This window comes from Gossypium raimondii, chromosome 7 (assembly GCF_025698545.1).
Source record: "Gossypium raimondii isolate GPD5lz chromosome 7, ASM2569854v1, whole genome shotgun sequence".
Taxonomy (NCBI): domain Eukaryota; kingdom Viridiplantae; phylum Streptophyta; class Magnoliopsida; order Malvales; family Malvaceae; genus Gossypium; species Gossypium raimondii.
The window spans coordinates 31,170,854-31,242,942 of NC_068571.1; the positions used below are offsets into that span (position 1 = coordinate 31,170,854).

At 32.1% G+C, this 72,089-nt stretch overlaps 2 protein-coding genes across 9 annotated transcripts; both read left to right on the plus strand.

Annotated features, from left to right (window-relative positions):
- The first annotated feature begins 24,119 nt into the window (after positions 1 to 24,119).
- LOC105796195 (jasmonoyl--L-amino acid synthetase JAR4) lies at positions 24,120 to 28,641 on the plus strand. Of its 2 annotated transcripts, none has more exons than XM_012625794.2 (5): positions 24,120 to 24,229; positions 25,070 to 25,384; positions 25,470 to 25,571; positions 25,672 to 26,495; positions 28,020 to 28,641. In XM_012625794.2, the coding sequence occupies exons 2-5, from the start codon at positions 25,092 to 25,094 to the stop codon at positions 28,556 to 28,558; spliced, it is 1,758 nt and encodes a 585-aa protein (XP_012481248.1). In that variant the 5' UTR covers positions 24,120 to 24,229; positions 25,070 to 25,091; the 3' UTR covers positions 28,559 to 28,641. The 2 variants fall into 2 exon arrangements, with proteins under 2 accessions (XP_012481248.1, XP_012481241.1); XM_012625787.2 differs by lacking the exon at positions 24,120 to 24,229 and adding an exon at positions 24,244 to 24,402.
- Positions 28,642 to 31,716: 3,075 nt separating this feature from the next.
- LOC105796232 (diphosphomevalonate decarboxylase MVD1, peroxisomal) lies at positions 31,717 to 35,623 on the plus strand. 7 transcript variants are annotated; one of them, XM_052633031.1, is made up of 7 exons: positions 31,717 to 32,218; positions 33,517 to 33,610; positions 34,129 to 34,186; positions 34,421 to 34,484; positions 34,570 to 34,633; positions 34,760 to 34,840; positions 35,049 to 35,623. In XM_052633031.1, exons 4-7 carry the CDS (start codon positions 34,441 to 34,443, stop codon positions 35,187 to 35,189), a joined length of 330 nt encoding a protein of 109 aa, XP_052488991.1. In that variant the 5' UTR covers positions 31,717 to 32,218; positions 33,517 to 33,610; positions 34,129 to 34,186; positions 34,421 to 34,440; the 3' UTR covers positions 35,190 to 35,623. The 7 variants fall into 7 exon arrangements, with proteins under 7 accessions (XP_052488991.1, XP_052488990.1, XP_052488994.1 ...); XM_052633030.1 differs by having other exon boundaries at positions 34,132 to 34,186; XM_052633034.1 differs by having other exon boundaries at positions 31,717 to 32,205.
- The last annotated feature ends 36,466 nt before the right edge of the window (positions 35,624 to 72,089 follow it).

Sequence of the window (72,089 nt, forward strand, 5' to 3'; positions counted from 1 at the left end):
CTAAACGAAAAGTAAACACTAATGTTCGCAACAAATGCTGAACCTCGATTTACTTGGGTAATTTGCCTTCAATTCATCCTTTGCATTTACTGTCAATTTATCATTTGCCACAGAACGATTGTACTCAAATCCTGCGTTCCATTCATTTCGAACATTCAATTCAAATTTCATAATTTTAACAATATTTTACTTTCAACAATAAATATGAGTAAATACATAATACCATTCATCAATTTAATATATAAACATTAAAGTTTAACCATACGAACTTACCTGACTAAATTGCAGAAATGTTAAAATATAGGGGCACTTTGGTAATTTTCTTTTTATTTTTCACTGATCTTAATCTAAATTAATAATTTAATTCAACATATTAATTTAGATAATAAAACAATTCATTTCATGAAATTTGGTCATTTTATATTTTTACCAAATTACCCTAAAGTTTTACTTTTATTCAATTTAGTCACTTGAGTCTAAAACATGCAAATTAACCATTTTTAATACAAACCCAAGCTAGCTGAATGTTCATAGTATTCAAAGCATCCCATTTATATAGCAATTTCACATTAAATTCTTGTACTTTTATTAATTTAACAAATTAGTCCCTAATCAAAAATTCATCAAAATCACTTAACAAAATACTTTTAAATAAGAACTAATATCTCAAATTCATAATTTAACATAAAAAATCATATAGATTCATCAATGGAAACATCCAAAATCTTTAACAGTTTTAAAATCGAAGGTACAAGTTAATTAGACCTAATTATAATGATCTCAAAAACATAAAAATAACAAGAAATAGGATCGATTATACTTACATGTAGAGGAATAAGCCAAAAACAGAAACCCCCCACATGGCTATGGTGTTCGCTGGAATGTTAGAGATGAAATGAAATAAAAATGCTTTACTTTCACCTTAATTTATGTTAATTTCCATTTAATTTTTATATTATTTTATCATTTCCATTCAAGTTGCCGTCCAACTATATTAGTTTAGGCATATTTACCACCTAAGTCCTTATTTTTTTATTAATCATGTCATTTAATCACTCAATTATTATAATTAGCAAGTTTTGCACTATTTTCAATTTAGTTCTTTTAATTAATTAACTATCGAAACATTAAAATTTTTCAAGAAAACTTTAATACCACCTTATTGACACTCGTAAATATTTATAGAAATATTTATGGCTTGGTTTATAGAAACGAGGTCTCGATACCTCATTTTCTAAGACCACTTGACCTTAGATTTTACCCCTTAAACCTAATAAATCATTATAAAACATAAATTACTAATTTCAAAAATATTTTTAAAACCATATCTGACTCGTAAATATTAATTAATAAAATTTACGAGCTTACTCGCCGGATTTGGTGGCCTCGAACCACTATTTCTGACACCATTGAAAAATCGGGCTGTTACAAGCATACTCGAATGAACTATTAATTTCTGCTATATTATACAAATGTCATTATACTGAAAATTGTTATTATGCGTGCTTGGTTTATTATTCTACACTGATTTTCTCGTGATAAAACTCACATTGAGCTTCATAGCTCACTCCCATTTTATTTCTATTTCTACAGATAACCCACCAAGTTAAGACACGGACACGATATATAGAGGGTTTAGAAACGTTTTGTTTATATAGAAGTATTATTAGGCTTATTCTTATAATTCTTGTTATTTTGGATTTGTATTGTTTTTTTTATATTGTAGCATGGGACTTATGTTTAGGGTTTAATTAGCATGCATGGTTTTTAATTTGAATTTAGGATATTGAACATGGAATTAGATTTGGTTATGCATTAAACAATTCGATTTAACTTAAAACTAAATTGAATATTACTTTTCCGCTACCAAATTATAAGTAATATTTGGAAGAATAAATAATTTGAAAATTATCTAAGTTTTCAAAAGTAGTCACCGTTATAAAAAAATGCTAAACTTAACCGGTTTTTATTAATGCATGAGTTTTTTTGAAAATATGCTAAATTTTCTTCTAAGATAAACAAATGTTTTAAAATGACTGTTTTAAAAACTCTGATAGCTTACTGGGTCATTTTGGTGGCCAATGTAATCTTCTAAATTCAAATATAATGTTTAGGCCGGATTGGGGAGGTTACATTGTAAAACACATCACCTTAATTAAAACTATATATATAATAATAACTAAAACCTAAAAGAGAAAATGGTGGTTGTAACGCCTCCCCCTTTTCAAACCTTTTACACAAAAGAGGAGCAACCGAGACCACAACCCCAACAATCACAACATTGCCTGGAAGCTGAACCAAGAAGGAATCCAGCATGTAACTGTCGACCACCCCGATGTGGCACCGATTCTGACCGACATATGCACTGATTAATTTTATATTGTAGCGATGATTTTTTATTATCATTTTACAAAATTAACGTTGTAATTTGTTATGATTCCACAACATGAAAATTTGATATTTGTTATTATTTCACAGAACCACGCGTTTACATATTATAATGGAATTGATATTTGTTTTCTAGTTTGCATAGTCCTTTCGATGTGGACATGACGGCATTGTATGGCCCGGGTTCCTACACTATTTGAGGCATTTTTTCAGAAACGTTTCAAATATCCTGGGATTCCCGGGGTATTTTTCAGAACCCATCTCGTCAAAATTATTTTGTCAATTCTTCGAGTTTCGATATTTAATAAAAAATAATATACGATTGGTGTAAATACGAATATTTTAAATATTGAATTCAATTATTACAATTATTAGGTTAAACTTTTAATCAATTTAAAACCATAAACCCTAATCCCTAAAACTTAAAACCCTAATTACTAAACCCTAAAACCCTAAATTTGATAATTTAGTAAAAATAAGTCTTAATGGAAATAATAAAATATAACAATAATCTTAAGATCTTCGATTTGTGCATCAACTTGAGCTCTTGTGCCAAATTTTTCATGCAATTCATTTATCCGTTTATTTCCCAACACATCAAGCAATAACTGTACTTATATAGAAAATGATTAATCAAGTGCCAAATTAAATAGAATTCATATCCAAAATTAATTAAAATAAATAATAAAGATATGTCGATGAAGCACATTACCAATGTAGTTGTGTATTAGTTTCTTTATGTTTTTAAGCTTGAATTTTAATTACTTTTAGCACAAGAAATGGCAAAATTGTTCCTATTTTGTGTCTCAAATTGAAAGCAAAAACCGAAGAATAAAGGACTCTAGTAATTAAATTATTTATTTTTATTTTTTAATTTTAAAGAGTTTTAATTTTTAATAATTTTAGGATTGCTATGGAAAAATGAAAAAATGCTTTTAAAAATCTTTATAGACTTGTTATGTACTTATAAAGAATAAGGGTCAAATTAACAAAATTAAAAATATTATGGGCTATAAAAGTTATTTTACCTTGTTGTAGAGATCTACATCAACAACTAACAGAAAAATTCGACGAGAATTAGCTCAGGGACAAGGTTTTTTAAAAAAAAAAAAATACATGGACTCAATGTTTTAGAATTAAAAGTTAAAAGAGTATTGGGATCAAAGCTTAATTAAAAAAAATCCATATCACTTGCTTAGCAGTTTTGAGCCTGTCATACAGCCCAACTTTTTAATAGCACGGAACCAGTATCCATAATGTGCAGCTTATTGGGGCCATCAGCCTCAGTTCAGGGGCCACAAATTCCTTGTGGAAAAGAAAACTATTTTTGGAACATGAATCTTCCAGCTTCCTTAGATGAAAACTTTCATGTCGGCTAGCAGGGGCGTACCCAGGGCTGGAAATTTTCATTTAGATACTTTTTTAAATTTTATAAAAATTTAAATTAGTAAAAATAAAATGATTCATTAATATTAAAATGGTAAAATTATATTTTTACTAATTCAATTTTGGCCCCTAAAATACTTTCTGAACTCGTCCTTGTTGATCAGATCAGTTGCATAAATTCAAGAACAGCGCCAAGACCATGATTGATATTGACACCAAAATAGGAGAAGAAATCATTCTGAGTCTTCATTTAACAGCAATCGTGAATGAACGTTTTGTGCTTGGTACAACAGAAGTTTGTATTGATGAGCTGAAACATCGGGTGCTGTCTCAGCTGCAATTTGGAATCCAATTATGTTTGCCCTATCAGGTATACATACATGTACCTTCTCTGTTTCCTTGGAAAAAAGAAACAAAAGAAAGGATTTCTTTGTTGTTGTTTTTTCATGCAAATTTAAGCCAAAACAACGTACACAGTTAAAAGGAAAAACATGATCTGAAATACATTACATCTCATCCAACTTTCCGACAAAACAATCCGCATAATTTGAAATTATCCTTACGGCTGGAGGCTGAAAGCATTTGTAAAGGTGAAAAAAGAGATGAACCAATTCAATTCATGATGTCCAATGGTTTCTATATCCTATCAATCACTTCACTCTTTTTCAATCTCTCTTTACGCTTTTTTGTATTTTTCTCCTTTCCTTGCTGTTTTTAAGGTTTCCTCACTAGGTTCAACATGCGTGGTTTTTTTGTTCCTTTTCATCACAATATGGTGCATCCATCAGTACTAAAAAATATATTCTCACATTTGTTAAATTATGTATAGAATGGGATAATCTTATTATTTAATTTATGAAATATTGTTTTTGCTTGCTTATTTTGAGATTTTAACCAATGCCACCAACATTTTAATTTTTTTTTCTTTACCACTTCAATCAAAGTTTTATTTTTATGAGTATTTTATATTTGAGATTTATTTAATCTCATTATATAATATTTGTAAATACCTTTTATATACCCATATCAAATGTTCTAAAAAAATAGCGATAAATCTAAAAAGGTATACCAAAATAGATCGGTATAAGTACGTACTAGTACCAGTAAAAAATAATATGTCCACCGGTACAATAGTGGCTATCTTAATTAAAAAAAATTTTAAAATGTGGTGAATTAAAGTTATAAAGTTGGGTTGGTGAATGGTGAAGTTAATGCATGAATGAACGTCGTGTTTTCCAATTTGCTTAATCATGAAACTAATGAATCTTAAAGTAAATGATGAAGGATTGATTAGATAGATTAGCCAAATGCCATGCACCTCTACCCTTTCTCAAATACACTGCAGTACAACAGAAATGACTTTAACCAACATTTAAAACATTTAATACGCAACAATTTCTTAATGTATTAAGCAACATAAGTTGCTTAAAATTTTATTGATAACCCATGTAAATAAAATTGTCCTATATTTTTAAATATCTGAAGCACCCAACATTTCACTTTCTGTCTTCCCATAACATCATTATTTAGTAACACATTAAAATGAAAATATTAACAAACACATTAATTTTAACATTATTAACGTGACATCTCACATAGAACTCACTCATTTTTCATATTTATATAGCATATCAACAAATAAATTAAAATTATAAAATATCTAAAATTATATATATTTCATAAAAATTCAACAAATTAGTATGAAGGGACATGTAAGCAGTTATATTTAAAATTTTAATGTTAATTAGTATTTTTTAAAATGATAATGGTTAAATTCGACTTTTTTAACAAGTTGAGGGTCAATTTTTTTAAAAAAATTGTCAATATAAATATATGTATATATAAATATTGCATTTAACAAAAAAAAGTCATTGGTTAGAACAAGAAGCAAAAAAAGGTATTGTTTAAAAGGAAGAAAAGAAAAGAAAATTTGATATTAAAACAGCTTAAAACCATTTTTGTTGCAGTGAATTGAAGAAGACGAAGAAGAAGAAGAAGAAAATGGCATTAATCCAAAAATCTCAAAGTTGGAGTACTCGTGGTTGTTGGAATATGAGAGTGAGTTTATAGAAAGGACTGCCTAAATTCCATTATAGGCGGTGCACATAAAGGAAAACGTAATATTGTTTCAACATTTGCCGACAATTGGATTCCTAAGCTACTCTTGTAGCCTTTATATAACAACAATATTTTAACTAAATAAAACATGACCAATTTTATTTTCAACACCCATATTTTATGTATTTACAATTTCGTATTCTAAATTAATATAAGTAGATTGAAAGCTATTTACAATTCCTTCAATTTTTCTTTTTAAAATTGATGTCCCTCTCAACCGCCCACCACCGTTCATTTAGCCCCCATGTTGCTTTGCTTTCCACGTAAAGCAGAAAGAATTAACAGGCACTATATATTATACTATTTTAAAATTCATTTCTTAAATCATCTTATTTTTATCTTTAATGAAAACTGATCGATGGAGTTGTTGCCAAGAAACTTGGGTTTGTGCCAGATTTTTAGAAGTCCACAGGAATAGCATTAGAGTCGGCACATAGAAAGACAAAACTAGCTGAAACAATTAAAGCAACATGGTGGATTGCTTCAGTTTAATACAAAAGATTTGAGATTACGGCTGAAGTTAGGCAAGGCATTAGGTATACGTTTAGTACGTGAGGGAATTGGTGCTGGTAATTAAGATTTTAAGATCATTCGTTGTTGTTGTTGTTGTGGTGGTCGGGTTTTATGGGGCAATGCGGTAGTCCCCCATTGTTGATTTTCACTTTTGGCTTTAAAAAACTGGATTAGCGTTTAAATGGTAATAATATACCATTTCAGTCGAATGTTTGATTGTCCTGTTTACAATCGATGTTCTTCCTATAAATCTAAATAAGATTTGCATGATTAAAAAAACCAACCAAACTTGTGCCTACCTCAATCTACAAAACAACAAAAAGATCTGATTTCGGCGCATAAATGATGCTCAAACAATATATGCCTAAAAGTGAACTCAGAACTTGAAGTTCTGGAAATGGCATTCATTCGTCCGTTTCTAACATTTCTGATTCAGTCTTGTCAATTACAATTTTGGGTTACTTGAAAAAGTGGATGTGCCATACATACCTAATTTATAACTCTATTTCCCTTTCTTTTATCCCTTTATCATTAAAAGACACTCAAAACTAGAGCTGTTCATGGGCCGGGCGGCCCGGCCCAGTCTGACGGCCCGCCCAAAATATAGGAGGGTTTGGGTAAAAATATAGGTCCGAAATATGGGCTTGGACAAAAAAATAAGGCCCGTTTAGAAAACAGGCCGAGCCTCGGGCACCACTTTTTTGGCCCGAGCCCAGCTCGGCCCGGCCCGAATATAATAAATATATATTTTTATTTTTAAAAATATTTTAAAATACTTTTTTTATTTTTAAAATATTTTTTTAATTTTCTAAAAATTTTTTTGTGTTTATTTAAAAAATGGGCCGGGCCGGGCTCGGGCTTAAGAATTTTCCCCTGGCCGGCCTGGATAAAATTCCAGGCCCATATTTTAGGCCGGGCCGGGCCTAGGCCTAGGACTCGGACTGAAATTTTTTATAGAGCCGGCCCAGCCCGGCCCATGAACACCTCTACTCAAAACCCATATTTTAGCGGCTGTCCCATTTGCCATCACCCACCGTTCTTCCGACATTTATCTACCTAACCCTTTTAATTTCAGTTCAAGTTCTGTTATTATTGTAAGTCTTATACTTTATAAGTTCTCATGGATTTAGTCTTTTTTTTTTTCTTTATTTTCAACATTTTTATGTCTTAAGCTTTTCGAATTCTAAAATTTTAATCATGACTTAAATAATAATTTTTAAATTAATTAATTAAAGCAACATGATTTTTTATACTAATATAACATTGTACATTTGATCATATATTTGTTACATAAAATTTTAAAAATAACATAATTTAATTCAATAAATTTAATAATCATTGTTTAAGTCACTAAAAAAATTAAATGCAACCAACAAAATAATTTTATTTTCCTTTTGATAGCAAAACATAGGGAAGGGGGAGGAACTTTTGCTAAATTGAATTTCTTAAAATTGAGGTGTGGACGGAAAAGACATTAGTGAAAGACAGCCTAAGGTGGTGGCTATGTTAACCTTATTACATGAAACGACAGGTTTTGTAAATATCCTTGAGATTTGCTTTTACCTTTTTACAAGTAAGCTGCTTGTCCGTTATTAAAAAGAGACCATCTTTCTAATTGATAAGCCAACTGCGCGCACCATGACGTTACCTTTTCCCCAAATCTCTGCCTAACTATCACATAAATTATATAAAATAGAAATATTTTTTTATTTTATAATAGATTAATATCACATTAATAATTTCATCAGACCAAAATAGATTTCGACTAAATTGGTACTGTTATTAACAACCTCAATCATGTCTGGAATAATTTGGATATTTTCTTTTTTACTGTGGAAGTAGATTCCGTAAATATAAGTCATAGTTACCAGAAGGTTCATGTCCAACCAATTCCAGATCTGTGAAGGTACATGATTCCACACCGTCAAATCTCAACTCCCTTTTTTTTCTTTCAATTTTTAAAAATTTAAAGTTAAATTTAGATTTCAAAATTAAGTTTTAAATTTTGGATTCTTAATTTCGATGCTCATAGAGTTTAAGTTTTAGGATTTTGTGTTTCTGTTTCAAGTTTTAAATTTTGGGGGTTGAAGGTTCGGATTTTATAGTTCGAGATTTAAAGTTTGAATTTTAAAAATGATAAAATTTTAAAAAAAAAACAATAGGCTAACACTGTTGATCATTTTCCTATTAGCATAGTCTAATGTAGGATAAAAATGATTAAAATTTGTAGGTTGAATCGGCATTAACCTGTAGAGAGAATTTTATTTATCTTTTGTTGGTTTTAGAAACGTTTATTGTTGCTGCCAATAATTAAGAATAAAAAAACTCATTAATGGAGAAAATTGAATAGTATGACAAGAGCAGCCAGAAAATTGATGTTATGAATAATTAAAAAAACAGGAAGAAATTGTAAAAGTCTTCTTACATCACCTTTTCTTGTGAATAAAACAAGATATTCTAGATAAAAAATTTTACAACTAAAACTGTCATCTAAGGCTTTAGATTACTCATTTACTGCTTATTTTCCACATAAATGAATAATCAATGATGCCAATTCCAACATTTTATTTTCTTTTATATATTAATTTAACACATTTCCATCAATCTAATCATCTATTTTCTTTCCGGTAATTCAACTATTTTTATCTCAGATTTAATTTATTAAATCTAACATTACATTTTAAATTAAGATTACATTGTTCGATTCTCAATATTCCAACTATTACGTAATCTTGTATTTCTAAATAATGTCAAGATATCGTAATATATGATGTAATCCCATTATAACTATTTCTTTAGATTCCAAACAGAATTTAAAATTTAAGACAGTTACCTTTGAGCTCATATTATATTGTCGAGGATTTTTTTTTAATTTGTTTGTTGGATGCTCAAGAAAATGGATTTCTTTAAAATTTTTGAATTTTGATATTGGGTTAATCCACGAACTTGAAATTGTTTGATTAATCTTTTTCCTTTATGAATTTATTTGATTAATCTTAGTTACTATCTTCTTTATATAATTTTAAATTTTAAAATAAAATCTTCCACCTTCTTTTATCTTCCATAAAATTTACAAATAAGACTATAAGAGCTTTTTATCCATATTCCCATAAACATTAACAATTTTTTTAAAAGGAATCTGGACTGTTTCAAAAAAATCTTCCATTTATATTTAGCATCGATGACTTTAGAATTGAACTTAATCTAAATGTGTGGGGAAAATTTTCAATTCCACTTTTTCCAACGAGTTGTGATTTGGTTAGTGTTTTTTTTAAATAATATTTGTTATTTGTTAGGTTAAAATATGTAAACAATCCCTCTACCATGACAAAATTTGAGATTTAATGCTTATACTTTGGAAGTTAAAATTTAAGTTATTTTTCTTTTTTCGATTTAAAAGTTTTAGTCAAATCATTAATATCGTTAGTATATTTCAAAATTTGTCAATTTGATATGTGGAGTAGGCTATCCTAACATGATGTAACATGTCATTAACAAAAAAAAGATATTGATAATTTTTGATAGAAAATACTAACGAAATTATATTAGAGAATGATTTTTAAATTAAAAAAGAAAAGAAATAGAAGCATGATTTAAATTAGAAGTTTTAAAATGTAAGGAGTGAATCACAAATTTTGTTAAAGTTAGGAGGAGGGAGAAGAGAGTTTGATCTCATAAATCAAACGTCGGTCGATCCTCTAAGCTTAGGCCTCCCCCACATAGGAGTTCCAAAACCAGGAAAATTGCAAAAATAAAAGGTTGTCAAAACTAGTCGATTTTCAGGACCACTTCTATTGTAAATAATAATTTCAAACTTGTTATCTGTAACAAATCATATGGCTGAGAAGAGAGATATATAAGCTATAAATACCATGTCTCGCAGTGGAGCAATTGGAAGGGAGGAGCACCAATGCACTGAATGTAGATATATCCTGAATTACCACTTTAGTCCCTCTTGGTTGGAAGAAGTCTAATCTGATCATAAACAAGAATGAGAAAGTTTGTCTGAAGTTACAACTCTAATTAATTGTCATTTTCCAAATAATGAAAACATCATACACGCAGAGAGAGTTGATGCGATTACACATATAATGAAGACCCCACCAGCAGGAGTGGGGGTTAGCCGATATACCGCCTCAGCACGATGAAAGTGTAAATTAATGGCGACAATAGTATCCCCTAGCAGGATGACTCAAACCCCATAAAGGAGAAAAGGAATCATCTTTGATTTAGTTGGCATCAGCTGTGATCCCTTCCTTTCTGTCGTTTTCTTATCCAACTCACAAACTTACCCTTTTAGGTCTTTATAATATTAATAAAAACCTACCCTCATAATAAGAAGCTTCGTTTCTTTTCAACTCTCAATAATTATTAGTTACCGCCATGCATCTCCCTTTTATCCCCCCCGAAACAGCAGCCATAGATCAGTGAAGGACATAGCTTCTGTTAAAACATGGGGTCTTAGCCTCCTCATTAGATTATTTCCGGTCAAATATAATTAGCAGTCTTCATCCACACAAATAAAGATATATAACTTTAAAACCAAAAGGATTTAAAAAGTGTGCATCAAAAAATCAATTTGAATGGAGCAATAGTTAAAATCCTTATCAAACACTTATTTTATAGAAATTCAAATTGTGTTAACTCCATTCCTTACTCCTAATAATTTGGGTTACAACAAATCTTTGGGTAATTGTTCAGTTTTTTATGCTAAATTATGGGGCATTCTCGATGGGCTGATCCTTACTCAAGATAAGATTTTTTAGAGTGAAATGATTCAAGCAGATAGTTTAGAGGGGCTCAAGACCATTTAAGACTTCTCCTTGACAGCTTCAACTTTGAGCCTTATTAGAAGAATCCATCAGCTTTTAGCGAAGTTTGGACATTGGGCCATACAACATATTCCTAGGGAGTTGAACAAATTGGAAAATTGTATAGCTAAACTGGCATTTGATACAGGTCAAAACTTGATAGTGTTTGAAGAAATTCCAGGGAAAATGTTAGTAATCTCACCTATTGTCAAAGCAAGTGTTAACCTTGCTCAAAGGTCTTCTATGTAATTAGCTTGTTTTAAGTTTTTCATAAAAAAATATTTTTTAAATTAATTAATTAAGTAATTGAGGGTTTAAGAAAAAAGTTGATTCAATTAAGCTTTTGGTAATAAAAATAATAAATGCTGACGTGACCAACTAAAGTAAAAAAATTTTGATACGTGACATACTATATGAATAAGTATGTTGATATAATATGTCAAATCAACATAAATTTAAAAATTAGAAAATCCTAAAATATTATAAGAAAAATCTAAAACATGTGAATCTGAATAAATAGTTATAAATAATTTAAACATCTATTTGTCAAAATTTATTTTTCAGAATATTATAAAAATATTTAAAAATGATAAATAATTAAAATCTAAATATATAAGTAATTATAAGAATAAAAAATTTATCATCAAATTTTAGCAATTGCGACTAAATTCAGGATTTTAATTATTTCGTTCAAGATCTCATAATATTTCGAAAAAGATTTAAGATTTAATTAACAAAATTTTAATTCACTCATAATTGTTTTGTTAGTATTATATGAATTTGAAAAGTATATTGTTATAAACTTAGGAAGCGTACATTATAAATGCAAAGTATATGATTTATGAATTGGTGAGCCCCATATTTTTATATGATTAGGAAATGATGTTGGACTCGAATCGAGAATTAGTTAGAGTTTTAGTTTGGAGAATGGTATTAAAGTGGTTGGATTGGAAATTTATACGAAACGGTTGAATTAACTATTGAACATGTTTTTTCTTTTTAATGATTTTTAATTAAATTGGTTAAACTAACAAATCAGTTGCTTGATCGATTCAACCATTCTAAAAACATTGGACCTAGGGTTAGTTTCTCATTGCATTTGAAAGTGCCATGAAAAAAATGCTTTTAAAATGTTTGGTTTAATATTTAAGTGTTTAATATTGCTGTCAAAAAGTGATTTTGAGAAATAAAATGTCGATAGACATGATATTGTGAAGTAAAATATGCATTAAACAATATTCAAATTCGTTAATATTATGATATTTTTGTATAAATATAAAAATAATTTATTATAACTCATTATTAATATTTCGATATATGAAATACAATTTTAAATATTTGTAAATAATTAATATTAAATATTTGTAAAATTTAATTTGACTATACAATCTATATTTTAAATATTATTAAAAATATAACAGTTACAAATTTAAATATAGTATTATGTATTTGAAATAATTTTCAATAGGAAAATAGATGTATAGTCAATATAAATATTACATAAAATACATTAGATTATAAATAATAGTTAAAAATGTCATTTAACTCCAAAAGTGTATTTCCCAAAAGCAAAAAACTTTCTTCTTTTTGTTTTTTTTTTTTGCCTTTGGATTCAAAAGCAATATTGACTTCAAAAGTTGTTTATTTACACTACGTTTGGTTGACTATAATAGAATAAAGCTGTAATCAATAATTCAGTTGTTTGGTTGAATGGAATAAATGTTGTAATAGCATAAGGAAAAATGTATCAATGACCAAATTACCCTTAGCATATTTTTTTTAGGTAGATGATTATTATTAAATTTTAATAAGTTATTATAACAAAAAGTCCCCCATAGGGTTATGAAAGTGGTTTTCTTCATATCTTCAGGATGCATCTTAATTTGGTTATATCCCGAGAAACCGTCCATGAAGGAAAACATTGAATGGCCTGCCGTGTTGTCCACTAAGGTATCAATGTGAGGTAAGGGAAAATTATCTTTCGGGCTAGCCTTATTTAAATCTCTGTAATCTACACACATTCGTACCTTTCCATCTTTTTTAGGGACAGGTACAATATTGGTCACCCCTTCTGAATACTTGACCACCTGCAGGAACCCATCATCGAATTATTTTTGAACCTCCTCCTTTATTTTTAGTACCACATCAGGCCTCATCCTCCGAAGTTTTTGCTGAACAGGCTTGCAATCTTCTTTTATAGGAAAACGGTGTACTACAATGTCAGTACTCAGTCCGGACATATCCTGATATGACCATACGAAGACGTCTTTAAACTCTTGAAGTAACTAAACGAGGTCTCGTTTTGCTTCCTCAGCTATGCATGTTTCGATCTTCACCACCTTTCCTTCCTGCAGGGTCACAATCTCCACCGTCTCCTTGTGAGGTAGGATTTGTTTCTCCTCCTGCTCTACCATCCTCAACAAGTTCGAAGATAGGTTACTATCTATGTTATCTTCAAAATCATGAGATCCTTCTAAATACATATCTCGTTCAAAAGGGTTTTCCGAGTCCATAGTAGAGTCACTCACATCATTGATATCTGGGGACCTGTTATAGGTACTAACGAATATGCAAAAAATGTATAGATTTAAGCATACTTTTGGTATGATCATGAATTAATGAAAGAATAATTTGAAAGAATCCAAAATGACTATTCATGCAAAAATAATGAATATTGAAAGAATATCTGCTCCAAAATAATTGCAAAGATATATTTCATTAAAATAACGATGTTCAGACATATGCCCATTTCACAAAAAGTTCCCATTGTCTCTAGGCTAAAATAACAAGCATGTTTTGAATATTACTCTGAGAAAGCTCTAAAAACTTCAGGTATTTCTTCTACAGTCCAATTATTTAGAACACTTCCAGGTTCATAGGGACGTATATCTAACATAATCCCTTCTTCATTCGTCTCCTCATGTATGGCGTTGATGCTCTCTTCCTTCAGCACACTTCTTTCGTGATGAATGATTCCCCCAAACACAAAAGTTTCAGAAGTGTGGGGAATTATCATGGGTTCCCATTTAATCTCCTCTCCACTTAGGCGTGCTCTTCTTCTTTCTTTCTTTTTTCTAACTCTTTCCTTCTCTGCTTTATGTCTGGCTTATATCCTAAACCAAAGCGATCTTATTTTTCCTTCAGCATTGGAGCCTCAATTCTTTCTTGGAGACATCTCCCTAATCCTCTTCCGGGTAAAGCTCCTTTTTCCACCAACAATTGTAACCCCATCTTCGTGGTCTTGGATATTTTCGGTATTGGAATTTTACTCTCATCAGAAATAAATGTTGCGTTTACAAATTCCAAAGATTAAAAGGAGTATTCAACTGCCTCATAATTAATTTCCACGTATGGAGCATCATTAGCTACAGCTGTTATGATGTCCTCTTCGGCGTTTATTGTCACCAGCAGACCTTCTGACACAAACTTCAGCTTCTGATGTAACGACGATGGTACAACCCCCGCCGAATGTATCCATGGTTTTCCTAATAGGCAATTATAGGAGGGCTTGATATTCATTACGAGAAAGTCCACCTCGTAATAGTTGGGCCGATTAATAAGGGTAACTCGATTCTTCCCATGACATTTCTTTCTGTGCCATCGAATGCCCTCACTACATTTTGGCATGTCTTCATATGCGAACTATCCACAGGTAGCCTGTTAAGTGTGGAAAAATGCAATATATTCAGTGTTGACCCGTTATATATCAAAACTCCTGGCAAAGTATACTCCTTGCATCAGGTGGTAATATGCAAAGCTTTAGTGCCCCCTACCTCCTGGTGGTATCTCGTCATCGTTAATGAAAATGAAGTCGGAACTTATGTTTTTGACCAGCCGATCTAATTTATTGACAGAGATGTCATTGGCCACATAAGTTTCATTCAGTACTTTCATCAATGCCCTTCGATGCACCTCTGAACTTAAGAGCAAGGCTAGCACGGATATGCGAGCTGGTTGTTTATGCAGTTGTTCCACAACACTATATTCGTTGTGCTTCAGGAATTTGAGGAATTTCTTGACTTATTCCTCTTTCACTGGTTCGATAATAGGTAACACAGACTCGGCTATTTTTTCCTTCTTTTGCTCCGTCACTATGACCTTTCATTTTACTAGCTCGGCTGGAGGACTTATCAAGTTATAGCGCTTCCCACTATGCGTATAAGAACCCATGTCATGATCCTCTTTTGCAATATTGGCTGAAATTTCCTTTCCTTGAACAGTTGTGTTACACTCATAGTTCCACGGGACTTTCTTGTTATCCTTATAAGAGAAGGTTGTGGGCTTCTGGATTATTATCTTTGGCATTATCGGTATTTTTGCCTCGTTATTCCTTGGTCGCGAGATGATAATCACATGATGGTTTACTTTTGAAACCCTTGCCGTTGGTTCCGACGCGCATATGCTTCATTCTTCTTGGACTTCTTCATAGAACTTCATTTCTTTACCATCCATCATGTCTTGAACCAAGTCTTGAAATTTTGTGCACTCTTGGATTTCGTGCCCTTCTTCATGATGAAACTCACAATAATTTCTCGTCTCCTAATATTTCTTTTCTACATTTGAACTGATTAACCCCCTTTCTATCATTTTCTTCTAGACCCATTTCAAAGGAGTTCTTATTTTTGCAGTATCTGCCTTAATTTTTCTCCCCACATTTCCATTTATTATGTTTACCCCTTTATCAGCATGGCTAGGCAATGGATTTTCCGCACTGGATGAATCATCAATCTTGACAACACCCATACTGATCAGCTTTTCAACTAGCCTTTTGAAGGCTGTGCAATTTTCTATTGAATGCCTCGTAATCCCTGCATGATAGTCGTATTGTGCATTAGCGTCATACCATTTGGGGTACGGAGGTTGTAAGGGCTTTAAGTAAAAAAGGGAGACAATATGTGTATCAAACAGGCTTTTATACAACTTCTTGTATAGTACCGAAATTGGCGTGTACTATCTTGTGACAGATTCCTGTCTTGATGAACTTTGTTGATTAGTAGCCACCTTTTCTGGTTGGTTCATCGTGATCGATTTTGAGTAACCCTTGTTATAGGTGCTCATGTTGTTTACCTTATTTTCCTTTTTCTTCGAAGTCGACCTTCGGTTACTTTCTCCAACCTCGATCTTCTTACTTTTTATGGCGTTTTCAATCATTTCTCCGTTCATAACTATGTTAGAGAAGCTTTTCGTGGTACTTCACAGCATATGAGTGATAAATGGTGCCTTCAGTGTGTTAATGAAGAGTATTGTCATTTCTCTTTCTAGGAGTGGTGGCTGGACCTGAACAGCAATCTCCCTCCATCTTTGTGCGTATTACTTGAAACTTTCGTTAGGCTTTTTCTCCATATTTTGCAGAGTAATCCTATCAGGGACCATATCGACTACATCACTGTATTGTTTCATAAATGCTTGTGCTAAGTCCCTCCATGAACTAATCTTGGTACGACTTAATTGATTGTACCACTCAGATGTTGCCCCTGTGAGGCTATCTTGAAAGCAATGTATAAGTAGTTGGTCATTGTTGACGTATCCAGTCATACGCCTGCAGAACATGGTAATATGAGCTTCCGGGCAACTGGTCCCATTGTATTTCTCAAATTCTGGCATTTTGAACTTGTGGGGAAGTACCAAATCCGGAACCAAACTTAAGTCTTTAGCAGCAATCCTCTAATAATTCTCAATACTTTCCATTGCCTTGAATTTTTCTTCGAGCCATTTACATCTTTCCTCCAGCTATTTTGGCAATTCTTTTTTTATTTTTTCTTTCTCATCCACTTCGTCGAAATTGGGGACAATGGGATTGGTAGGGTTCTCTCTAGGGTTAGAACCTAATCCGATTTGAAAGTTCATTGGCATTAAGGTACTAGCCTGAAACTGCTGAGGCCTAATTGTAACAGAATACCTGCGTAGGTGTATATTAGCTTGGGGCTGTACATGTGGAGGAGTAAAGTCAGGAGGGTAGAGGGGTCCATCATTATCTCCTTCTTCAACAATAACTATGGGGTCATTTCCTTTGTCATTTCCCCAGCTAATAGTTGTGTTAGCTGAGTCATCATGCTTCTTTGAGACTCCGCCATCTTTTCTGCTAAATCTTGCTGAATTTTTTCCAGCTGCTCTTGCATTTGGTCTTGCATTTCTTTTTGGAGCTGTTCAAGCTTTTCTAATCTTTGATCCATGTTCTTTGATTTCGCTCGAATACCGTAGGGGTGTTGGTTTTCCAGGTTAACTGAAATAATTTTATTCAATTAGGGTCTTTTAATGGTCGTTAATGCATATGATGCGAATTGCATGAACGTAAAAAAAAAGCGTCAATTCTAATTCAATTTCATTTTTGAAAACTTTACTAGAAATCAAACTTCTTTACATAAGATGAATTACAGATACGGCTTAGCCCTAATGCTCAGAACTCTAATATTCCTAAGTAACGAGGCTAACTCCTATCCCGACTCGATTCCAACTCATATTTCACGCTCAGCATATCGGCTTGTACTGCCAAAGTCTGCAGGTGATCAGCTACCTCTTGGATCTGAGCCACGGCTTCTCCCATAACATGATCTCTATTTTTACTTGGTTCTGCAAGTGGTGCAGCAGTTCAATCTGACGATTTTCATTAGCTTCCAAGTACTCGATCCAGATCTCACCATTTTGTAGTGCCGTTTCTAACTCTTCTATCATTTCTTTCATTTCTTCGATCTTGCTCAAGCTTGCTTTCAACTCCATCACAGAATTTCGATTTCGATATCGATGGAGAGATCCTTCTAACTCGGTCACTCTATTCTCTAGTTCGTCTTTTTCCTTTTGGTTTTCTAACAAACTCTTCTTTAGAGCCTCATTTTGTGTCTGGACCTCTTGGAACTTATTTTCCCAGCTATAGGCCTTGTTCCTTTCTTCTCGAATCTCTTCGCACCACTGCTCTGAAGTTTTTCCCAACCCGGCAGTTCTCATCGATAACCGAAGCTTCTTGTAATCTGTCTTCAAGCTATCTAGATCTTCTTCGGCCTTAACTTTCTCTTTTCTTAATCTTTCTGCCTCGAGTTTCTGAATATCTGTATCTAATCTCAAGTTTATCTTTTCTTCTTCCATTTGCTCTATCTTCTTTTCTAATTCTGCATTTCTCCTTTCAAAATCCTACTTTATGATTTCTAGTTCAGAAGGGATGACTCGCAAATGTTCCTCTATCAACTGACTGTTTTCGTGACTCGGCTCGGGGATATTGTCATTGATTCTTTTAACCTACCTTTCATTATATTCGGGAGTTGTCATTGGTCCCAAGACTAATCTCTTCATCCGACGTGTCTGGTTCCATGCATTGGACATTTCTCGAATTTTCTTTTTGTAACCATCACCTTTGTATGAAAATTCACACTCAGCTAGTCCGTGAGTTACGGGTATAAACTGTCTTGACCTATACTGCCTCAGCACTAGCAATGGGGCATAACCAACAGCTCCCCAAATTCCCAGCAAGGGAACCCAATCAAAGTCGCCGCATCGATACAAAATCTCATCTGGAAGCAACCACCGAGCTCTCCATTTGACGTCCTCTTCACGCAGATTTTGTAGAATTGCCATCCACTTTTCTTCCGAGATGTCATCCCTCCTCGATGTAGCTACTATCTCTTTCAGTGGTGAATAATTTTCAGAGAAGACCCGATACGAAACCTTATCAACTCTCTAAAAGTGACTGTGGAACCATGCGAGTAAAAGCTACACACATCCGACAAATCTACCTTCATCCGCTCTCCGGCAGGCATTTAGCAACCTGAATGTCTCTGTCAAAATCACTGGAACTGGTGTAACCCTCTTATCAAGTCAGTCGAACAAGTCAGTGACTGCCTCATCAATATGTCCCAAAGCCTTGGGGAATATAACTAAGTCGTATATGGTTAAAGCAAAGACGTCTACCCTCTTCTTCACATCTGGGTGTGCTAGAATTATATCTTTCAAACTTTTTCAAGGAATGCACTTGCTATCCCCCTTCTGTTGGATTCGAGCTGTAACCCACTGTTCGCTCATCCCGGTTATGTTCATCAGCCTCTTTTTTAAGAAGGTCAGTACATTTACAACTCTCGAGTAGACTCTATCGACTTAAATTTTTGAACATCAAAGTAAAGCCATGTATTCTTCTACCGTAGGCAGGGTTCTAAAATTGTACGAGAGCCTAAGATAGACACTTGTCTACCTTCATATCTAGCAGATACGATAAATCTCCGTAATTAGAATAGAATAGCTATTTGACTTCCTCATTCTACTGATCCCAGATTTCCTTCAACTCTTGCAAACTGTTCTGAGTTACACTAATACTGGTAAAGTCCCATAATTCTGATACATATCCTTCAACCAAACTATCACCTTTCTCCTGCTGTGTCATTTTTGACCAAATTTGGACAGCCGTATTATCCTCCACCTTATCAAGAAACCCTCTTTCCATGATAAGCTTTCTAACTAGAAACCGAATATGAACCAACGCCTTTTATGATGAAATGCCATGTAGTTGAAATGTCATGTAGTCAAAGTAAAACAAAAAAGTTAGTATCATGTATAAACCCAATACAATCAAGAAATAATAAAACAACTATTCGGGTATCTTCTAGAGTTTGGTGTAGTTCTACCTAGGGTGAGTTCCTAAGGTTCACTACATGCGGCTTGGCTTCTAGGGTAAAGGTACCCGAACCAGCAGATTCCTCGATCCTCACCCATTATAGGCTCATATAGACTGAGTTCAGTTCAGGGGAATACATTTCCCTATGGCCATATGGAGATGAAAATCTCACGAAGACATAGGTACGACTGTATCCCGAAAGCAAAAACCTCACGAAGGCATAGTTTCTCACTCCCACTTAAAAGGGTGTGACCAACGGTCATACAATGCAATGTGCAGAAAGATACCAAAACTTAAACTAACATATCAATTAAGAATCACAATGATAAAAATAGGATGAAATGCAGTAAAAGTATCGTATATTCAATCCAAATTTAATTTTCGGCAAAAAGACAAAAATTAATCAACTCGTGGCTTAACTCTCTCATTTTATATCCCCAGCAAAGTCGCCAAGCTGTGGACACCATTTTTTTGTGAAAACGGGGTCGACTTGGATTTTGAAAATGAAAATGAAAATGGGAGTCGCCACCAATCCTTTTTGATGAGGTGTGAGTGGCTCACCTCGAAAAGTGGTTGTTTGTAATAAACGATTTGATTTTATTAAAATAACGATTTTAGTCCACAAAATTCAAAAAATATGTTCGAGAGTCAGTTACACATGAGGAAGGATTAGCATCCTTGATACGCCCAAAATTGGTACCTAGTTGATTACTTAATGTCTTAGTGTCGAAAATTGAAAACTTTGAAGAGATTTAAAATACGATCCTTTATTGAAATATTAAAAATTTTCGGGAAAAGGGCATATTTCACGTTAATCGAGAAAGAAAATTATATCCAGTAAGTTAGGACACAATGTCTTGAATTCTTGATGCGCGAATGAATGCCAAAAATTTACTTATTTAAAAAGATATTTAATTATCTCGGGTTTAGAGAAGGAGTCATGCCCAGTAAGTTAGGACACGATCTTTTCTTAATTCCCGAGATCATTTAAAACTTGAGAAAAAAGGATCATGCCCAGTATGTTAGGACACGATTTCTTCTTAATTCCCGGGGTCGTTTAAAACGTGAGTTTGAAAAGATTCACGTATTTAGATTTATTGTGAAAATCGAAACCCAATAAGTTAGGGTACGATCTTCTCGAATCTAAACATAAGATTTTGCTTACTCGAAAATCACAATTTATGCATTGAATAAAATCACGATGTTAATACTCGTAATAAAACAATATTGAATTAGATAATGTAAATATGAATAATACGAACACTCATCATAAATGAAATAAATAAATATAAGAGAAAATCAATCATATAATAACACATAAATAAACGAATAGAATTAAAACGTTCTTTTAAAATAATAATGAGCATGTAAATAATAGTAAAGAAAATGAATAGGATTAAAATGTAAAGAGATATATATGTATATAGATTATAGAAATATAAAATATAAGTATGTACATATATATATTATAAGGTATAATAAAATATATAAGCATGTATATGTCATAGAAAATGTATGTATATGTATTTCAAAATTATAAAATACTGAAAAGTATAGGTGCATATGTATATGTTTAAGTTATAAAATATATATATTAAAGTTATAAAATATATATAATAAAACATAGAACTAAATTTAATGATAATAATGATTATTAAGGTAATTAATTTAAAATAAGATAGCTAAAATAGCGACAGAGGATTAAATCGAAGCAGGACAAAATTTTAGAGTCGAAATCATAAAATGAAAAAGACACAGAAAGGACTAAATCATGACGCGCGCAGCAGGAGGAGAATCCAAAAGGAAATAAACCAAATACCCAAAACGCAGTGCTGCAATGGCCTAAAATGAAACAAAAATAAAATTGTGCAGCTAAATTAAAAGAAAAGAAAAGAAAAGAAAAGAAAAGAAAATAGGCCAAATTGCAATGCGTAGCAAAAGCAGAGGGACCGCGCGCGAAAATATCCCTTTTAAAGAAAACATGCGGATCCTTCCCCAGGGTCGGGTCACCGTGCGGGTCAGGGCCAAAACGACTTCGTTTTGGCACCTGAACCCTAGTTGCAAAACGGCGCCGTTTTTTGGGGCTATTTAAGCCCAAAATTTTTTAAAATTTCTCATTTTTCCTTCTTGTTTTCAAAAAAACAGAGAGAGCCTCCCCTCCTAAGACCGACCTAGGGCTCCGCCCTTGCGCCGTCTAGTCTCCACGGTGGACTGTGGTCGGCGATGCTCAAAAAGGGCATTTTTAGCCCGCATTTCGCGGGATCCTTAAGGGTCAAGCCCTCTCAACCTTAAAGAATAAAAAGGAGGCTCTAGGTGCTCTTTGGATTCGGTTTCGACGATGGAAGAGAACCCTCCAATGGTGCGAAGACGAGGTATCCGGTGAGTCCTCTCTCCCCCCTATTATTTTCTATATTTTGTTCTAGTTGAAATAGTTCTGTGAAAAAAACAAAATAACAAACGAACATAAAAATGAACAAAATAAAAGAACAAAGATCTAAACACCTTTCAAGACTTTTTGCTATTTCTGATTCACTGGTGTTCGTAAAAAAAACCAAGAAGAAAACAAGTATGATTCTGGTCCTCTTTTATAGCCAATTTCAACAACTTTTTCTTATTATTGTATCTTTTCCTACTGTTTCTGTTGCTATTGCGTGTTTATCTTCCTCTTGCAGATGATTGATGACTGGTAGCAGGTGCGGCGACGTGACATACGGCGGTGACAGCAGGTCAAGTGGGGTGTGCCACTTGCTGATGAAGGCGGCGCTAGGAGACCAAGGGTCAGCAGATGCGGCACTAGGGTTTCAGTCTCTGAAACCCTAGTCTGACTTTAGTTCGTTAGGCTAGGATATTGAGCCTCGAGTTTGGGCTGGTTGGCTATTGGGCTGGGCTTGGGTTAGTAATTGTTTAGGTTTGTTGTTTGGGTTGTGGTGTATTGGGTTTTTGGGCCCCGGGTAAATTTGGACTTGTACAACATTTATAAGATTTAAATTGTGATGTATTTATATTGTAAGAATGATTTGAGTTTGAATAATAAAAATCGCTTGTATGGATGTTTGGAAGTAGAAGATCCTGCATGGATTGTATGAATTATTTACAAAAATTAGGGGAAAATATCATATCACTATAAACCCAAATTTAATTAAATTATAGCCATGGCAGTGCAAAGAAAGTAAAGAAACGAACGTTTTGTATGCCGACATGTGTTTTGGAGTTCGGAGTTGGGAGCGTTGGGCCCACCCACCATTTGGCCGCTCGTCACACCCCACCATTTCTACATCTACATCTTAATTAGATGTTAAATTACCACTCATTATCAAACCAAAACTTCCACATCCTATATTTCAATCTAATATTGTGCATTTATTACTACTTTTTAAAGAAAAAAAATTAAAACTTACTGAATTGTATGGGCTATATTAATCATGGTAGTCGTGCTGTATTAATCAATATGCATTGTTTCGATTTTAAACCAATATTCTATTCTTATCAAAATTTCGATATAGGGATCTGGAAATTGGACTGCCCCAAACCAATTTCTTTATACAAATTTGATTTGACACATATTACAATGTGATTTTTTTTCTTAAAAAAGTTTGAATTTATTAGAAAAGGTTGAAACCGATTTTCCTTCACTCCTCTATAACTTATCCTAGTTTGGAATGTCTTGTGGGGGTGTTTTATTTTGGATTTTTTCCCGTTTTACTTTGATAAGGAAACAGGTTTAAAGAATATTAAGTATAGAAGTATAATTATATTATTGATGGAAGTCACAAGATATACCGAATATAATTGATGCTAATATTGTATTAAGATAAGTATTTGATTTAGTTGTAAAATTAATATTTTGTCGATTTAAATAACACATGTTCAAATCTCATCACATGAAAAAAATTTATTGACTTTTTAAAATAAAAAGACCAAAATACTCTCGAATAATATAAATTAATTTAATTGCAAAAGGACATTTTCATAATTTTCCTAATCGGGTTCCTCCCCAATTGACTCATCACACTAGCTCATTCTACACCAAAAACTCTGAAAGAAAATAGAAAATGTTAAAGGGATGAGAAGTGCAATATTGCCAAAATCTGCCTTTCATTGGAGTCGACCCCACGTCAATCTGGCGTTATTAACTTCTCACAATAATCCAAGCCCATAAAGGTAATTTGAGAATTCATCAGTTGTACTGAAGCCGGCATTTCCGGAATTCTAAGGTTGGAGTATGGGCAAAGTCGGGAGAGGACAAAAAGAATTTGAGGAATTTGTATTATTAATAATTTTAAAGAAAACGCCTATAAAATGCAAGCCGAAGAATCTTCTCTCTATCTCCCAATCCGCCATATTTCTTACGATAAAAAAACCAATTTATCCATCTTTGCAGACACTTTGAGGAAAACTAGAGAACGCATTGAAATCGGTGAGTAAACAAAATTCCTATCCTTGTCACCTCTTTTCCCATATAAACTTGGGAGAGTTCTGAGTTCTGACTCAACACCACCTTCCCTTCCCTTCCCTTCCCTCCATCTCTCTCTCTCTCTCTCTCTCTCTCTCTCTCTCACTCTTTTACTGAAAAACACTGAGCTTCCTCAGGTACTTGAAATTCCTGAATTTCAAACTCCACTTTATCCACATACTTACTCTGATTCTGTTTTATTCTTTTTCTGTTCTATTGAATTTCTTTCATTTCTTTCATTTTGGTACACGTGATTTGAATCTCTTTCTTTGATTTCTTTTTGTTCGTTTGAAATTTTCAAAGTTTTGGAACAGGATATGAAGTTGAATTTTTGTTTCACATTTCAAATTCTTTGATTTCTCAGTTTCCTCTTCTTTCCGATTTCATTAATTTTGCACTTTCTTCAAAAAAAAAACTTTTAATCTCTATTCTCTAATCTCTAATCTCTAGTGGAAAATTGAAGTTTCTTATCGGTTGACTGTACTGACTATCCGTCAAATAAAGTGAAAGCTTGGAAATGTTTGAGTTATCGTCTTGGTTTTTGAGATTGCTGCTTAATTATCATATAAGCTTGTTTTCTCTTTTGACTTTATTTTTAAATTAGTGGTTATTTTTTTTATTGATAGCAAAAGAAAACTCCATTCTGCTTCCTTTGGTACAAGAGAAAGAGAGCGGAAAACATGATTGTATTCTTTTAAAAATTATTTTTCTGTGCTTTCAGATCACTTTATTCTTTTTCCTAAATAAGAAGTAAACAGTCTTCATATAATTTGATTTCCTTTTTTTCTTTTTCTTTTTTTTAAGGTTGTAGTTTGAGTAAGTAAGGATGTTAGAAAAGATGGAAATTCTACACGTAGAAAAAGTGATAGAAGAGTTCGAAACGATGACCAAAGATACTGAGAATGTTCAAAGGGAGACTTTAAAGAAAATTTTAGAAGAAAATGGAAGCGCCGAGTATTTGCAGAATCTGGGTCTCAATGGCAGAACTGACCCCCAAAGCTTCAAGGCTTGTGTTCCTGTCGTCACTCACCAGGATTTGGATCCTTATATTCAAAGAATTGTTGATGGTGCTTCTTCCCCGATTCTCACCGGAAAACCCATAACCACCATATCTCTCAGGCATTCTTTACTTTAATTTTATGTTTTATATGATTTTTTTTAAAAAAATTGAATGATAATATTTATTATTATTGTAAATTTGCAGCTCTGGCACCACTCAAGGAAGGCCGAAGTTTGTGCCGTTCAATGACGAATTGATGGAAACCACTTTGCAGATATTCCGTACTTCTTATGCTTTTAGAAACAGGTATATGATTGAATATCTGTTAACCTTTTTCTCCCCCCAAAGTTTTTTTTTTTTTGGGAGCTTTTTTGTCGTTATTAATCAGTTTGTGTTATTGACACAGGGAATTCCCTGTCAAGAATGGGAAGGCTTTGCAGTTCATATACAGCAGCAAGCAGAGTAGGACGAAAGGGGGATTGTTTGCTGGAACCGCTACGACCAATGTGTTTCGCAATTCGCAGTTTAAGAAGGCAATGAAAGCAATGCAATCTCAGTGTTGCAGCCCAGATGAGGTGATATTTGGTCCAGATTTCCGTCAATCTTTGTATTGCCATCTTTTATGCGGGCTGATTTTCCGCGAGGAAATCCAGTTGGTTTCCTCTACCTTTGCCCATAGCATAGTTCATGCGTTTCGAACTCTTGAACAAGTGTGGGAAGAGCTTTGTGTTGATATTAGAGAAGGGATCCTCACAAGCCGCATCACTTTCCCATCCGTCCGGTCAGCTATGGCTAAATTACTGAAGCCCAATCCTGAGTTGGCAGACTTAATTCGTAGGAAAATTTCAGGGTTGAGTAATTGGTATGGATTGATACCGGAGCTTTTCCCTAATGTCAAATACATCTATGGGATCATGACTGGGTCCATGGAGCATTATCTGAAGAAATTAAGGCATTATGCGGGGGATGTGCCTCTTATAAGTGCTGATTATGGTTCTTCTGAGGGGTGGATTGGGGCAAATATCAACCCAAATGTGCCTACAGAGTCTACTACTTATGCTGTTCTTCCAAATATTGGCTATTTTGAGTTCATTCCTCTGAAAGAGAATGTTGAAGAGCAAGTCCATGACAGAGGTGATGCTAATATCCTCTCGATGGAGCCCAAACCAGTGAGTCTGACTGAAGTTAAAATCGGTGAAGAGTATGAGGTTATTGTCACAAGTTTTGCAGGTACTAATTTGTTTTTCTTATGAAGAATCAATACTTTCTTTTCCTACAATTAATTTAGACTCCATGTCATGTCTCCACCACGTTCAAGTTGACTTTATAATCCACATTGCACGTTACAGTGTCTCTACAACTTCTAATTTGTTTATTTGTTAATAAAGTTACCCAACCATGACATTGATGATCTTCATGTGGGTGTAGCCAAGTAGGAGGTAGGGCGAGCAAGCTATTAATGGTCCAAGCCTTTGCTGCTTCCAATAATGTGATATTCCATTTGCAGCAGTGTCGTGAATTTTTTTTCTTTAAAAAAAAAAAAAACCCTTTTTCTCAGACATATCTGACCCAATTGGTTAAGACAAAGGCGCACCAAACAGTCGAAGGCTCATTTAATTGGCTTATTTGTTGTGGTCTTTTTCACACATCCTTTCTGCACATCCACATTTTTATTTAATGTTGACACAAAATTATGAAATAGAGGTCCTCTTATCAACAGCACCCACGTGTTCTCTTCCATAGTTCTCGTTGCTCCAAAATTTGAAACTTCTGTATTAAGAATCTGGCTACTCTTGTCTCCTACATGTAGAGATAATATCTGATGCATCATATCTTTTTATGTTTATTTATTTATATAAGTACATTTACCCAATCTTTTCAAGTATCTGGGATCTTTTTAGTTTACTTGTTATCATAGGCTCATCATATTTACATGCTTTAAAATGAGGACCTTAATGGGGTTTTTTTTTTAATAGGCTTTCCATTCTTGTAAATCATCAAGTACATCAGAAAATCTTTCAGGCTAAGTCCAATGAGTAGGCTAGAAGCAAACTGTTTCAGTCTAGAGGCATGGGGAAGAGGACATTGGTTTCTCAGCTAAAGTCTTTGAGATATCAAGGATGATCAAGCTTATTTACAAAATAGTGATGTGTTTCGAAAAGGACAGGATTTTCTGGGTCAATGGTCTGCGTTAAAAAAACACTTGAAAGATAATTTTATATATTCACAATTTTTAATAATTATATACATGACAAACAAGGAGAAGAGATAGATGCCATTGGGGCCATTTTTATGTCATAGGTTTATGTGTATCGTGCTAGAGAAGTAGGATCATGTAAAACAAAACTGCCTAGGTTATGGAATAATTAAAAATGATCACATTCAACACACATTAATATAATAATATATATTTAAAAGATGTTTAGTGGAAACTGGGACTTCTTGTATTTTAGTAATTGGCTATGGAATCCTGATTAACAAGTAGTTGCAATGGGAAATATTATATTTTAGATGGGTGACCCCGTCTAACCCCCCCCCCTCCCTCTTCAAGCATTGCATCAGCCATGTTTCTCTGTGTTTATCTGTATATTCATTGCTATTAATAATTGGGGGATTTGAAACATTGGCATGTTAGTGTAACTTGTTGTTTGTCCTTTTCTTAGAAATACTGCACCACTCGTTCACACCTACTTACCTCTATGGGGTTCTTAGTTGAAAATTTGTTTATAAATCTTTTTCAACTGTAAACCACAGGGTTATACAGGTATAGGCTAGGGGATGTGGTGAAGGTCATGGGGTTCCATAACTCAACCCCGGAACTGAAATTTATATGCAGAAGAAACCTGATGCTGACCGTAAACATCGACAAAAACACTGAGAAGGATTTGCAGCAAGCAGTGGAAGAAGCAGCCAAGTTGATTGCGGAGGAAAAGCAGGAAGTGATAGATTTCTCGAGCCATGTGGACATGTGGACCGACCCCGGTCACTACGTGATATTTTGGGAAATAAGTGGGGAAGTAAGCGATGAAGTGCTGAAAGAATGCTGCAATTGTTTGGATCGTTCATTTGTGGATGCAGGGTATGTTAGTTCCCGGAAGGTGAACGCGATTGGTCCCCTTGAGCTCCGAATTCTTAGGAGGGGAACGTTTCAGAAGGTTTTGGATCATTACTTAGGGTTAGGGGCTGCTGTTAGCCAATTTAAAACACCACGATGCGTAGGGCCTACTAACTATAAAGTGTTGCAGATCTTGTGCGACAATGTTTTCAAGACCTACTTTAGTACTGCTTTCTAGATGTTGTTAAATATATTTTTCCCATTAAAACTCGCCATTTTTCTTAATATAAAAATAATAATAATCAAAAGTTGTTCATTGGATGTGAAGGAGGATCAGCTCGATTCCACAACCTTATATTTTAATTTGCTTCACCAATTGCAATTGTTAAACTATATCATATGAATTGGATGTCGTGACTTTTGATTTTAATCTATAAAAACCACCTTGTTAACTTAACCTTTATTACAGTGGATTTTTTCCAAAGCCTTTTGTAAAATAAAAAATAAAAAATAAAACTTAAATCATTTTATTCTCAACCTTTTAGTTTGTTGTTTAAGGTGAAGCTTCGGGTGTTTGATTATCTAAGTTTAGCATCATTGTATGAAATTGTGATGTGATAAACGATGAGACGCATGAATGCAGAAGCGGATTGTAAAATTTGTCAAAGTCGTGAATATGACTTAGGGCTCTAGACGTTCGGAAAGAAACTTAAATTTTGACACAACCTAAAATGAGATTGAATCCAAGTCAGATAAAACAATTAAAATAAATAACTAAAATAAAATAATAAATCAAAGATTAAAGAAGCGAATAAAGAAGATAAATGAAAAGATAGAACCACTACACTAAAACAGGCTTTTAGCGGCGTTTTTAGCGGCGTTTGAATTAAAAACGCCACTAAAAATCAAGCATTAGCAGCGCTTTTACAAAAACGCCGCTAAAGATTGAGCATTAGCGGCGAATTTTGGAAAACGCCGCAAAAAATAAGCATTAGCGGCGTTTTCCAAAAAGCACCGCAAAAAACTTAAGCCCAACGACACCGTTTTTGGAGTTTTAGGGGCATTTAGCGGCGTTTTTGAAAAAGTGCCGCTAATGCTCTGACCTTTAGCTGCGTTTTTGAAAAAGCGCCACTAATGCTCGTGCCTTTAGCGGCATTTTTGAAAAAGTGCCGCTAATGCTCCTGCCTTTAACGGCGTTTTTAAAAAAGTGCCGCTAATGCTCTGACCTTTAGCGGCGTTTTTGATAAAGCGCCGCTGATGCTCGTGCCTTTAGCGGCGTTTCTGAAAAAAGCGCCACTAATGCTGACCTTTAGCGGCGTTTTTTAAAAAGCGCCGCTAATAATAAAATCTATAACCATTTCAATTGTCTCATTCTTTGATATATTCTCAAGTAATGTTTCAATTATATTTTTTATTATAAGTGGAAAAATTTAATATTTCGTTGTATTTATTATATATTGGTCAAATTTACATTTAAATGATAACAAATAATATTGTTTAATACAAAATGTTTTTATTAAAGAGAAGTCCTAACTCCTAACTATTTATTATTATTTTCAATCACAGTTTATTTAAACTACTTTACTAGAAAAATATATTAAATTATGAGTAAAATAAAATATCATAAAACTTAAATTGTTGTGTTGTAAATAATAAAAATAGAATAATCTTTTATAAGAATAATAAATTTTGATAGTTCGACTAAATAAATCAAAGAAAGTAATATAAAACACCAAATATCGTGATAAATAATATTATATATTGATAATTTTATTACCAAAAATAATTTTATATTTAGTTAATCAAACATGAACACAACAATGACCTAATAGTACCTACTCAAGAGTAAGAACTGAAAATGAATGAAAAGGGACAAATGAGATTGTTACTTGGTCTAATACCCACTAGAAATTAATACTAGGTTTTTAGGCTGAGAAAGGGTTATAGGAAAATATTATAAATATTGAAATTCGAATAAAATTTATTAAATATTGAATTTTAGAAAATAATTAAGTGAAGTTGGGATTCAATTTAGCTAGTAGAGTCGGTGGGGTTAGTTGGACGATTTGCTCCCGAAAAGAAAAAGTTGTTTGTTTTTCTTGATAACAAAAAGTGTTATTTGGGTCTCGAGTCTAAAAAGAATCAATGCTTCAGGCAGGTATAGTGGTAGTGGTGGACAAGTAGGTTTAATTTATCTGAATAGCCCGATTGCAAAAGAAAGCAAATATCTTATATTTGCAATCATTAATCGAATTACGTTGGGTACTTCATTAGGGTGGGTGAGTGGCGAGTGCTGAGGTCCAGGGTTGGGAAAACAAAATGAGCAGAGTAGGGTTTGCATTTGGATTTGGGTCGGGTTAGTGGATAATAATGAATAAATATTATCATAATGTTTATTATTTTAAGATTACAGTTTTGAGTTCAGGGTTTAGGTTTAGGGCTTGGGGATTAGGATTTAATGTTTAGAGTTTACATTTTAGTGTTAATATGAGGTTAGTGTTTACGGCTTATAAGATAATGATCAAATTTACCGTTTTAGGGCTTGATGTTTAATCTAAACCATTTTATATTTAAAAATGCTTTTATATTTAAAAATATTTAATCTAAACTATTTGATATATTTAAATATTAGATTTAAAAAATTGATAAATAAATAAAAAGTAACATATTGATATGAATAGGCAACTAAAATAGTTCTTCAAATTAATGCTTTTATATTTAAAATATTTAATCTAAACCATTTGATATATTTAAATATTAGATTTAAAAAATTGATAAATAAATAAAAAAAGTAACATATTGATATGAATAGGCAACTATCTATTTTAGATAAGACCAAATTATAACAAATAAAAATAAAATACAAAAACTAAAATCATTCCACGTCGAACATCTAGCAAAATAATAGTTATATTTTAGTTAGAAAAAATCTCTAATAAAATGGAGATTAGATCGAAAAGAATAATTTAAAATCTTGATTAACGTCTCAATCTTTAATAGAAATTTGATATGTGAGAGATTGATTGTTTATATTGGATAATTCTAAGGTAATAATTAATTACAATCATTTAATCATTTATTTTCTTATTAAAATATATGATATTTATTTTGAGAATACTTAGCTTTTTAATAAAAATCCAATTTATAAAAAATAGTAATAAAAATATTTTATAAAATTACTTAACTAATAAATTTTAGCAACAAAAAAAAATTAGCAGATCAAAACAGCATCATTTTATTTAAAATAAAATAATTTTTTGTGACATTTTTTGTGAAAAACGCCGCAAAAGATAAGCAATAGCGGCGTTTTTATAAAAAATACCATAAAATTATTTTATTTTAAAAAAAATCAGGCGGTTTTATCCCAAATTTTCCCCCCTCAAAACCCCTAAAATTTCCCCTTAAAATCGATATCCTCAAAACACCTAATTCTTACTGAGCAACCCCTAAAATCACGCCTTCTTTGGGTTGTTTTTTTCTTTGGTTTTTCCTCAGATTTCTCTCCCATTTCTTAAATTTCATCGCCTCCTCCTCCTTCTTCTTCTTTTCTTTTTATATCTTTCTTTCCTTCTTGTTTATATATAGAGAGCTGAAGCTAGTTCTGGGTTTGCCTTAAACCACAATAAAAATGGCTTCTTCACTCTCTTTTCCATGCCCCAATATCTTTTTTTTTTGAAACAAACCAGCAAACCCAAACGCACAAGGGTTTTTTGTCTCTTCCTCCAACTTCAAATTTCAACTCCAAATATTGCAGGCATTTGAAGAGTTATCGCAGTGTGGAACCAAGGATGAAGGGCTTCCGTTGGATAAATTCTGTGATGCTTGTTCTTTGGTTTCTGTTCTTTTTAACTCCCTCGGTCTCGCCTTCAAATTCGCGGAGATGGAGTACGTCGCCAAGGTTTATTTGATTTCCCCCTCTTTATTTCGAACCAATCACTGATAATCTATAACTGAAATGAAACCCATCCTTTACTAACCTATATATATATATATATATATATGATCTCAAAATTGAAAAATACATTTTAACTTATCATAGATGCTATGTTTTGATTTACCATTCTTGTTTATCATGTAAAGAAATTGTCTGAAATTGTAATAGCAAAAATTGGAATTTTTTTTATTGTTGTCTACGTTTTACTTGTGAATTGTGATTGCAATGGTTTACCTTCCTTTGGTGTTAAATCTACTTGGCCAATTGGAATGTTCAATGATTTATTTAGCCCTTGTACTCACCAATATTACTTCTTAATAAAGCACAGTAAAGAGAAGTTTGAAGACTTGAAATTTTATAGGAATTTATTATATAAGTTCTATTTAATTTTTAGGTTTTCTTAGGGTTACATGTGTTTTCTGTTTATCTCACGTTTTATGGTGTAGCTTATAAGTACTTCTATTATTTCTGATTTTTGGTAGCTTTGGATCAAGAAATTATTGAAATTTGGAGTTTTGAACTTGAAATTTCCTAACCCTTGTATCCGTTATAGTTGTTTGACTTCTTGTATCCTTTTAGAGGCGGAATAGATGTGCATACGAGTGAAAAAGGTATTGCCTTTGTTCTTTTTGAGTTTACTAGAGATTAGACTGATATTTTCGAAAATGGGTACTGCTGGACAATCTCTTTAATTGGACCCCCACTTTTTAACTTACCCTCTTATTTATTTATTTTATCTTTTTAATTGTTAACATGTAAAAGGAGTCTAAATAACCTGGGAACACTTTATGAAAATGGCTGTATATTGGTTATTTTAATCATGTAATATTTCAATACTTGTTGTTGATAATTGTACTGTATGACTGTATGACTGCTAATTGATGCCACCTTAGGCAGTGGAAACTTAAGGGAAGCAGTTAGACTACCTCCTGGGGAGGATTTAAATGAATGGCTCGCAGTCAATAGTATATCTGGCTTCTCTTTTTCTTTCTTACATCTGCTGCGCAAGCACATATGCTCACAGTTTGAATAAATCCTTATTTTTGCAAAAAAAAAAAAAAACTGTGGATATAATTTATCCATGTATTTTCTACTTTAGCATGGCCTTGCTGTCATTACTTTCATAACAACTAATTTACTTGTATTCCATTCATTAGTTTATTTTTCATAGAATGTTTTAGTACTTTCTTCCCTAGTTCTAGGTTACTACCGATTGTTCTTTGAAGCTCATTGCTAAAGCATAATTGTTGGATCTTTTTCAGCTGTGGATTTCTTCAATCAGGTGAATCTGCTCTATGGTACCCTCACTAAGTTTTGTACTCCTGAGAATTGCCCTACAATGACTGCAGGACCTAAGTAAGAGATATAAACTAGATTCCTTTTGCCCTTTTCAATAAATCGAAACTCCCTCAACTTGAATTTAGGCTCTTTATCTCTTCGAGCTAGATGATACTGTATTAATTTATTTTTGTTAAAGTTATATATATCTGCCTTTTTTTTTTTGAATTTTGATGTCAAAATATATCATATAATCTTGGCTGATTAGTGGGATAAGAGTTTGACTTTATATCATGTTTTCTTTGATTTGATAGTCCTAGGTTATGATGAGATGATGTTTATTATTATTATTATTATTATGATTTGCCTTTGTCTTTTGTAATAATTTGATTTTGCCATATTTTAAATGTCAGTAGAAAGACATCAAATATGTTAAAGCTAAAATATTATATTATTGATATTTAAATATCTTTTGCTTTAATTATGAAATTTTCAAACTTACTAAATATGAGATTCGTATTTATAGCTTAGAATATTTGTCTTGTAAAGAAGAGTTTATGTATTTGTATTGATATTTAAATATTTTTCTTGTAAAGCAGTGCTTCGTGTGACAACAAACATCGCTCGGGAAGGTCTCGTTATTGGTTCCTAACGGTGAGTTTTATATCGACCATATATCAGTTTGTAGCTTTCCATGTTTAAGAAATAAATTCAGTTAGTTACAGATTATATGTTGTTCTTTGAATCTGATCAATGAAGTTAATATAAACCATGCTAAGCAGTGGAATAAATTCAGCTAGCCTTGTGCAGACCCTTTAACCTTCTTTTTCTTTTTTACTTTGTTGTTTAATACTGTTTATAGGACTAATGGTTTTGGGTTTGATGCAGTTTTTGCACTTGCAAAGCTTATGAATGTCAGTGAAGATGAGAGTCAACTTTCTGCTATAGCTAGGTATGGCCTTGTTTACTTATAGAGATGCAAGAATTTAGTTGTAATTCAATTGATGATTTATTGATTTTTTAAAAATATTTTGTAGGCAAGGTTCAAGTAGTGCTTGTCGGAGTTTGTTTGGTGGATTCGTTAAGTGGATTATGGGAAAAGTAAGTTCTTTCTGTATGTGTTGAACGGTTCATTTCTGCATGTATTTAACAGTTCATCTTTCATCAGGAAGGGTAGTACCTTTGAGTAACCAATTCTTATATTTTCTTCTTTTTTAATACCTCTAGGAGGATGATGGAAGTGATAGTCTTGCAGTTCAACTAGTAGATGAAAAACACTGGGAAGATCTCTTCATCATTATTGTTTTGGTGAGTATTTTCTCCAATCCTCATGTTTTACATTTTTCCAACTATAGGTTTATAGTTGCTACTCTGCAGGGAGATAATTTTTTCCCCACAAGAACATGAAATATACTTGCGATTAGATTTTGCAAGATTCTGTCTCAATTAATCTGCATCCTTTCTCGTGGTTTGGTATTATTGATTGCTAAGAGAATGACTTGCAGGAGAGGTGCAGAGGGATAGAGCTGCAGAGCTTTTGGGTTTGCGTGCATGCAATTTTCGGCCACGACACTCAAGCAAACTTGGAAATGAGTTTCGGGTGTTCACAAACTATGACCCTGGGGAGAGATTAGGAGGATGGGAGCAAGAACAATAGGTGCCTTTTTCTTGCTATTGTTTGCTAGGAATATTTTCTCATGGATGAGCTTCATGCAACCTAATTTTTATCCATTATCAAGGCATTTCCAACACTTACCCTTGGAAAAATTAACCAGCCTTTCTGCTAATTTTCCCAGAGAAAATATGAAAACATGTAGATGAGAAAACTTCCAAGCAAGTTTATCCTCATATTATGCATTTTGGTCTACTTTTTTAAACTAGTGCAATTTTCCTCACTTGTGTAGATTTCGTAATACATAAAACTATTTAAGGTTGTCCAAAGTTGTACTGACTCATGCCTACTCATCGACATTTTGAAATGTAATTAGGAAGTTGTTTCAAAACGCACAATACACATTGAAGAAGCCATACAAGTTTCTCATATGTATTATTTATTTTAGTTTTGATTCTAAATTTTCATTTTTACTTTAATATTTACGACAACTTGAGTTTTAATTTTTGGATTTTAATTATGTTATTAATTTATTATTTTAAATTCTAAAACTAAATTTATTAATTTTTATATTTAGTTTTAAAGTTAAAATTTTCAAAAAAAATTTAATTTAAATAATATTTTTTTATTTATCCTTAAAAGTATATTAAAAGTTCAAATTTAGAAAATAAAAACATAATATAATATTTATCATAAAAATAAATATAATTTGATTAAAATAAATTTTTTTAAAAGTTATGCTTTTAGCGGCGTTTCTGTGAGAAGTGCCGCTAAAGGTTTGATCTATAGCGGCGTTTTTGACGAAAAGTGCCGCTAAAGGTTATGGTCTTTAGCGACGTTTGTGGAAAAGCGTCGTTAAAGGTCTTGGTCTTTAGCGGCGTTTGTAGGAAAGCGCCGTTAAAGGTCTTGGTCTTTAGCGGCGTTTGTGGAAAAACGCAGCTAAATGTCTTGTTCTTTAGCGGCGTTTGTTTCTAAAAACGTCGCTAAAGTTAGCGACGCTGTCATTAGCGGTGTTTTTTGCGGCGCTTTTGAAATCGCTGCAAATACTTTTAGCGGCGCTAAAAAGTGCCGCTAAAGGCCTAAAAAAGCGCCACTAAAAGCCTGTTTTGGTGTACTGAACATGGCGTGTAGAAGTCTTAAGAAGCCTTGGAAACACGAATAATCCACAATCCCTTCAAGCGACTCTAATTTCCTCTCCAAGATAGAAACTTTGAAAAGAAAAAGTTTGAAGATGACCCCCACAATCTAAAAAGATTGTTAAAACTCTTCTAAAAGAAACTCAAGAGAAATTCTTGATAAGAAAAAGTCAGAGAGAATTTATTAACTCAAAAGAGAAATAGAATAATAGTGAATTGTCTGAATTGTGCACAATGCTGGCTAAATAAATCTAAATAAAACTCTTAAATATACTAGAACTCTAATTTAATCTAAACAAGAAGTAGTTTCAAACTAAACTTTTTTGTTAACATAAAACTCCTAAATAACTTAAAATACTTAATAATTATAAAAAATTCGAAATAAAATAATAAGAGATGATAAATACAATATTGGGCTCATATATAATAAAAATTAAGCCTAAAACCCAATATGATTTAAACTCGAATTAAAAGCCTGATACTTGTAATTCCCGTCATAATCTTGTTCAGAAATTTTGCTCGCGCAGGCTTCACTAAGACGTTCATAACTTGAGCTCCCGAACTCAAAATCGAGTGATTTAAAATGTGTTTCGAAGTCAATAGATAGATCTTCAAACGCCATAAGACATCTCAACTCAGAAATGCCAGGATCCCATCCAAAAAGGCATCGCAAGTCTACTGATTTCCTAAGCCTGAAAATTGACATTTTTGGTAATTGGAATTTAATAAATTTTACCCCATTCGTGCATGTATCATGATGTACCATTCATAGAGTGATTTTGTATTGTAGTTGATGAGACATGTATTTAAAATTGTGAATGTACTAGTTTAAACTTTAAAACAAAATTATCTTTTTATTTCAATAAATTTTATAATGAATGTTGAAAAGGTAGTCCCTTTACTTCAATTTGTTAGAACTTTTGTCACGAAATTTAAAAAGTTAGTTTTCTAACTATCGATAAACACATAAACTTGAAATGTTAGCTTTTGCTAATTTCTTGTTGATTTTAAGTCAATGATTCAATAACAATGTTCACTTATATTACTTGATTGAAATAAGTGTTCAATTTTGTAAAATGGAGGAAAAAGTTCATAATTAAATATTTATAATTTTATAAATGATCTAAATAATATAACTTTTAAATTAAGCAATAAGATACCAAATGCAAAAATAAGAGGTTTTAAACGTAGAAAATATAAAAAATTTAAATAAAGGGACAAATATAATCATATTTTTAAAATATGGACCTGTAACCCATTGTTGAGTGTTTGAGTTTAGATTAAAGGACATGATGATGATGATGATGATAAGAGAAATAAAACAGACAGGACACTACACCAAAACAGGCTTTTAGCGGCATTTTTAGCGGCGTTTGGATTAAAAACGCCGCTAAAGATCGATCATTAGCAGCGCTTTATGGAAAACGCCGTTGAAAATAAGCATTAGCGGCGTTTTTCCAGATAGTGCTGCTAAATACCTAAGCTCAACGATGCCGTTTTTCGAGCTTTCGGGGATTTAGCGGCGTTTTTGAGAAAGCGCCGCAAAAAAACCTAAGCCCAACGAGCTTTCGGGGATTTAGCGGCGTTCTTAAGAAAGCGCCGCTAATGCTCAGGACTTTAGCGGCGTTTTTGAGAAAGCGCCGCAAAAAAACCTAAGCCCAACGACGCCGTTTTCTAAGCTTTCGTGGATTTAGCGACGTTTTTAATAAAGCGCCGCTAATGTTCAGGGCTTTAGTGGCGTTTTTGAGAAAGCGCCGTAAAAAAACCTAAGCCCAACGACGCCGTTTTCTGAGCTTTTGGGGATTTAGCGGCGTTTATAAGAAAGCGCCGCTAATGCTCAGGGCTTTTAGCGGCATTTTTGGGAAAGCGCCGCAAAAAATCCTAAGCCCAACGACGCCGTTTTCTGATCTTTCGGGGATTTAGCGGCGCTTTTAAGAAAGCGCCGCTAATGCTTATGGCTTTAGCGGCGTTTTTGGGAAAGCGCTACAAAAAAACCTAAGCTCAACGACGCCGTTTTCTGAGCTTTCGGGGATTTAGCGGCGTTTTTAATAAAGCGCCGCTAATTCTCAGGGATTTAAAATAATTTAAAATATTTGTTAAAAATGGAAAAATTAAAATACTATTATTTAAAATAGTTTTAAAGTTTTTTGGATTCATTACTGATTTTTTTAGTTTATATATTAAATAATTTCTTATATAATCGTAAAACAGATAGTATTAATTTTAAAATATTAAATTAATTATCATTATAGTTTAGGGTATATGGTTTAGAGTTTAAGGTTTAGGTGTTACCATTTTAAGGTTTATGGATTATGGGTTTAGGGGTTATGGTTTAAGGTTTAAAGGCTAGGGTTTAAGGTTTAAAGGTTATGTGTTAAGGGTTTATGGTTTTAGGGTTTTAGGGTTTAAGTTTATGGTTTATGGTTTAGATTAACTAGTGTTTTCTAATTTATATATTAATTAATTTCTTATATAATTGTAAAATAGATAAAATTAATTTGGTTCTTCAAAATCGTGTGAAGATTTGGTTTTTGGATTATGGGTTTAAAGGTTGGGATTTAAGGTTTAAGGGTTAGTGGTTAGTGGTTAGGGGTTAGGGGTTAAGAGTTAGGGATTTAAGGGTTAGGACTTAAGGATTCAAGGGTCGAGTTAGGGTTTAAATTATGTAATTGTAAAAGATGTATAATTTAGGGTTTAAATTATGCATTGAGAGAGATAAACTTAAATATTGATATCATTTCAATGGTTAATTTAGGGTTTAATAAGGTTAAGGTTTACTTGTGATTTGGAATTTTATACAATTAATTAATGCTTTTATATTTTAAAAAATTAATCTAAACCATTTGATATGTTTAGGTATAATTAATAAATAAGTTAAAAAAGTAATAGATTGCTATGGATAATTTAGGTATAATTATTAATTTTGGAGAGGATCAAATTATAAGAAATAAAATTAAAATACAAAATAAAATGAAATAAAAACACTAAAATTTTAATTTTATCTAATTTTATATATATTACTTAAAAAACTAAAATTTATAAATTTATCTAATTTTTATAAATATTACTTAAACAAAACTATGCATTAAAATTTTCCAAAATGGCGCCGTTTCAATAGAAGAATTTAATTTATTAGTGGCGTTTCCACAAAAAAACGCCGCAAAAAATTCCTAATAATATAGACAAAACGGTGTAGTTTTTGACTGCGAATTTAATTTCTTTAGCGGCGCTAAGATAAAAACGCCACTAAAGGTGAGCATTAGCGGCGCTATGATAAAAATGCCGCAAAGTTTCGTTGTAGTTTAAACAAAACGTTGTTGTTTTGTCTTGCACATTAACGGCATTAGTGGCGCTAGGGTAAAAAACGCCGCAAGTTTTCATTATGGTTGAAATAAGACGCTGTGGTTTTATTCCCCTCCAAATTTATTCCCCTTCAATTTTTCCTATACCCGAAAAACCTCATTTTATTCCCTTCCCAATTTTCCCAAAAATTCCCCCAAATCAAGAACCCTAGTCTGCTGCGCTCCACGACCCAAACCTTTCCCAAATCTGCTGCATTGTCGTAGACCGTCCCTTCTGCCGTCGTTCATCTCTACTTCTTTAAGCGGTTCATCTTCTTCTTCTTCTCTGTTTGGTCTTTTTCTTTTTTCCTGGTTTGTTGTTGTTTTGGAGTTATTGGGCTGTTCTCATTTTGGTTCCTCAACAGTAATCTAAATTCAAGATCAAGCCTTTTGAAAACTGGGTATCATTTTTTTTCTTTCAACTTTTCTTTTCTTTTTTCTTTTCTTGGTAGTTGTGTAATGTCTTCTTTTCTTTTCCTTATTTTTTGCAATGAGGTAAAGTTCATCTTTTGGTAGTCTTGAGTTAAGAGCAAGAGAAAATGGGGATAAAATGAAGTCTTGGAGGTCATATTGAAGGAAACTGTGGATTTGGTAAATAGATCTGACCAAACTCGCTCGAAAGGGATTCATTTGATGTTTACTAATGATAGAATGTATATTTTAAACCGAATGAATCCATGATTTTTATCTTTTTATAAAAATAAAATTTTGGTAAACAGAGGTGAAGTAAGTAGTGAATGCTTCATCTTATCTTTTTCCTTAGGCTCTGTATGCTTTGCTTTGATTTAATGCTACTTTTCTTAATGGGTTTGTCTAACCTGGCTATCGGTTTTTGGCTCATGTGTTGTTCTACAGCCTTTTTATTAATATATTTATGGTCTTTTATATAAATGAATGCACTTTAAAGAATCATCTAAAATTATCCTGTGCTATTGTACCTAAAAAAAAGTTGTCCTGTGAATTAATGTTTTTAAATTTAGCAAAACACACACAAAAGAGAGAGTAGATTTGAGTATTTATTTCATATTCATATATCTTGTGTGTTTAAATTAATTTATATTTATATAAAATATTGATATGTTAAATTGAAGCAAATCATTGCCCTTTATACACTATCAATAAGCAATTCAACCACACGACATTGGTATGTCGCTCATTACACTAGTTTAGTGATAAGGCGTGGATTTAAATTTATTAGCTTAATTTAGATTTCAAATTTAATCTTTATGTTTGTAACTCATTTTATGATGATTATAATGCAGTTGCTTGCACTCAAAACTTATTATTTTATGCATATATATAAATATTATTTAGTCTTAGATTCTTATGATTGTTGCTGACTTCCTGAACTCATATCCATCATGCTATATTTTTCTTATTTCATGTTAAATTAGTTCTATTAAATGGTTCCAAGCTTCCGAGTAAACAAGAGGTAATATTCTACAAGAACTGACTTTACCTTTTGACTATCAGAAATTATTTATATAGCTTCCTATGTACAGGCATTAAAAGAATCAGTCATTGAAATCTTTAACTGCAAAGAGGTATATATACAACTGGATATGGCTAATTTCATGCCTTCTTTTTCATTTGAATCTGAAAATATTAATAACAGATATTCACTTTTGTCTACAGGGCGAATTTGCATACCTTTGGGTTGAGAAAGTCATCGTGGGACAGGTCTGACATGAGAGTTTAAGTTGTGTTATTCTATTTATTTAACTATTATCCATTCTTGTTGTCATATTAATTATTTAACTATCTTACTTTTTCTTGATTTGTTATGCCGGTATCATTATATTTTGATGATGTAGTTTTCCCTACACATAACTAACTTCTTGGAATAACTTATTTTCTGGGATGTGACTCACAATAAGGAGAATTACTAGCAAGCTGATAGTGTTTAGCATACCTCGAATGAATTCAAGTTATTGAATATCTAGTATAGTTACTTTTGTCTTACTGAGATAGCATTTACTCAAACATATTTGATTCACAAGAGGCCCTAAAGCCAATGTTAAAGCATAATGCTATCTTTTGCAAACCCTGCTTACCACCCTCTAAAAATGACAAATAATTAATAAATAGATAAAAACAAAAATAAAAATAATCTTACATCATCAATCCGTTGTAGTCTAGTTGGTTAGGATACTCGGCTCTCACCCGAGAGACCCGGGTTCAAGTTCCGGCAATGTTTTGCTTATTTTGTTCTTTTCCCCCATTTTGCTTGCTTTTATTTTTGTTTGTTTGTTTTTTTTTCTCATTTTTCTTGCTTACTTTGTTACTGGTATGGGTTTTTGTTACTGCTTGCTTACTTATATTTTTGCTTTTTTGTTCTTTTTGCTTGCTCACTTTGTAACTACTGGTACGGGTTTTGGTGCCTTTTAGTCCCTATGAATAAATTTTGTAACTACTGCTCACTTTGTTTAGGATTTCCTTGTTTTACCTTTTAGAATTTTTCCATTTGAGTTGCAATGGAAAATTGAATAGATAAATCCATAAAGATGTACATGCAAAGAAAATTTAGCACATACTGTGTACAAAACATGTTGTAATATTAATATTACTGTAAAAAAGATTGATGTATATAAACAGGTTGATGTATAGCTTGTATACTACTAATATAAAAAAAACATTCAAAACATTGGAAGGCCCAGATAGTGTAACATTCAATATTACAATGGAGCATATTTTATATTAATAGTGTCATTATCTAAAGTCTGTTTTAAGTGTTTATGTGCTTCTTTTCTCATTCGGTTTTTGGTTTAAATTTTATCAAGAATATTTGAGGCTTTAACAAGCCCTTGTTATAAAGGTATATTCACTATTGATTTTGAACTTCATATAGAAATTTGTATTTCTTAAAATGATGATGATATGTTGTATCGCTTTTGCTTGCATTCTCAATCACATACAATTTTGCGGGGTTCCCTAATTGCTATTATTTTGATTTTACAGCTTTTATAATAATGAATAAGTGGTTGTGTTTCTATAATGGCGGGAAAGACAAGTAATAATTTCTAATCACCTTATTTCTATAAGAAAGTGAACTTTTTCCGGTAGTGCTTTTGTAATTGGTGCTGACAATCTGCGGTGAGGCTTATCAATGTATGACACTTTGAATTCCTTAAATATTATGACATTATATCCGACACTTTATAGTTCAAAGTTTCATTAAAATAATTATGCATAATTTTTTCAATCGAGAGCTTCATGAATAATCCTCCTCCTAAGTGATAACATCAAGATAATGTGTCTATTTTATGATTAGGGAGCAAGACCTAATTGTTAAGGAACACATAACATTCTTATAGGCATATTTGAGCTACATAAACAACATAGAGAAGATTGGTTTCAGATAATCTTGAGCACAGCTTAAGTTGCCATTTCCTTTCCTATAGACAACTTGTTGAATTAGCTACCTTTTGATCTCATTATGTATTGTCCGTCTGTCACTAGACTTCTTTTTTTGTTTTCTATGAAAATGCAGAAATGCATAAATGTTCTAAAACATCATACAGAAATATTTTGCGATGAACTTATTTTTGAGAATCATTGGAAAAAAAATGCTATAAGTTTCATCTTTGATGAGAAGTAAAGTGGTACCCTATTATATTTTCTAGTTGTTGCTGCTGGTGAAGCACCTTTGTAATAAGAGAATACTAGAAAATATAAGGCACAAAATGGTAGTTTGCATAAGTAAACTCATCAAAAGGTTGGCCTTTTACTTTGTAGTTTTAAAGCAGGAAAGGTAAATGTTTACTTTGCCTTGGATGTTGAATTAGCTATTAGGGATATATGAATTAAATGAAAATATTGCAACAAACTTGTACTCATGTATCGTGTGGATACGCATACTTGTCCGATGTAGGTATATATATTTTTTTTTTCTTTTTCTTTTAAGTTTTTCATGTGTTTGGAGAGTTATTATATCTTGTATAGGTATATGTATACCGTCCTTAGTCTCTTTGATGTTTGGCATTTTATGTTTTAATTGTGGGTATTGATTTTTATTTTTGTCTTTATAATTACTACTTAATTTTGTGTGTTTTAAAAATATATATATACACCGATTGGAGACCACTTGTTTTACATTTGTTTCTCTTTAATGGATAATGCAGAGGTCAATGGAATCAAGGTTCTTCAATCTGAAGCTGTGAGTGGTGCAAACAATTAGGGTATAAAATTGTACCAATTATGGTTACGATGTATTAAAATGTAAAAAGATCTGTCTAACCATGTATTTTCCTTACGTGATTAAGTTCTTTGATCATGCTATTCGTATCAACGTTCCTCGATCACAATTCCTTATACTCTTGTTCATGAATTTCCATTTTAATACGTCTTCAAATTAAATTATACATTTCTAAATTGGATTTGTGGTGTTTTTATAATATTTTAATTTTTTTTATTTTTTATGACCTTTAGTGGCGCTTTTATCAAAAGCGCTGCTAAAGATCATGTTCTTTAGCGGCGTTTGTATTTAAAGCGCTGCTAAAGATCATGTTTTTAGCGGCGTTTGTGGTAAAAGCGCCGCTAAAGATCATGTTGAGTAAGGCGCCGCTAAAGATCATGTTCTTTAGCGGCACTTTTACCACAAACACCGCAAAAGAACATGACTTTTAGCGGCGCTTTAAACACAAACGCCGCAAAAGTTAGTGACATTGTCAATAGTGGCATTTTTTGCGGCGCTAGTGAAAGTGCCACAAATACTTTTAGCGGCGCTAAAAAGCGCGCTAAAGGCCTAAAAAAAGGCCGCTAAAAGCCTGTTTTGTTGTAGTGGGATAACTTATAGACAACAGATAATGCCGGTCCAACTAAGGATAATAAACAAGGTTAAATGTGCCATCAGTCCCTCTACTCTTCTTAAATTTGATATTTAATCCTCTACTTTTTCGGGTTTCAAATATTCAGTTCCGATTGTTATATTCGGATTCGTTACAATACTAACTTTTCATTTGCATGGCTACTAAGTGAGTAATTTTTTTTAAATTTTAAAATGTCATAGCAACCAATTTAACGAAAAATCTTAACGGTGTAACAAGTGGATATAAATTTCATAATGTAAAAAGTAGGAGGACTAAAAGTGAGTAGAGCAAGGGTGAAAAAGGTTAAGCGAAACCACATGCTTAGTACCTTATCAGGGTGTAAAATATGTTTTATAGACAGCACCCGCAATAATTGAAGCCATTCTTCCTTGTTAGGTTCATGTTTCTCTCATCCAACCAAAACAAAACTATATATTTGGAGCAGATAAAGGTGAAGTACAATGCTGGACTGCTCTCACTTGCTTCATTACATTCATCCAACCACAACAAAACGAAAGGGTTTCAGGAAAGAGGGTACTTTTTCTTTAAGGTTATTCACTTGTTGCTTCCATTTATGATTTGGGTTAATATGCTCTTTTCTGTATTTATCTGTGGTATTTTGGGACATGAGTTGCTTTTGGATTTATATGGAGTGAGTGGTCTTGTGATTTTGAGATTAGAGGAGAAGTGGCCCAAATTTAATTAAGTTATTAGATCCACACCAACCATCCTCTTCTCTTTCTCACTTCATTCAAGGAGATGCCTTCAGGATCATTAACACAATTTTTAACTAGGCTTAAAAATTTATTTTAATAAAATTAAATAAATAAAATTAGCACAACTTCTTTTTTATATAAAAAATTTCCATTAATAATTGTAATTGCAATTATATTTATCACATTTTTCTTATATTTCATGTTTAGAGTTTTATTCAAATAATATCTCTATTTTGAAATTAACACGATTTTTAACTAATAATTATGAATTATAATTATAATTATAATTATAATTATTTTTAAATGTGTAATCATCGCAACTTCTATTAAATTATAATTTAAAATGTATAATTATCACAATTTCTATTTTATTTTTAAATGTGAATTTAGTAACATAATAAAAAGGCTATTCTCGTCAGTTCAATTTTTTTAAATATGCATTATAGATTACCAAATTAATTGATTTCACATTAATATAATATAATATTAATTAATATTACTTTTATTATTATCACATAATAATACTAATAAACTGTTATTCTAATGTTAATATAGTAATATAATTAATAATAACAGTATTCTCGTCGGTTCAAAAGGTTTTTCAAACTCGTACTTGTAATTACATTCTAATTAAGATACTTAAAATTCTATTTAGGTAATAACTCAATTTTATATCAATAAAATTAGCAGAATTTAAAAAAAAGACATAATGACTTATTTGGCTCTCCAGTTTTACAAAAAAAATTTTTTACCTCTATTTAATTTTATGCCCTTTTAGCCCTTAAAAGTTGTATTTTTTTGCCAAATCACCACAAAATATATGAAAAATTAATGCTATTTTTAAACTTGGTTGATGTGGCATACACATGAATTGCCATGTAGATGATACATCAAGATTTAATTAATTTCTTAAAATTTAAAATTTTAAAAATAATTATAAAAATTGTTTTAAAATTAAAATTCATTAAAATATAAAAATATTTTTAAATTTTAAAATCAATTAAATGTTAACGTGTCATCCACGCAATGTACTTTTAAAGGATAAAGACCAAATTAACAAAAAACCGTAAATGTTAAGGGATAAAATGGTTGTTTTTTACCTTCAACATTATTAACTTTAACAGCAAAACGATAGGATCAAAGTTTTTAAGTAAAAAAATGCAGGGGTCCAATGTCTCAAAATTAAACTATAGAGATTAAATTTCAAAAGAGTACATGAAGGAATGTGGCCCTTTAGCGGAGATTGCAGTGTTGGTTGAAAATCAAATAAATTATTATGAAAATTGGAGGGATGAAGAAAGCGCATGTTACTGCAAATGCATTTCAATTATGGTTTGATTGGTTTGGTGTTTAAAACCAATACAGAGTGAGATGCTACAATCTAACCTGAATCCCAATTTGTTAGTGATTGGGCCTTCTTATATTACAAGGGTCATCTTATATTATTGAAAGACCATAATTGCTAGTTAATTAATGGAAGGACAGGCCAGCTTAAATTAAAAATTGATATAACTTTTAGAGAATCTCCCAATACATTAGATCATTTGTTTCTAAACCCAGAAGTTCTTTCAAACTCAAAAATATGAGAAAATCCAAAGAAAGAAATGAAGCAGCAGCAGCATTTGATATATGGGATTGTGGCAGCCCTTTATATGATTCATATGAATTGGTATCAGTCAGCCATCAAATCGAGAGGCATCTAATGAAATTGCCTTCTCTCGGCGGCCCAAACTGGCAGACTACCAGAATTGGTCATCGGCCTGATGTCACCATTTCAGATTCTACAAGCAACGACGGCAGAGACAAGGATCGTTCTTCTCTCAAAAAAAGACTCACAAAATTTCTGGGGAGTAGGTTTTGGAAGAGAAGAAAGGTTTGGACAAAGGAAGGACAAGGTGTTGCATTTGCAAGAAGTAGATAAATATATACATAAAACAACATATAAGAGATTAACAGGTAACTCAATGTCTGGGAAATTATTATGTTTATTGTTCATTTCTCCATTGTCTCCCATTCAATGTATGTTTGGATCATGCATTGTCTCCCATCATTCATTAAGTGGGTGTGCTGGCCAGCATGAAAGTGAATTGGATGGTCCTAGATGTACAACAGACACTTTCTTGTTCCTTTTCTCTGTTTTATTGTTGGTAGTGAAAATTTGTTTGGGTGCATTTCCAATGTGGGGTGTGAAGTCAACTAGTTAAAACAGTAAAGCAACTATTGAAACAGAAGGGCCAGTGTTGATTTTAACTAAGTCAACTAGTTAAAACAGTAAAGCAACTATTGACACAGAAGGGCCAGTGTTGATTTTAACTATCTATTTCTACCTTGGAATTGTTTTGATTTGATGACTCAACTCAAATCCCGCAAATTGAATGCTAAAGTCCAAGTTAATTGAGATGGCTAGTATGACTATGCTTGATCACATAAACACATATGATTTACAAAATTACATCAACATTCCTAGTTGCTATTTAAAATATAAACAATAGCAAAAGATCCTTACGGCTTTTTTACAAAAAATAATTTTTAAAAAATGTTATAAAATAAAAAGATAGAAAGTAAAGAACAAAGAAAATGAGAGAACAAGAGAGAGAGAGAGTGTATTTTATTGATCAATGGAAATCAACTACAATGCTTCTTCAAACTCTATATTTAGAGACATAAGAAGTATAAATGAAATAAAGTTCTACTTCTAATTATTAATAGAATTTAAAGTGCATCAAAACTTATCTTAATCTTGATGGACATCAACTTAATAATAAAATATTCATAACACTCCCACTTGAATGTCCATCGGTAAATAATATGTCTCGTTAAAACCTTACTAAGATAAAAATCTTGTGGGAAAAAAATACCTATTGAAGGAAAAATAGTACACATATCTATAATACGCATAACATGCTGCCTCATTAAAACCTTACCAAGAAAACCCAATAGGACAAAATCTCGGTTAAAGAAAAAAGAGTATAACGCCTATTTACTGTCCATCGTGAAAATATCACGTAATATCTCATATTCTGCGTATTCAATCTTGAATACTAGCTTTTCAAATGACCATTTGAACGTATTTGCTAAGTATTTATATTACCATTCTTTTGAAAGTCATGAGTGAGGAAAATTTTGGAGAAATATATTTTGATCTTTCAGGAGTTTCAACAATAATCATAGAAAACTTTAATCGTGATTCTTCTAAAAAATATAAATAGGTATTTTGGATCATTTTATAATTCTCCTCAACTACTATTCATTAAGTCAAATTTACATATGTTCAAATTATTTCAATTCATATAAATGAACAATTTTTCGAGAATTTCAATATACTTCTAGCAATCTAAATCCTTCAAAGATTTTAATATAAACTTTACTATATAGTGATTCATAAAAGGTTGTAACAACAACCATTAGATGCAAGTTAAATCTTTTATAAACTGTCATTTTATAATATATCTAAAGCTTATTGCATCCACCACAAAAGAATATCATATCTTTTCATAATCTATGCTAGGACTTAGCAAAAAACTTCATACTTTATTCTATTTTTGCAGAATTACTTCATTTGTACCCTCACTAGCTGAATCTCTTCAGTTTTATCGACTACTTTTATTATCGATTCCACATTTTCTCAAATTGACATAATTTATCGAGATTTTTTTTACTATTTTAATCTTTAGTTTTAGGTACCCGAATATCTTCTAGAATTTTAGTTATTGGTTATGTATTGGGTCTCTTCTGGAGCACCCGCGTCCATTATATGACCATTTAGAAGAATTTTCATCTTTGGAACCGATCAATCCATTATTTATTCTAACTGATTGTCCTACCGGGACTTTGATTCAAAATATTAGATGGTATATAATACTTGGTTGTCCTCATTAAGTTTGTAAATACATATAACAGTTAACTTGTAATAAATTGAGTTATCCTTTTTGAAATTTTGGTTCAAATTACTCTCTATAAGGATCTAGGTAATGATAACTCATTACAAGCGGTGATTTCATTTAATTATTATTTCTCTCTCCCTAATATTGGGAAAACTATTAAATCAAAATAGTAATCACAAATCATGTCATAATTGAATCTCCAGTACATTCAAAACATCTAATAATACAAGGAGACTCGTAATTAATATATATTCCCAACTTTCTTTGAGGATTCACTCATCTTTATGCTTTGTGGTAGAGCAATTAGAACATATACACACATACAAAAATTCTAAGATGGAAAATGTTTAGCGCTTGACCAAAAACCAATTGTACTGGAGAGTATTTATAACTTATTGGCTTGATGTGTACAACATGTAAATCAGCATAATCTCATGTTGAAATAGGATGTTTAGTTCTCATAAGTAATGGTTTAGATATTAACCAGAAGCGTTCAATCAATAATTTCTCTAAACCATTATGTGCATAAATATCAATCTTATACAAAGGTTTTAAAAATTAATCAATAAAAGACTGAGATATAAACTAATCAACTTTAGCAATATGAATTGTCTTAATAGCATAATATGAAATTAATTATTTAAACAAGCAACCTTGCAAATGACAGATTGCAAGTTGATAACACATATGTGATTATTTTGTAGATGCATCTACCAAAATTATATAATATCAAAACCATCCATATGGTGGATGAATGAGCTCATATTCATTTCGAAATGCAAAACATTAAATCTCAACTTTAACTAGTGAGTTTCTAATAATCAATTTTATTCGAACAAACAACAAATTAGAATTCTTTAAATTAAATAATCTCCGGTTCTTTAATTAATGTTCATATGAATTCTCAATTAATTTTTGTATTATAATATGATTCAGGAAGGTCTAACTGGTCACGCCAAGTAGTAAATATATTTGTATCAGTAAACTTTTGGTTTACTTTAACATGCATTTCAATTGTACTAATAATGTCAATATAAATTGTGACAAATTGTAATAAATGAGAATCTTTTTCTCTCATCCTCCACTTGTGCCACCACATTTTCCCTTTTGTTGTCACTTCAACCACCTTTGGTCCTCAATTGCCCCACTACAACCACTATTGCGCCACCACCTCTTCCATTCTTTTTTTTACTCCACCATTAGATCGTCACCACTGTCGCCGCGCTGCCACCGTCGTTGCCACCTATTTTTTTCATTTTTTTCTCTTCTCTTCATTTCTTTGGTCATAACCAAATTCTAGTCACTCCTTCTATTCTTTTCAATTTGTTAAATAATATTCTTACTTTTATACTTTTTTTTCTATACAGCATCTATACCACCCTCTAGTCAAGTTTTCTATTGAAATCATAAGATCTCTTATTTAGCTCAATATAGTGTAAGTGAGGATTAGTTCATCTAATCTCAATTCTTTCTATTCTTTACATGAGTCGAATCTAATGTCTAATATATGTATATTACTTTTTCGCTAAAGGATTTCATCTAAATCACTCAGAATTGCAATAGCACAAAAGGATTACTTGGATCTTTGTTCAAACGAGTAATAGAATCAAGGCGAGATATTATTAGATCTGTGGCATTGAAGTGTAGAGGATTAGATCTAGTGTCATGAGACCTTTATTCCAAGTGTGGGTTTTAGCCAACTGAAGTTGTGCATGATTGTTTATAAATATTACATCAGTAATAATAATTACCGTTTAAATCTACTCTGAAATATTAGCTTAACGAATACACTAAGTATTCTTGGTGATTGATAAATCCTTTATTAGGATTTATTTCAAGTAGGTGCCTCTGATCTGAAAAATTTGTGATGCCACATATGTACTTATGTTATTATATGACTCGATGATGTTTCGCATATTATGTGATATTAAAGCATGTTACTAATCTATTATTAAGACTTATTACATAATAAATCATGTACAATATCACTAAAATTTTAGTCACATGTTAAAAATATGGTTTTTGATACTAAAAACACTGAAAGCATCATTAGATGCACTCACTGTACTATTTTATCAAATACATGATAATTCGTGTCACTATTTCTATCACTGATCGCATGTTTAAATCATGCCTGCTATTTCTTCTACTGATTGCATGTTTTTAATAATGTCTACTGTATTATTTTGTTATTTTTCAAAACATGTCATATTGCATTGAGGTTGGGACAATTTTGAAAGAATGAAGTACTAGCAGCTTGTCTGCAATTCTGATGGCTTGTTCACATTACTGGTAGCTAGTCCACATTACTAGCAGTTTATTTGCATTACTGGTGGCTTGTTCACATTACTGGTAGCTAGTCCACATTACTAGCAGTTTATATGCATTACTGGTAGCTTGTCCACAATACTGGCAGCTTGTTTGCAATTTTGGCAGTTTACCTAAAATATTGGTGGCTTGTCCACAAATTGGTGTGCTATTGGTTGGATGAGTTTCGAGGATTTCTTATTAGGGTGTGTAGCGGAGTTGGGTAGGAACCTTTCTAAAAAATTTACATTGACATCGTCATGCATAGCATAAACTATAAATTTTGTAATGTTTATGATATTTTGTATATTTACTGGCTTGAGTGTTAGATTTATTGTTTATTACTGTTTTTTTTTGGAGTTAAGACTCACACTGAGCTTATTAGCTCACTTCTTAATTTTTTGAATTTATAGATAACCCTAGAGGTTAGGACTTGGACACGGTTATCGGAGGAGCTTCTTGGATATTTTCGTTTTTAAGTAATTTAAACTTTATTTTAATAATTTTCTGGGATTGTAATAATTTATATATAGATTGTGGCATGAGACTATATTTTGGGGATTTTTATTTTGATTTGCATGTCTTTAAGTTTTAAACTGATTACTTGATATTTAAATGATTATGCATGAAAATTAGTTTTGAATGAAAATCTAATATTATCACTAATTTCATTGCAATATTGAAAATAAGTTTTCAATAAAATACAACTTAGTTTTTGAAATGATTAATCTTTATACATGAAATTCCAAAGACACTTGATTTTTGAAATTAACATGTTTTCACTAAATTAAGACAAATAACAAGTTCGCTAGTTTTGAATCAAAAGGCAAATGGTTTTAAAATATGTTTGAAATTACGAAAATTTTTCTGTGCCATTCCGGTGGCCAATGTAACCTTCAGAATTTGGCCATAACAATTAGGCAGAGTTTGGGAGGTTACAATTTTCATTTTGGAGAAAACCAGATTCATTTCCAAATGTTTCTCATTTCTCCAACTTTATCATTTCTATTCATTTATATTCATCTGATTCAACATGCAATTCATTTCTGGTTTTAACGAGCTAGCGAATGGACTGATTGGACATATGCGATTAGGGCTTAAATGATTTATAATTAAGTTCCAACTTTTCACCCATTAATTATAAACTCATTTAGTCACGAAGTCATTCCACTATAGTATTGTGACTGAGCTCCCCTAATGGCATATCATTACGTAATCAACTCGATCAATGCTCGTCTAATGACCTTGTCGCAAGTGTGCTACCCTCATAGGATATCCTTAATCTATTTGGGATACGTCCATTCTCCCAATATGATTTTATTTTATCTCATGGTAACCGTTACATATTCCTTCATGAAAAGTCAATTACTATCAAATAGTAATAATGTCATTTCACCCACCCACATCTACCACAAACCCATCCCCCAATTTTATTTTTGAATATTTCCCCCCAATTTATTTTCCCCCTAAAGTTTTACTCCTTAAATCCCCAATTTATCATAGGTTTCATCTTCCCTAGGTATCTAGGGAATTTAGTTCATAATATGGAATGAAAACATCTCAAAGTTAGGATAACAACAAGACATAAAGAAACTTAATAAAATTTCGAAGGAAATTAAATGGAGATCTTCAATCTTAAAGGAGATCCGCTTCGGAGTTGATTCCGATAGCATTCTTCGAGTCTTTTCATCAATCTTCTCTGAGTGCTCGCTTAGGTCTTCTTCTAATTGGTATTTATAGAATTTAGAATGCTCAAAAAGCCTAAAAATTGGGTTTTTTCCACATATTTAGGAAGCATGGTACGATTTCGACATGGGCTGGCACATGGGCGTGTGGCCAGCTCGTGTGGAAATGCCCAGGTCGTGTTTGGCTCAATTTGTCCGATTCTGGCTCGTTTTTCTCCCAAATGCTCTCCTAAGTATAGAAACATGAATTTAAAGGATTAGGAGCATCAAATTCACTAATTTACATAATTAATCATCCAAAAATGCATTAAGAATGGGATAAAAATATGTTACTTTTACAGCTTATCAAATATCCCCACACTTAAGCGTTTGCTTGTCCTCAAGCAAAATCCTCAACTCACAATTAAATTAATCTTTCTCAACTTATAATTCTCATCAATAATGTTTCGACATAATTTACAAATAATCAAACATTGATAATTCAACTAAAAGAGCACTAAAGATTCAAACAATCCAAGTCGAACATTTTTAATGCATGAAAATATAGGTAATTCTCCTTATCGAAGTAATTACCTTTAATTCAAAATCGACAAGAATCGACATCTTCACTAAAGATTCACTCAGATCACTCAAAGTGTTTAAGGTTCAAGAATAAGCACTCAATAGTCAAACATGAAAAGTCATTACCATAGGTTTGCATGAAAATCAAATCTCCACCACTATAAAATGATATGATACACAAATCAAAAGGTCTTTAAGAGGTTGTAATGGGGCTTAGGTTAAAGGTGTGGAGAAAGGCCAAAAAAGATGGTTAAAATCGAGATCGAATTGATACCTTACCAAACTAAAAAAAAAAATGTCAAATTAAAAACAAGTGCATAAATCAAGAACTATTCAAGAATAATAAAATGAGCTTCTTCTCAAAATATGAATTTAACTGTTCAAACTCAATCATAAAACTAAAATAATAATATATATGTGTTTTTTTCGATTTTTTTCTTCTTTTTTTTATTTTTTTACAATAAGAAATAATTCAACAAATTAAACAAAGGAGCATAGTTAGGTAACTAACCAAATCAAATCTCGACAACAAGGGAGACAATAAAATAGGAAAAATTCTCAACAAAAAAAAAGAGTTATGGGTTAACATTAATTGGTAAATCAACAAATGGTGTGTTAGGCTCAACGGGGTTCACTAAGAGTTAATTATGTAGGTAGGCTTTTTATGGGATAAGTAGGTTAAAACCTAACTGCCTTTATCATCTCAGTATATCAAATCAAAAGGTGTGGTGTCGACATGTATAATCGACGCAAGTTCTAGAATAACAAATCAAATTGACACATTCATAACCAATAATAAAATAAGCAAGAAAAATGTATGCTCTAAAGGCTCAAAATCTCACAAAAAATTATGGTTTTTGATGTCAAACTTGTAAATTTAAAACTTCAAGATAATACCTCAATTCAGGGAAACAACCTAAAATTTTTAATTCTGAAAATAAACTTATCATGTTTGATTCTCTCATGTCTTAAAGTTTAAAACAACCAATGCACAAATATCTATGAATTTAATCCAAAACACATCAATAAAAATAAAAATTGATAAAAATTCATTTTAATAAAAGTATGAGAAAATTACTTAAATATAAGACATAATTCAGATATTTTCTAATAATTATATAAATAACCTTCCCACACTTAAGATGTACATTGTCCTCAATGTACAAACATAGATAATCCCAGTATAAACAAAATATCATAAGAGAGGGAGAAAACTGAAACTGCCTTGAATATTGGATGAAATTGCCAGAATGGTGAAAAGTAGAATTGTAGACAAATCTAGATGTAGTGCATGATTCTGAGCAAATTAATAGGAAAATAAACACAAATAGTGAATATTAAGGGTATAACTCGATTAGAAACAACCATAAAATATAATTTTAAAATAATAATTAAAATAAGTTTAAGAAAATAAATAAATAAATAAAGCAACTAAAAAATTAAAAAGAAAGATAAATAAAAAACGAAAAAACCTCAACGATACTAATAAACTTAAAGGTAATTGTAATAATAATAGTAAAAAGAAATAATAAAAATAATAGAAAAATTAAAATAAATTTAAAATCTAAGTATTAGAATAATAAATAAAAAATTAGGAAAATAAAAATAAATAATATAAAAAATAATAATAAAATAAAATAAAAGGGGTAGCTTGGTTGGGGAAGAAGAAAAAGACAAATTAAAAAATGAATTTTAAGGTTTGGGCCACATGGCCGTGTGGAGTATTTTCAGCCCGTGTGCAATTAAAAATTAACCCAGTTTTTACATGGCCATGGACACACCCGTGTGTCAAGGCCGTGTGCTACACACGACCATGTGTCAGGCCATATGCGTTTTCCTTCACTTTTCCCATGCCCATGTGAGATCCCACACGCCCGTATGGCTTGATCGTGTCTCTCACACAGTCGTGTCTTCTGCCCGTGTAACTCTCTAACTTTGAAAAAATTAGCTCCATGTTTCACACGACCTAGGACTTGCCCGTGTGTCCAGGCCATGTGGGTGACATGGCCTGTCTCCAGGCTGTGTGTGTCATTTTAGGCCGTATAACCGTTGAATTTTTGAAAATTTAAGTCCCAGTATCCACACGGCCAAGGACACGTCCGTGTGTCCAGGCTGTGTGGGTCAAAAATACTTTTTTTTTGAAAATTAATTAGTTTTAAAAATAACATAAAATAAAATTAAAAGAATTAGCAGTGTTATCACTTGGGTTGCTTCCCAATAAGCGCTTATTTAAAGTCTAAGCTCGACTTACCTCACATTTGCATGGTCACGGTGGTTCATGAAGTCGAAACTCCTCTTTCTCATTATCAATTCTATTATCAACATAAGATTTAAGTCGAGTACTATTTACCTTAAATGTGCCAAATTCAGAATGAGTTACCTCGACTGTACCATATGGGAAGACATTCAGTACCGTATAGGGATTTGATTCGTTTGCACCAAGCTCTGATGTGGCAATTTGAGGATTCGTTTTATCTAGAAGTACCTTGTCTGCAACCTTAAATTGTTTCGTTCCATCCACATGCTTATCATAGTGTCTCCTTGACTCTTCATTGTGTTTTTTCGGTTTCTCCTTAACATGTGTTTGCCATTCATCTAGTTCATCGATTTGCAACATTCGTTCATAATAAGTCATTTTGTTTCTGTCTCATAGATTGGAACGTGGCTCCATCATGTTTTTCCGGGGGGTTTCCTACAAAGAAGTTTGAGCCACATGGTTACTCATATTAACGAACCTGTAAAATAATCTCAATCATTAGATATCTTAACAGAATCACGAGCTTGAAGAGTAATCGTTTCGTCACCTATACAAAGTACTAACTCACCTGTACCAACATCAATAATAGTTCTAGCAGTTGCTAAAAAGGGTCTTCCTAAAATTAAATGTATTTCATTACCCTCATCCATGTCTAAAACAAAAAAATCAACTGGGAATATGAATTTATCAATTTTTACAGGAACATATTCAATAATACCCCTAGGAAATCTAGTGGTTTTATTTGTTAATTGAATACTCATCCTAGTTTGTTTGGGTTTCCCAAAACCTAATTGTTTAAACATTTTATAGGGCATGACATTAATACTCTCCCCTAAATCAGCCAAATAATTATTAATATTCAAACTACCAATTAAATAGGGAATAGTAAAACTCTTTGGATCTTTCAATTTGTTGGGTAGTTTATTTTGCAAAATGGCTGAGCAAACTACATTAAGCTCCATATACGATGAATCATCTAACTTCCTCTTGTTCACCAAAAGCTCCTTTAAAAATTTAACGAAATTGGGCATCTGCGAAATAGCTTCAATAAACGGTAAGTTAATATGTAATTTTTTTTCAAAAGTTTAAGAAATTTACCAAATTGTTCATTTGTGTGGTTTTTTTTTTGTCGCATTCGAATATGGAACTTGAGGTTTATATTCTTTACCAACCGATTTTTTCTTATTCCAACTTACCTCAACCTTATCGTTACTTACAACACTTCTTTGCTTTGGTTCTGGTTCAGATTCAACTAACCCTTCTTCATCTCACACTATAATTGCATGAAGTTGCTTCCTTGGTTAGTTTCGGTATTGCTAGGCAAACTACCTTGTGGTCGTTCTGAAATTAGTTTAGCAAGTTGATCGATTTGATTCTCGAATCCTTGAATTGACGCTTGCTAATTTTTAAGTGCTGCTTCAGTGTTTTGAAAATGAGTTTCTGACACCGAGATAAACTTCGTCAACATCTCCTCAAGATTTGACTTTTTCTTTTGCTGGTAAGGTTATTGTTGGAAGCCTGGAGGGGGTTGTGCTCTTTGATTTCCTTGACTACCCCAAGAAAAAGTGGGATGGTTCCTCCAACCTGCATTATAGGTGTTACTGTAATGATTATTTTGAGGCCTAGAATTATTACCCAAATAGTTGATTTGTTCGTTCTCTGTGCTAGGACTGTAGGGTAAATATTCTGGATTGTTCATTCCTCCTCCATTCGTATCGCACTGCATCACCGGATGTACCTGCATAGAAACACATAAACCATCAATTTTCTTATTTAAAAGTTCTACCTGATTCGATAACATGGTGACCTCATCTAAGTTAAAAACATCAGCTACTTTCATTGGCTTCATCCTCATAACTTGCCACTGATAATTAGTCAGTGTCATCTCCTTTATAAATTCAAAAGCCGCTTCAGGAGTTTTATTGTTCAGAGTACCACCGGCTGCTGCATCAATCAATTGCCTAGTTGAGGGATTCAAATCGTTGTTGAAGGTTTGAACTTGTAGCCATAAAGGTAACCCATGGTGAAGGCACCTTCTCAATAAATCCTTATACCTCTCCCATGCATCATGTAACGCCCCTAACCTGTATCCGTCGTCGGATTAGGGTTACGAGGCATTACCTAACACAACACAGTCTAACATAGTCATTTATCACAATTCATGTCTACTAATCATATCTCATATACAAACCATACTTCTCTTCCGTGCAAACCAATTTTACAATACAATTCATACACTAAAATTTAACCAATTCATAACCATCCTACTATTCAAATTTCGAACCAACTAACATACATCGAATCATTTTACATTATAACAAAACATATCCACCAACTAAATTATTACTCAAGCTGAATCTTATAACCAAACATTATCATGCATATATACCTCGAAACATACTTCCCAAAAGAGCTTATGACATGACTGAATATACATAAAAATTAGTATCTCTAACAAGCCATTTCGCATGGCAACTTATATACAATTCAAAATTTGCCATAGTCTATACATGCCATATGTCATAATATCAAGCTTTCAAAATACCAAAATGGCGATTGATAGTGTGACAATAATCCTTGACGATCCCTGAGCTCGAGCTAGCTTTATATATCTATAATACAATGGAAGGATGCACAAAGTAAGCTTTGGAAGCTTAGTAAGCCATAAGCAAATAAATCATCTCAATGATATTTATAATTCAATTCAACTAGGTCGAATTTAAATAAATCTCAAACACATATACATTTAACTGTCTCATATAAATTCATATTATCCCATTAAGTACTAAAATTACCTTATTATTTCATTAAAATATAAACTTCACACATACCTGAACCATTTAGCTCAAATTCACATTCGAAATTGTTAAGAACACACGGAAATCATATAAAGCTCGTACAATGCCATATCTCGGATATGGTCTTACATGTTAATGCATATCGATGCCACTGTCCTAGACAGGGTTTTATACGAATCATATATGATGCCAATGTCTCAGACATGGTCTTACACGAAATCACACCTCGGAAGTCATAATATCATGACATCAGTATCCTATACATTTCCTAAGATTCATTCGGAGCTTTTGACTTCGTAATTAAATCAATTCATGCACGAAACTAGTCATCAAATGTTCATAACAATTCGAAAATATATAAAACATATACCTTTGAATTCAAAAACATTTATTTACTTATGAACTTACCTCGTAAGGAAACGAACAGATCGGATCAACTACTCGTCAACTTTTGATTTCCCCCGATCTAAATTTGATTTCTTTCTTTCTTGATCTATATGAATTCAAATTTAACTCATTTAATCACCTATTCATTCAATTTCATCCAACAATACCTATTTGAACATTTTTTCACTTTAGCCCCTAAAGTTTCACATTTATTTAATTTAGTCCCTATTTCACAAATACACAAAATTCACACAATTCAATATAACCCAAGCTTACCTGAATTACTATAGTGCCCCTAACAGCCAAAAACTTTCATTTATTTCACATTTCAACCACTCAAGTTGCATATTTCACAATTTAATCCCTTTTTGACATTTTTTGTCAAAAATCACTTTACAAAACATATTAATCTATCAACAATTATTCATTTTCCATCATCAACATTCAAAAACATCAAGCTATCATCAATGGCAACTCACAAATTCATCAACCAATTCAAAAATTAGGGCATGGGCTAGCTAGAACACGAAGCAGCGATCTCAAAAACGTAAAAAATTATCAAAAATCGAGCTCAAATCGTACCTTAATCAAGCTATGTGTATGTTGAACCCTAAGTGTTCATCAATGGTGTCTTTCTTCTTCAATATTTGGCCAATGAAGAAAAGATGGACACAATTTTAGCTTTGGTTTTATTTATTTTATCATTAATTTACTTATTTACTATTTTACCATTAAAAACATTAGTAATTACACCAAATGCCACTCCACTGTCATCCACTAACTCACAAATGGCCTATTTACCACTTAAGGACCTTTACTTTAATTTTCTATAGCAATTAGACACATTTAGCTTATAGAACACAACTTTTACGCTTTACGCTATTTAGTCCTTTTTATCGAATTAAGCATTGAAACAGTAAAATTTCTTTACGAAACTTTCACACATATATAATCACATGTTTTAAATACCAAAAATAATATTAAAATAATTTTTTAACCTCAGATTTGTGGTTATGAAACCACTATTCTGATTAAACTAAAACCGGGCTATTACACATCATATAGGGTCTCTAAGTCGATTTGCACGAAGGAAGAGATATCATTCCTAAACTTAGTTGTCTTAGCTAGTGGGAAGTACTTCAGCAGGAATTTCTTGGTCATTAGATCCCATGTAGTGATAGAACCTCGTGGTAAAGAATTCAACAATTGCTTAGCTTTGTTCCTCAACAAGAAGTGAATAACCACATGTGAATGGCGTCGTCAGAAACACCATTTATCTTAAAAGTATCACAAACTTCCAGAAAATTAGCCAAATGAGTATTTGGATCTTCGTCTTGTAAACCATCGAACTGAAAAAATTGTTGTACCATCTGAATAGTTTTCGGCTTTAGTTCGAAATTATTTGCAGCAATTGTGGGTCTTACAATACTCAACTCAACCCCAGTTAGAGTGGGCATGGCATAATCGTACATAGTACGAAGAGCAAGATTTGGATTTGCAGGATTCGCAGCAACTGCAGGAGGTAGCTAATTATTCTGATTATCACCCATCTCCACAGTAATAATAATAACGTCCTTTTGCTCTTCCACTATACTCTGTCGACTCTGCCTTGCTTCTCTAGGATTTCTACTAGTTATACTTTCAATCTCACTGTCAAATAATAATGGTCCCGACGGGTTTCTTCTAGTCATAAACTAAAGGAACCTACCAGAAGCAAATAAAGGAAAACAAAAATTAGAATGAATAATAATAATAATAATAATAATAATGTAATAAAAATAAAAAATGGCTAAATTAATAAAAATCGAGTGTTCGTAATATTTTAGTCCCCGGCAACGACGCCAAAAACTTGATGGTCACTAAACTAATTTTAATTATGACAAAGGCAAGCGCACCTATCGAACAATAGTATAGTTATAGAAAGTAGGGAATATCGTATCCATGAGGACTAAAAGTACTAGTAATTACCGTTTTTCTATTATTTAGCTGACAAATTGGAGTGATTATTTTTAATCCAAAATTACTAAACTAATCTAACTAAGAACGCAATAGAGAATGAAATAAGAAAATAATCGAAAACAACCAATGAAAAAGATAATACCTAAGAAAGAATCCACCTAGACTTCACCTATTATTCTGAATCTAAATTAAATGATTTATTCACTTGTGTCTTGATCCGTAGAAATTCCTAAATTATGTTAATATCTCTTTCGAGAGTAAGATCAACTGACTCTAGGCTGATTAATTGAAATCACTTTCTAACTAAAATCCCAAGAATATTAAAACACAAAATAAACATACATAATTGAGAACAAGAATCAAGTATTTAACGCTTAAAAATAAAAATTAAATAATAAGATTTATCATAGGTTTCATCTTCCCTACGTATCTAGAGAATTTAGTTTATAATCTGGAATGAAACATCTCAAAGTTAGGATAACAACAAGACATAGAGAAATTCAATAAAACTTCAAAGGAAATTAAATGGAAATCTTCAATCTTGAAGGAGATCCGCTTCTGAGTTGATTCCAATAGCGTTCTTCGAGTTTTTTCTTCAATCTTCTCTAAGTGGCCCCTTAGGTCTTCTTCTAATTGGTATTTATAGACTTTAGAAGGCTCAGAAAGCCTAAAACTTGGGTTTTTCTACGTAATTGGGAAGCAGGGTGCGATATCGACACGGGCTGGCACATGGGCATGTGGCCAACCCGTGTGATGGGCATGCAGTCAGCCCGTGTGGAAATGCCCAGGCTGTATGGATCTCGGAAATAGCTCTATTTGTCCGATTTTGGCTCGTTTTTTGCTCCTTTCGCTCCCAAATGCTCTCCTAAGTATAGAAACATGAATTTAAAGGATTAGAAGCATCAAATTCACTAATTTACATAATTAATCATCCAAAAAGGAATTAAGAATGAGATTAAAATATGTTACTTTTACAGCTTATCAAAACTACTTTTAACGTCACGAATATGTGAACCAAAATCCAAATAGTTTTCTTCTCTGAACTTCAACACTAATCGTAAGATTGACTTAAATGTAAGGAATGTTCCTTTACTCATTGATGTGTAACACTCCTAACTCATATCCATCGCCGAAATAGGGTTATGGAGCATTACTAGAGTTTACAGATTAAATTAACAGATATTTCATATCATTTTACATTCACATCAGAAACCAATCAGAATCAAACATATCGTTTCTTATACGAGCCCTCAAGGCTCAATATATGCATTAGAAAGAAGTTGAGACTAAATCGAGTACTCAAAGAGTTTTTCAGAAAATATTGAAAATTTTCAAAGTTGCAGGGGACACACTGCCGTGTGGCCAGGGCGTGTGACTCACACGGTTAGGAGACACGGTAGTGTCTCAGGCTGTGTGGGCATTCAAAATAGGGACATACGACCATGTTCATCCCGTGTCCGTACCCATTTAACTCTCTGACTTGGGTCACATGGCCAAGTCACACGCCCTTGTGCTAGGCGGTGTGGGCATACTGACTTGTATTCTTAACAAATACAGGGTACACACGGCCATGTCACTTGGCCGTGTGTCACACACGGCTAAAACACACGCTCGTGTCTCTACCCGTGTGGAAGAAAATAGACCATTTTTCAAGCCACATTCCTAACCCAAATTGTTACCAACCTAGCCTCAACAATTCACACATAGACAAGTCATAACAAGGCATTCAAATCAAACTAAATCCAAGTCTTTAAGATGCTTCATCATCACATACAACCAATATGTTCTTAGGCACCTCAAATGACAACTTATAAGCATGTCAACCAAATGTCCAAACTTACCTATTTAATCCATCTAACAAATCTACTAAAGTTCACCATAAATTTAAATACATACAAACATTTATCATTCATACCAACATCACAAATATGCCTCATTCTCAAACCAAAATAGATAAGTTGGTTTTATAAACAAAATATAATTCATAACATTAACACAAGCCACACTTTGATCCATTCCATACAAAAGCCTATACATGCCATATAAACCGTATTGAACGTTTCAAAAACTACCGAAATAAGCTGGATAGTGTGACTTGAGTGTTGATCCAATCGTCTAACCTTCCAAAAATCTACAAGGATATTAAACAACTCAAATAAGCTTAATGAAGCTTAGTAAGTTCGACGGGGTAAATAAAAATCTTACCAAACTAGCTATAATAAACCAAATAATAATATCATTCTCGATAATTCCCTGTCAATCACATCTTTAATCGATAAATATATTTGTTTACAAATTGTTACAAAAATGAATAACATATCTTTTAAAATTCGATAATAAATCACCTTACCAAGACTTTAACAAATCGAAGAACGACTTACGGATAAGAGTACATCGTCAACAAAAGCTCATAAGAGTTGGGCCTTCCAGATACTCCAACAGAAGCTCAAAAGAGCCGAACAGAAACTCATAAGAGTTGAACAGAAGCTCGTAAGAGCTAAACTGAAGCTCGAAAGAGCTAAACAGAAAGTAAAACACGAGAGTTCGCAGCAAATGTTGAACCTCGGTTTACTTGGGTAATTTACTGATATCTTCCTTCAATAGCGTCATACGCCAAATAACGAATGTACTCAAATCATGCGTTCCATTCGACCCGAATATTTAATTCAATATTATAATTCCAAAAATGATTCATTTTCAACAATAGAATAAATACATAATGCCATTCATCAGATTTATATAAATATTAAATTTTAATCGTACAAACTTACCTGGATTAAAATTGTAATAATTGCAAAAGTTCAGGGACTATTCTGCTATTTTTTCTTTTTCACGAGTATCTACGGGATCTTGATCTAAAATATAAAATTACTCATTCTTTAGCATATATTTCAGTTCCAATTTATTTCACAATTAATACCCTTCAATTTTTAAATTTACATAATTACCCCAAACTTTTACAACTTTTGCAATTCAATCTCTTAACTAGTTAATCTATCAAATTAACTAATTTTTCTCAATTAATAATTTATCTAAATATTCTAGGCCATCATACAGCCGTTAATAAACCAGAAATTTACTACCAAACCCTAATATTTTAACATTTTCACAATTTGATTCTAAAATTTATATTTAACAGAATCACTTTATCAAATCATCATACAACAAAATTAAAGCTCTAAATCCATTTTATTCATCAAAAACATCTAATATTCAAAAACAGTAACTTCCAAATTTTTAATAAAATCAAAAACTGAGGTAAGATTTAGTTGGACCTAATTGTAACAATATCAAAAACATAAAAACTACAAGAAACGGGTAAGAATTGGACTCGCATGAAGCAAAAATATGCAAAATCAGCTCAAGGAGCCCTATGATGTTTTTGGACAGAAAATTGAAGAAGAAAATGTCTAGAAGCCTTTCAATTTTTAATTTGTATGTTTAATTTTAATTAAATTACAATTTTTCCATTAATTCACATTATTTTATTATTTTTCCTTGTTATGCCACCTCGTCCCTTCCATTTAGGTATATTTATTCCTTAAGTCCTCCCTTGTTTACTAATTAGACCATTTAATAACTTATTTCTTATAATTAACAAGTTTTGTATATTTTTAATTTAGTCTGTTTAATTAATTAACTATCAAAATGTTAAAATTTTTCAACAAAATTTAATACCACCTTAATGACACTCGTAAATACTTATAAAAATATTTGCGACTCGGTTTATAGAAATGTGGTCTTGATACCTCATTTTCTAAAACCATTTGACCTAGAGTTTTACCACTCGAACCTAATAATTCATTGTAAAATATAAATTACCAATTCAAAAACCTTTTTAAAACTCTATTTGACTCATAAATATTAAATAATAATATTTACGAGCTTACTTACCGGACTTGGTGGCCTCGAACCACTGTTTCCGACACCACTGAAAAATCGGGTTGTTACATGATGAGTACTAATCCACTGTACTGATCGTCGAATCATTGCTAGAAGCTCGTTAGCCAAACTTTAAAGAAAAAAGAAACTGAATAGCTTGGTAACTTAAATAAAAAACTATTGAGTAGTTCAGTGACTTAAATGAAAACTTTCGAATAGTTCAATGTCCATGTTGTAACTTTTTTAAAGTTTAGTAACCAAAACATAAACTTACTAATAATTTAGTGAAGTTTAAAAAAGGGCAAACTACAACATTAGTCACTCAACTATATGTAAGTTTTTGTTTTGATCACTAAACTATGAAAAGTTACAATTTAATCACTAAATTTTTCAAGATTGTTTTTGTAGTCACTCATTTGTTAATTCTTAATGGAATGGTGTCGTGGCACTAACTAAGATAAATTTAATCCACCTAATTATGCCATGTGGATTTTATAATTTCCTTGTTAAATGAAACGGTGTATTTTGCACGAATAAAAATCATCTCTTCAGCTTCTTTCTCCTCTACCCTCTACTTGCTCTCTTCAAAGTTGATCAGAAAGTTAAACTAAACCCAGAATATGACACTCACGAATTTTAGGCCACCGTACCCCCACCACAAGTCGATCCAAAGCTTCGAGCCCTAGTAATTTTCACCTAAACTCTTGAAATCCACCTTATGTATTATTCACAACTAAACCGAATCATAACTCTTAAACCATTTGACTAGACCTTCAAAAGTTTCATTGCTAAGCTAACTTGGAGATATCATTTACTATAGTATTGAATGTAGTAAGTAATCTTCACCTCAAGTTTCGTTTAACTCCTTTAATGCTCATAAAAAGAAAAATTTGTAAATAAGTTGTCGAAGAAAAAAAATGCAGTTACGGTGAAGCAAAAAAGAAGAAGAAGAAGCACCAAATCATATTTTAGACTAATATTATGAAGTTCCATTTTTTTTGTCTTAGACTTTCTTGTTCTTCTATCAATATTTCATTGTTCTCTGCAGGATTTTTGAATTTAGAAACAAGCACACGCACTCTTACAATAATTATCATTATATCACAACTTATGTTTTCCTTCTAGTCTTTTCGAGTACTTAGGCATAAAATAACTTTGAAACAGAGGTTGGATTTGAAGAGTTTAGGTGAAAATTACTACGGGTCAAAGTTTTGGAGCGACTGGTGGTGGGGGTACGATGGCTTGAAATTTGTGGATGTCAGATTCTGGGTTTAGTTTAACCTTCCAATCAACTTTGAAGAGAGTAGTAGAGGGTAAAGGAGAAAGAAGCTAAAGAGATGGTTCTTATTGGTGTAAAACACGCAATTTCATTTAACAAGAAAATTGTGTAGAAATTATAAAATCCACATGGCATATTTAGGCAAATTAAATTAATCTTAGTTAGCACCATATCACCATTTCGGTAAGAGTTAACGGTTGAGGGACTAAAAAGAATAATATTGAAAATATTAATGATTAAATTGTAACTTTTTATTGTTTAATGACTTGAAATGAAAATTTATATATATAGTTAGGTGACGAATGTAGTTTACCTTTAAAAGAAATAGAGAAGAACTGCTTATGGGCTCCGTCTAAAGCAAATCTTGGTTTTGGAAGAATAGTTGATTTGGGCTAATTGTGGTGAGTTAGTATATTCATTACCCAAGACTTGGAGCAAAAACATCACTCTTCTTACATCTTTTCTCAAAATATCAAATCACCACACCAGAGCAAAGGAAACCGAAATCAAGATGTAAACTCACGTAATCATCTGCGAATCTGGTGAAAAATATAAATCATACAGTTAATCTTTGTACGATAGATCAAAAGATAAATTAATTTTTTTTGTTAAAAATTTCATTCATTTTTATTGTTAAAAGTTGGTGACTGATAAAATAACCAGAAAGTTACATGTGTACCTTATTCTAATGTACAAAAACTATTTAACAATAAAAATAGATGAAATGTTTAATAGAATAAGTTGTTTGTTCTTTGATCTAATGTACAAGAATTAATTCATCTATTTTTTTTAATAAATGGGACAAAATATAATTCAACTCCTAGTATAAATACCTTCATAATATTTTTATTTTATTGCATTTATATTTTATTTTTGAATACCCACCATGTAAAGGACGATTTTGAAACCTATGCATCTTACTTGCTATGATTTGGTTTACCCAAAAACCTGGTTTGAGTAAGAGAAAGAAGGTGGTACATGGAGTCCCAAATAGAAAGAAGGCAACTTTGTAATTATTATCAGAATAGTCACTTCATTTTTCAATTGCTTACACATTGGGCCTCCTGACCTAAGAGTAACTTTGAGGTATGGTCATGGACCTATCATTGGCTAGTTTGGGCCCTGCAATGCTTTAGCATTTTTTTAGCTTAAACACAAAAATAGGACAAATTTGCCTGCCTTAAAAGAATCTGCCAGCAAATGATCCAACTAATATTATGGGGACACCTTGTATTTAAATATTCAATTTGATGAGGTTGAGGGAATTTCACCCTTCTCTTGTTTCTGGCATGACCCACATATTGCGAGGTCTTATACAATTAAAGCCATTGACTTCTTGGGGAAAGTTCCTACATACTAATATTAAGCAAGGCAATCCCTTTTTGACCCATTGCCTGGTTTAGCAGTTGACCTGGAATTGTCGCCCAAACGCCAATTAATAAACCTTGGATTTGAAGTCTGAATGGTCTCCGCGGTTGAATCAACTTATCAAATTTTACTACTCAACCCATTGCTTTTTTCTTTCAATAATAACCATGGGTAATGAAACTTCAATTTTTATGAATGCCCTACAAATCTTTTTTTATCTAATAGGTTAGTAGTTAGTAGCTTGAGGTTGGGTGTCATAGGAGGTAAGCGCACACTCAAATGCCACTGCAATAGCAACCAATGGCCAGCGGCTCCTTGGACGTTGTTTTCTTCATTAAATTACCTACATTTTTCTTTTTCTTTTTTAAAATCTATTGTTTTATGTGTTTCTTGACTTTCATATTTGTTTTTCACAAAGTTATCATGTTATTTGCAAATAAAATTGTAAATATATTTAAAAAAGAAAGAAAAGAAATTAGCACATTTCAAGGATCATGTCAAAAAATAAAATTATATTGATAACCAAGGATTTAAATTGTGGTCGCGGTCGCGTTTTCAGTCGCATTGTGTTTATCGCAGTTGCGGACATAACGGATGCTATTGCGGTCATCATGGGTATCATGATCGTGAATTTTTAAAATTCGCACAACTTATTGTAAAACATAGTAATTATAATTATAATTATAAAAGTCATTTTAATGATTTTAGAGTGTTTTCTAACACTTATGAGTCTTTATTAATATGATATGAGAACACAACTTTTATAATCATTAATTATTCTTACATTTATTTACTTAATTTTCTAAGAATGTTATATTAACTAATAACAAAGTAAAAAAAGAAAATATTAAACATTTATCATATTTAATAAGTTTGAAAGTTTTATAGATAAAAGAATTGAAAATTCATACGAGAGATGTCTTCAATATTTCTTGTGACTTTGAAGATGGCGAAGATATAAATATTTTATCTTGCAAAAGGAAAAAGGAAAAGATAAATGTATAGATTCTCATTAATTATTCCTATTTCCTACCACTTATTCTCACTCTCATTCTACTTTCATATATAATTTAACATGCTTTGATTCTTAATTATCTTTTCATAAAATATACTTCATTCATTTATCTAAAGATATATATTATTTTAAATGTTTTAATATCATCAAAATTAAGAACAATAACGAAAGTTTTCTTTAAAAAAAAACATACCTTACAAATAATGATAATGGTACGATTTAGTTTTCACCAATTAGTGGAATGACGAGGAAGATCAAATCCTTCACCTTCACTTTGGGAGTGTTCTTGACTTGATTCTCTTGGCCTTTATCCAAAAATATATCCAAAAAAAGTAACATTTTCACCTTGGTTTTCATATAATTGATATGGAGAATATATTTGAGAAGGAGGATACATGAGAGGTGGAGGTGGGTGATACATTGGTGGTGGAGGATGCATTTGAGGCTGGTATGGCACACCATAATTAGGAAATGGTGGATAATAACCATATGGTTGTGGATAACCATGTGAAGGTTGAAAATATGAAGGTTGTTCTGGTGGATAAAACCTTGAGTGCTAGTAGATGAATCACTATACCCAAGGTTACTAGAACTCGATCTCCTACCAGACGAAGAGCCTATAGAAGTATGCTTCTTGCCTTTTCCCTTTGATGGAGCTCTAGGTTCACTTCTATCTCTCCTAGGTTCAGGAAACATATTTCCATCAAACTCTGATCTGTCACGAAAATGTCCATCAGTGGTACCAACCCCATATTCTCCTCCATTTTGACTAGAAGACCTAATTTCACCTCTATCACCACTATATCCATCATCCTTATCAATTGGACTTAAACCACCACCATCGGGTCCATCGCCACTCTGACTTGGAGTTGAACTAGAACTTGAATGAGACAAAATTTGTTGTTGAGATTGATCAACATCTATTTCATCATCAGAGGTATCCACAGGCAACACACCGACATTTTCACCATCTAACAATGGATTCTCTTTCTCATGAAGCCATTCTGATAGTGGATCAACATCTTCAAAGATATGATCAAGGCTGATAGGATTAAAACTAGCATTTATATCATCAGTGCTCATTCTTTTTTGATGCCTTATCTGAAGCCTCATATTATAATAGGCAAACACTAGTTTTTCGAGTTTTTTATACTTTAACCTATTTCTTGCCTTGGTGTGAATATAACTAAATGTGCTCCAATTTTGTTCGCAATTTGATGCTGAAGTTGTTTGACTAAGCACTTTAATTGCTAATTTTTGTAATTTGGGAACACATTTGCCGTATATTATCCACCACTCAGCTGCATAATATTATTTAAATTTCAAAATAACTTCAAAATGTACAATATAATTAAATAATATAAATTTAATTAAATAATTTAATTAACTGTTTACCCTGATTCATTTGCTTCCAAGCTCTTTGTGCTTGTGGAGTACCGAATGTCTCATGTTTATCTCTAAATAGTAACAACTGCATAAATAAAAATAAAAATTCTATTTCAAATTATGTAACTAAGTTACAAATAATAGTACTTGAATCTAACCTGATTAATCATTCTGACTTGAGTATCAAGAGAAGGTTCTAATCTTTCAATTACTGATCGTGTATCTTCTAATGTTTCTATTAGTACATTCTCAGAATGCTCCACCCCAAATTGAAATTGAGGATTGAGAAAATAACCTAAGTATAATTTATAAGAATATCATCAAATAATAATAATCTAAAGTTTAAAATAATAAAATATAAAAATAGTTCTTAATTATATGAAACATTTTATCTTACCAGCTAAATGTAAGTCGGAATGCATAAAATTCCATCTATTGTCAATAATCTTTTCATACTCTGTGAAATATCGACAATCTTGTTGAATTGCTCGTTTAGCTCTATCAACTGCCTCATAAATAAAGGCCATCATTGGTTTTTCATCGCTATCCACAAGTCTCAATACTTTTACTAAGGGCTCGTAAACTTTTATGAGGTCATTGGTTTTTTTCCAAAAATATTTTCCCAAAACAATTTTTTTGGCTTCATAGTGAGCCCCGACTTTTCTTTGTCCCCATTTTGATTCTTTAAATTCCTATATATTCATAAGAAAAATTTTAAAATAATATAATTTAAATTATTTGGAACTAATAAAATCACTAAAGGTTGCTATATTTAATTAATTATATTAACTAATTATAAAATACTGACCTTTAAATTAAACATTTCTCTCAGACCTTGCTTTTGTCTTGTTATCTCTTCAAGTTGAATGAAATGAGTTGCAAATCGAGTAAGAGCAGGTCGAAGTATTTATTTCCCTTGTGTATACTTCTTCATCAAATCAACAGTCCAAATGTGATTGTCTATAAAGCAAGTCACTTTCTTTGCCTCATCTAACACTTTTGCTACATTGGGCTTTTTCCCAATATCTTCAAGGCATAAATCTAAACAGTCAGCTGCATATGAGGTCCAATATAGATGTTTTCTTCTCAGCATTAATTTTTTTCCAGCAGCTTTCATTGCTGCCTCATTATCAGTCACTATTTGGACAATGTAATTTTCTCCAATTTCTTCTACAACTGAATCTAACAAACAGTAGTAGAATTCAACATCTCTACTACGGACACTTGAGACATCTATCGATTTCCAAATAATGGTTCCTTTACTGCAATAAACAAGGAAATTAATTATGTGCATTTGATTCAAACTGTTGGTCCAACCATCACACATTAGAGTTGCACCTAAATCTTTCCAATGAGGCTTTAGTCCATTTACCCAATCACGAACTCGTTGATACTCTGACTCCAAATACACATCTGAAACCTCATAAGGTGTTGGGAGCTTTACACCTTGTCCAACTTCTATTGACACTTGAATTAAGTTATACAACCATGGAGAGCTTGCTAATTGAAAAAGAAGTCTTTCATATATTACAAATTTAGATACCGCTTCATCTATCTTCCTTCGAAATCTCTTTAAAAAGAGTCACTGACCTTTGGTTGCTTTGAACTTTTGCTTCTAACCAATTCAGGTATAGCTTCCCCTAAGGTAAACTCAGACTCACTTGGTATGGATTTACTTGTTCTTTCTCTATGATATTCTCTAGCTGATCCATGAGAAGATCGCCCTTCTTCATAAATGTTATCCCAACCACCAGTACTTCATCTGAATTATTCCCTTCTATGCCACTCGTGTTGTGATTGGATACTTTCTCGAGTTGCTTGCCTTATAGCAGAAACCTCATCAATGAATTCCCCGTGCTCATCCTCCTCTCCTCTTAATTGAGATAAGAATTCATCTTTTCTCCTCTTTTTATTTATTTTCTTTGTGTTGCTTTCTTTCAGTATATTATCATACTTTCTCTAATGACAACTACTAATAAAATAAAAATAATTCACACTTTATATTATTATCAATTATATATAATATTTATTGATAAATTTACAATAACATTTAAAAATAATAATAGAGTATCACATACCAGTAACATTAGAGCATGGTGCAACATTGCCGGTTTTATGAGCAATGTCCTCTTTAAATCATGTTATTCCTCCTTTCACAACTTTACCACAAAGTTTA

Coding starts and splice junctions, on each gene's coding strand:
- LOC105796195 (XM_012625794.2), top strand. CDS start 25,092: ATGTTAGAAAAGATGGAAATTCTACACGTAGAAAAAGTGATAGAAGAG. Junction 25,385..25,469: donor ATAACCACCATATCTCTCAG/GCATTCTTTACT, acceptor GTAAATTTGCAG/CTCTGGCACCACTCAAGGAA. Junction 26,496..28,019: donor TATTGTCACAAGTTTTGCAG/GTACTAATTTGT, acceptor TGTAAACCACAG/GGTTATACAGGTATAGGCTA.
- LOC105796232 (XM_052633029.1), top strand. CDS start 34,441: ATGAATGTCAGTGAAGATGAGAGTCAACTTTCTGCTATAGCTAG. Junction 34,485..34,569: donor CAACTTTCTGCTATAGCTAG/GTATGGCCTTGT, acceptor AATATTTTGTAG/GCAAGGTTCAAGTAGTGCTT. Junction 34,634..34,759: donor TTAAGTGGATTATGGGAAAA/GTAAGTTCTTTC, acceptor TAATACCTCTAG/GAGGATGATGGAAGTGATAG.